The following is a 72,089-nucleotide window of genomic DNA, read 5'->3' on the forward strand; positions in this document are numbered from 1 at the left end:
TTTTTCTACTGGTAAACATTGTTAATAGGTTCTGTGGACAAAACAATCCATGAAGTCTGAAGAGAGCTTTGAAGTAAAAACTAGACTGCATTATTCCTTCCACTATGACCTAACTTTGTGACTTTGGATTAATACTTAGATATTTATGGCTTTCATACATCTGTATAATGAAGGTACTTGAATAACACAGTCATCATTCAGATATCTCCTTAAGGGTAATAAACTTGAATTAACATATTAATTGACATATTGTAAGAATATAATAAATGTTAGTTACTGTAGAAATAAAATCACATTTGTGCTCTAAAAAAGCCTACAGATCATAATAGATTTTTTTTTAAACCAGGGTGTCTTATATCTTTTCATTATCTGTTCAGGGAATGAAATTTCGTTTATCACTTGGAAAGGAGAAAATGATTCAAAAGTTTAAAACAATGTTTCTTCTAAGCTTCAAATAGTCATTTAAGATTTCCTGAGGATTGATGAAAACCAAAAATCTAACACTTTTTAAAATAAATAAAAATTATTTATTATAAATAATGAGTAAAAATATGTTAATTGGCTATTGTATAATACTACATATAGTTACAAGAGGTTTTGGTGAGGGACAAAAATAAACTTAGAAAATCAGTACAATGAGAGATTCCAAAAGACTGAGTCACAATAAACTGAGTATATTTTAATGAATCTGGTAAGTAGGTATGTTATTGAATTTTATTAGAATCATTGTTGGGACACTTGATGACAACACTTTTCATGTTTTATTATAAATTTAGAATTGGGTGTAACCTAAAAGAGTTACTTTATTCTCATTATTTAATTTGCTTAACATGCTTGTCTGTAACTAATAAACCACATTTTTTCTCATCTCAATATTTATGCTGTAGTAAGAGAACTTTTGAAATATAACAGTACACATTTAAAATACTCATTGCTATCACAAGAATCAACGGGAGTAAATTTTGAGTGAAGTATGCACTTTGATAAAGTTTTAATGGTAAAAAGAAACATTTTGACTTTGTTTTTTAATTCAATGAGTGGAATTTTGAAATGTTCAAATTTGTATATTTCATGCAAACCTGGGTAAACTGCAGAATAGCAAATGCCAAAAAGACAGATGGCCATGACTCTTGTGTGGGTTTGTCCAAGCGATGCTTTTCAACATTCAGCAATAGATTCTTTGACCTGGAAAGGCCAGTACTTGGCAATGCTATTCTGTTGGCAAATTCATTCTTTGTTGTCTATTATTCCTGGTTTTGTACCCTTTCCCAGACTTCCAGCTGCCTTTTCATTTATTGACAATCAGCAGTTCTGGCTTCACTGCTGCCCCCAAATCTTTCCAATTTAAAATATTTCTCATAAGAAATAAAATTTATGCCTCAATATTCTCTATTGAAGATGAAATATGACTATATTATATTTATTTTTGGTCTTGTATATTTAGTATATTTAGTTTTAGGCATAATATTTCTCATGTTCACACAAGAATCACTCAATACTGAGGCTCTATCATTTCACTGTTCCACTCAAAGTTTTCCCTAAAATTGAACATTCCTTGACTGTAATGTAAATGGAAAATATGGCAAACCATGGTACTTTTTTGTTTTTGTTTTTTCAAGAAAGGATTTTTCTTTAGTTTTGGAGCCTGTTCTGGAACTATTAGCTCTTGTAGATCAGGCTGGCCTCGAACTCACAGAGATCCACCTGCCTCTGCCTCCTAGGTGCTTGGATTATAAGTATGTGTCATCACCACAGTCGTTGCAACAAGTGAATATCAACGTAAACAATTTGATGTTTTATAAAGTCGTAGAGAAATTTATAGGTCAAGACAAAATGGTACAGGTCTATATTTACCTTCTCAAGAGATTTTAGGACAAAATGATAACAATTTACAAAATGGAATACCAAGTCAGACAAGAAGAAAAATGTAGAAAAATTTTGTCCCTTCTTTCTTTATTGTGAGAGAGATGAAATACAGGTCGTCAAATGTTTGTGTGTTTATTCTTCTCTCTAAAAGGGGTTGTTTATTGGAGAAGTGGAGAACAGGAAGACGTTTCTCTATCCCTTCTTATGAAAACCCAGGCTAGAGACAGTTTTCTGGTCTTTCCAGACCATCCCGTCTATACAGGATATGAAAATTTAAGCTTAAGCAAGCCTTCATATATGTGCAAATGATTATTTATTTGTTTGATTGTTTAGTATGTATACGTGTTTTGCCAGAATGTATGTCTGTCCAACATAGGCATGCATTGCCTGGAGAGACCAGAAGAGTACAATGCATCCCCTGGGACTGAAGATAACAGATGGTTGTTAAGCACTTATGTGGGTGCTGGGAATTGAAACCAGGTTCTCTGGAAGAGCAGTTAGTGCTCTTTAATGTTAAGCCATTACTCCATGCCAAAATTGAACAAAAATGATGTTTCATAAGTTTTAAAGGCTGTTCAATGTGTAAAGAACAGTCCTCTAAAGAATTATGTTGAAAAAACTGGGTGGCTCTACAAAAAAAGACTAAAATTTCACCCTTGTTTTCTACAATAATAAAATAACAAAAAAAAAAAACTTAGTCAAAATAGGTTTAAAATTCATTAGAGTAAAACAACTTCACAACATTGGATTTGGCAATGATTTCCTGTGTATGACATAAAAAGCACAGGTTAAAAAAGAAAAAAATGTTAAATTGAAGTTCACTAGAAACAAATAACAAGGATCTTCCATTACCAAAGGAAAATATTCAAAGGATAAAATGAGAACTTGTTTAGTAGGAGAAAATATTTAATACATGTAGTCATTTGCATAGTGCCCTTAGAGGTCTGCACCAGATGGGGTCCTAGAGCTGAAAGAAGCAGACATATGACCCTAATCATAACCCACATGCTATCTCTAATTGATACAATAAATATCAATTTATTGATTAAATAAGTTAAATAAATAAATAAATATTTTTATTCACAAATTAAAAAAATACATGTAGTCATTGGTTGACCCCTCCCACAAGCTCTGCATCCCAATTATCCCAGTTTATCTTGCTGGCAGGACAATCTGTAGGCCTGTAAGTCAAAGGTTTCGTGCCCGGGCCAGTGCCCTCGTTCTACTATTAGAAGCTTTGCCTGGTTGCAAAAGATGGCCAGTTCAGGTTCCATATATACTCCATTACTAGGGTCACCTTTGTAGATTCTAGGAACTTTCCATTGCACTAGGTTTCCACAGTAACCCCAAAATGCTCACCCCGAATTCTACTCATCTTTTAGTATTCTCTTCTGTCCCCCTCCCACCTGAATTTTCCTGTTCCCATCTCCACCAGCCCCGAGTTCACTGGTGAAAACTCTTCCATTTCCTCTTTGCTGGGAAGAATACATTTTCCCTTGAGCCCTCCTTTTTACTTAGAATCTCTGGGTCTGTGGATATTAGATGCTAAGAATCCATTACTTAGCATCTAATATCCAATTACAAGTGAGTACATAGCAGGTTTACCTTTCTGGGTCTGTGCCAACTCCATGTCTCAGGAAGGAACCCAAGCCTGACGCTGCCAGGGGAACCAGAGGCTAGATAGTCCAGAGACCTGAAATGGAAGCAAACACAATTGGAAAAAAAAAAGTAAATAAAATGATTCCAAATGTCCAAATGGCAGCTTGTTATAATCATAGATTAAAGCCTAGCATAAGTATGATTAGAAAGGCTTCATCCAACAACTGATGGAGGAAAGAATGTAGCAGCCAGAGGCGTCAAGGATAGCACATGAAAACCCACAGAATCAACTAACCTGGGCTTGCAAGAGCTTACAGAGACTGAACCAATAATCTGGAAGCCTGTATAAGTCTAACCTAGATTTTCTGCATGTATGTTATGTTTGTGGAGCTTGACGGGACTCCTAACAGAGGGAATGGGGGGTGTTTCTGAATCTTTTGCCTGCTTTGTGGCGCCTTTTTCTCCTGCTGGGTTGCCTCATCCAGCCTTGATATGAAGGTATGTTTCTATTCTTATTGCAACTTGTTATGCTGTGTTTGGTTGATATCCATGGGATGGCTGATTTTTTCTGAGGTGAAACAGATGAGGAGTGGATCTTGAGAGAGGGTTCAGGGGTGCTGTGAGGAGTGAATGGAGGAAAAACTGTCGTCAGGATGAAAAATATAAGAAAAGAATAAATGAATACATAAAGACACAAATAAAAGAAATTCTTGTAGTGAATAAGGATTTAGTATTAAAAACATGCTTAGAAAAACATAATTTCTAAAACTCAGAACACAACCTACATAATGTACTGAATTTGCTTTGTATGATTTAAAAAGTTTAAAATATTAAAAAAGCAAATCTAACAATGAAAATCAAATAAACATTAGGCAAAGAACTTAAATAGACCCTTTTTTGAACAATATGTACAAATGGCAAATAAATATGAAAAAATAAGCTTGTCTAATTATTAGTGAAAGGCAAGTCAAATCCCAAATAAGATGTTATTTCACACCCATTAGAATGTCTATTGTATTTCTTAAATCCTAGAACTTGCTAAATGTTGGGTAAGATGGGCAGTAATTGGAAGCCCTGTGTGATCTTGATGGGAATGTGAAACAGTGCTGTCACCATGGAAACCAAATGAAGGCTCTTCAAAAAATTAAATTGAAACACCTTATAATCTAGTAATTAATTTTACTTTTATACCCGAAAGAATTGAATGTGGAAACTCAAGCAGATATTTATAAATACCCACATTCATAGCAACATTATTTGTAATGCAATGTACAAAAAGCAAAAGAATGGTGAGTGAATGAGTAGACAAAATTTGATACCTACCTTTAATGATAAATTATCTTCAAATGTAATGAAACTTACATGCTGTACACCATGGATGTGCTTTCAACATTTTGTGGATCAGACCTTTTATTAGGAAAGGACACACGCAGTGTGATGCATTTTGTTATAAGATTGGAAATATCATAGAGGCAAATGTGGATAGGCATCCTGTTAGCAGACTTGGGGATCATAAATTGTTGTTCAATGGTGTGGGAGGTCCTTCTGTCTATATGTTGCTTTTATTTGTTAATGAATAAAGAAACTGCCTTGGCCTGATGATAGGGCAAATCTTAGGTAGAAAAGAAAAACTAAACAGAATGCTGGGGGGAAAAAGGCAGAGCCAGAGAGATGACATGGAATAACTACCAGAGTCAGACATGCCAAAACTTTAGCAGGTAAGCTACTGCTACATTGCAATACACAGATTACTGGAGATGGGTTAAATTAATATGTAAAAGTTATTCAATAAGAATCTAGATCTAATGGGCCAAACAGTGATTTAATTAACATAGTTTCTGTGTGATTATTTCAGATCTAAGCTAGCTAGCTGGGTAGCTGGTAAGAACAAGCAGCCTCCCTTCAACAAATTGGTGTACCAGTGTGGTGGACTAAATCCATGTAAAACCTGAGAAAGTTTAGAAAGAAATTCAAGACACATACACCAAAACCCCCTAAAGTTTAGCCACATTTTTTTTCAGCTGGGAGCTTGCTGCAGCTCCTTTAAGAGAGGTTTTCCTGATTCAACTATAGAACCATGCTGTTTTGAAATTCTGGCTTCCTGGGCTGTCCTGCCAGTGCAAACTCTGACTCCTTCAGGCAGGAGGTTCAGCTACAGGGCATTTGAATGGGGTTTGTATGGTATAATCAGAGATTGGTGCCAGGCTCAATTGTCATGAAAGAGACTTCACGCAGCAACTGATGGAAATACACTCATGGAAAAACATTAGGCTGAGCTTGGGAAATCCTGCTGAGGAGGTAAAGGAAAGATTATAAACACCAGAGGGGTCAAGGACCAAAGAAGAAAACCCACAGAATTAAAATATTTTTTAAAAGATAGAAAAAGAATAGAAGCAAAAAGTCTATCTGTGAAGATATGCAGATGTAAGGACCATTACCTGTGAAAATTTGGGAAGAAATAGGACAACCCTGCATCCCTCAGCCTCATGACTCTATTCTTGAGACCTTGTCACTCCAAACACTGTTCTAATCACTTATACTTTCATATACACCCATATGGCATGGTACTTTTTTAAATTATCAACAACAATATCATTTCAAAGACTGAAATTTGTCAAACTTGGTCTCAAATATCATGAGTAAACAAAAGATTCAAAGTATGTTAGAGGAATACTGTATGGTTTATTTCAACATTGGAGGTTGCAAAAGTCATACAAATAAGTTACAGGTCATACAGATAAGTCCCTGTATATATACCTGATGCTTTTGGAACTTAAGTCATTTTGGTGACTAATTTTAGGAATTCTGGATTTTGTATCCCAGTTTCAGATGGTAACCATATTACTAAGGAAAGTTTAAATCCTTCAGTTGGCTAACTTATTATTTTGATTCATAAAGATTCTCTACTGAGAAGATTCCCATTCTGTTTATAGACTTGTCTATGTACTTCTAGGTGACTGCACGCTCAAATATTTTAATGCCACAATGTATTGCTTTTATCTTGTATCAAGAGGACACTGGCAGGATGACTTTCTTGATTAATATAATTTTTTAATAAAGAGAAAATTTATAAATCACTTGCTTCAGGTGTTAGAATAGTATGGATATTACATAAAGAACATTTCACACAATGATTTCTCTTAATATCAATTACAGAATAAGTTTGGAAACATGCCAAAGTGATTTCTCATAATGATGCTAGAATACTGAAACTATAAAGTGAAAATGAAATCTCTCCCCATGTCAAAAAACCCCTGCTTTCCCCACCCCATGTAGTCATGAGTAATTAATTAGTCTGTAATATGAAATTGTATTCTTTTCCTCACCAATTGCTTATTACACAGCTGTTACACTTGTTTCCTAACTTCAGCACTGTAATTGTGTTCCATCCCATATATTCCCCTTGCATTTAGGAAATCAATGAAGTTTACTCAATTAGATATCACTCCAATGTGAATCTAAAATGACTCCTGTTAACATCTGTATGATATTTGATAAATCATTTTTTTCCAAATATGGCCTGTATTTATTCACTTTCATAATCTCTATTGTCTATTCTGCAAAATAAATTGGTTGAAACATGTTGAAGCTTTTATAGTCTTTTGTAATTTTTTGATTGAATTAGCCTGAATGATATCACCATCTTTAATTTTATTGCTACTTGTTAGTTGATGCTAATTCCTTGGAACTACAATTTTTTTTGTATTGTTTCCAAGGAATGTTTTAAACAAACAAATTGCTTCTCTCTCATTCTCTGTGTTTTCTGACAACTTCATCTGTACCACAGTTTTCTTGCATTATTTTCATTTGTCCAAGTAACTTCTACATGTCTTTTTTTTAATATCTAGAGGCAGAGAAATATAGTCAACCCTCTTCACCTCAGTGCTGAGAACACAGACATCACTTAAGAAAGCTGGATATGTAATGCACTAAGTAATGTAATTTGACTGATAGTGACTTCACAGAAGTATCTGTTGCTTCTAACGTAGCCATATTTTCTCCTCTTTCTCCTGAGCTTTCTATTAACGTGTGTGTACACATGCAAGTATTTGCTCAACATGATGCTTACTTTGGGGTCATAGCTCAAAATATGTTAACTTATTTGCCAGATAGAATGGAGAGATACAAATAGGTCCTCTATGTTTATATAATGAGTGTTTATTATAATTTTGATAGCAATAGCCATTTTGATAACAAATGCTCTTATAAGTCAGCACAATACTGTCTATGTGTTGTCACTTAGAATCTGTGAGTAGATTATAAGAAAGCTATTCTAACCTCATAAGAAACAACATTTACTGATACCAACTGTGCTGAAATTTTTCTTTCATCTTGGCAAAAATTATAGTCATTTGAAAGGAAGGAACCTTAATTAAGAAAATGTTTCCCAGCACTCGGGAGGCAGAGGCAGGCGGATCTCTGTGAGTTCAAGACCAGCCTGGTCTACAAGAGCTAGTTCCAGGACAGGCTCCAAAACCACAGAGAAACCCTCTCTCAAAAAACCCAAAAAAAAAAAAAAAGAAAGAAAGAAAAAGAAAATGTTTCCATAAAATCTGGGTATAGGCAAACCCATGGAGCATTTTCTTATTTGTTGAGGGAGGAGGACCCAACTCATTGTGGCTGGTGTTATCCCTGGGCTGTTGTTTCTAGATTGTATAAGAAAGCAGGCTGAGCAAGTCATGAGAATAAATCCAGTAAGCAGCCTTACTCCATGATCACTGTGACAGCTCCTGCCTCCAGGTTACTGCTGTTTGAGTTCCTGTCCTCATTTCTTTCCATGATGAATAGTGCTGTGGTTGTATAAGCACTCTCAACTCATCCACCCATGTTGGTTTTGTCATGCTGTTTCATTGCAGCAGTAGAGACTCCAACTAAGACATCAAGTATTGTGACAAGTGCTTTATAAACATTTCCTCAATGACCTTTCATCATAACCTTACAAGTTTAACATTTTCAATCTATCTAGTTCACTCATAAGGAAAGTGAAATTCAGCCAGTTTAAACATAGTATCTACTGTCATTTAGCTGGTAAAAAACAGAAGAAATGATAAAATTAATAAGAAAACATATAATATTGTTAAAGTGTACTGGGAAGAAGAATAAAATATTCAAGTTGGTAGGACTTATCATTGAACAAAAAATAGATTTAAATATAATCTAATACATCTGCTTTAAACTTTATGAATAATGAGTTTTAAAAGGATATAACTAATTTTGCTACTGTATAATTTTGTTATGAATTAGAAATATCTGGTATGCAGAATGTCTGATAAACAACCCCTGAGAAAGGGTCATTTGACCCCAGAGGGGTCTAACCCACAAGTTGAGAAGCACTGCCTTAAAGGAAAAAAAATCAGGCTGGCTTCAAATTTATCTTTCATATCTTCAAATTCTAGAAGACAATACAAAAATATAACATTCACTAGCATTTTTCTTTTTTATTTATTTTATTTTATTTTAATTAAAAATTTCCACCTCCTCCCCTCCTCCCATTTCCCTCCCCCCTCCCTACTCCTCCTCCCTCTCCCTCTCCAGTCCAAAGAGCAGTCAGGGTTTCCTGCCCTGTGGGAAGTTCAAGGTCCTCCCACCTCCGTCCAGTTCTAGGAAGGTGAGCATCCAAACAGACTACGCTCCCACAAAGCCAGTACATGCAGTAGGATCAAAACCCAGTGCCATTGTCATTGGCTTCTCAGTCAGCCCCCATTGTCTGCCACGTTCAGAGAGTCCGGTTTGATCACTTGTTCCATCAGTCCCAGTCCAGCTGGCCTTGGTGAGTTCCCATTAGATAAGCCCCACCGTCTCAGTGGGTTGACGCACCCCTCTCGGTCCTGACTTCCTTGCTCATGTTCTCCCTCCTTCTGCTCGTCATTTGGATCTTGGGAGCTCAGTCCAGTGCTACAATGTGGGTCTCTGTCTCTATCTCCATCCATCGCCAGATGAAGGTTCTATGATGATATGCAAGATATTCATCGGTGTAGCTATAAGATAGGGCCAGTTCAGGTGCCCTTTCCTCAGCTGCCCAAGGAACAAGCTGGGGACATCTCCTTGGACACCAGGGAACCCTTCTATAGTCAAGTCTCTTGCCAACCCTAAAATGGCTCTCTTAATTAAAATATATACTTCCCTGCTCCCATATCCACCCTTCCTCCATCCCAGCTGTCTCATTCCCCCAAGCTCTCCCCATCCTTCCCTTCTCCCTTCTCTCTCCCCATCTCCCCTTTCCCCCACCCCACCCCACCCCCAAGCTCCCAATTTTTTGCCTGGCAATCTTCCAATACTTCCAATATCCAGGAGGATAACTATATGTTTTTCTTTGGGTTCACCTTCTTATTTAACTTCTCTAGGATCAAGAATTATAGGCTCAGTGTCCATTATTTATGGCTAGAATCCACTTATGAGTGACTACATACCGTATTTATCTTTTTGGGTCTGGGTTACCTCACTCAGGATAGTGTTCTCTATTTCTATCCATTTGCATGCAAAATTCAAGATGTCATTGTTTTTTACCGCTGAGTAGTACTCTAATGTACACTTTCTTTATCCATTCTTCCATTGAGGGGCATTTAGGTTGTTTCCAGATTCTGGCTATTGCAAATAATGCTGCTATGAATATAGTTGACAAATGCTTTTGTAGTATGATAGGGCATCTCTTGGGTATATTCCCAAGAGTGGTATTGCTGGATCCTAGGGTAGGTTGCTCCCTCACTAGCATTTTTCATATACTAGCAATTGAGTCCATTGTATCAATAATATTGTCTGTCTCTATCAGTCTTTACTGCAATGTGAATGTAGCATTCCATTAATTGCAGTATATACATTAACAGCATATTATGATATACGTATTTATGGAAAAATAATTTTCATAGTTAAAACCAATTAGCATTTTTGTTATTTCGTATAGCTACATTTTACTTTAGTTTTGTTTTAAAATTAGCACACATTATCATGTCTTTTTTAAGCCAAGTATATTTCACAGATACCCCTTTCCCCGTATCTTATTCACTCCCTGAGCTTTAAATCCTCACAGGAAAATGAAGACAAAGGTAAAAATTTAAGTGACTTCTCACCTTCTTCAAGACCCAGTAATAACACGTTTGGGCATATATCTAAAGGATGCTCAATCATGCCACAAGGACTTGTGCTCAACTATGTTCCTAGCAGCATTGTTTGTCATAGCCAGAACCTGGAAGAACCTAAATGCCCCTCAACCAAAGAATGGATAATAAAAATGTGGTAGATTTACACAATGGAGTACGACACAGCAGAAAAAAAATTTCAAAATATCATTATTTTTTTCTTCTGTGTAGCACTCCATTGTGTAAATGTACCACGACATCTTGAATTTTGCAGGCAAATGAATGGAGCTAGAAAACATCATTTTGAGTGAGGTAACCCAGACCCAGAAAGACAATTATCACATGTATTCACTCATAAGTGGTTTTTAAACATAAATCAAAGAAAACCAGCCCACAAACCACAATCCCAGAGAAACTAGACAACAATGAGGACCCTAAGAGAGACTCACATACATAGATCTAATCTACATGGGTAGTAGAAAAAGGCAAGATCTCCTGAGTAAATTGGGAGCATGGGGATCTTGGGAGAGGGTTGAAAAGCAGGGGTGAGGAAGGGAGGAGAGCAGGAAAAAATGTAGAGCTCAAAAAATCAATAAAAAAAATAAGTGACTTCTCAAGTTCACATGGCCAAGTAAATTGCAGCATCAAACTTCAGCCTGTTTATTAGAATCTACCACCATCCTCTTGCCATGCCAATGTTCTGACTGACGTGCTTTGCTATTTCTGCTCTTAGTTGCTTGAAGTCTGTTTTTTTTTTTATATGCTTAATGTCTTTTATTTATGGCTAGAAACCGATTATGAGTGAGTACATCCCATGTTCCTCTTTTTGGGTCTGGGATACCTCACTCAGGATAGTGTTTTCTATTTCCATCAATTTGCACGCAAAATTCGAGAAGTCATTGTTTTTTACTGCTGAGTAGTACTCTAATATGCATATATTCCACATTTTCTTCATCCATTCCTCCATTGAAGGGCATCTAGGTTGTTTCCAGGTTTTGGCTATTACAAACAATGCTGCTATGAACATAGTTGAACAGATACTTTTGTCATTTGATGGGGTATCTCTTGGGTATATTCCCAATAGTGGTATTACCGGATCTTGGGGTAGGTTGATCCCAAATTTCCTGAGAAATCGCCACACTGATTTCCAAAGTGGTTGCACAAGTTTGCATTCCCACCAGCAATGAATGAGTGTGCCTCTTTCTCCACAACCTCGCCAGCAAAGGCTATCATTGGTGTTTTTGATTTTAGCCATTCTGACAGGTGTAAGATGGTATCTCAAAGTTGTTTTAATTTGCATTTCCCTTATTGCTAAGGAGGTTGAGCATGACCTTAAGTGTCTTTTGGCCATTTGAATTTCTTCTGTTGAGAATTCTCTGTTCAGATCAGTGCCCCATTTTTTTATTGGGTTCATTAGCATTTTAAAGTCTAGTTTCTTGAGTTCTTTATATATTTTGGAGATCAGACCTTTGTCTGTTGCAGGGTTGGTGAAGATCTTCTCCCAGTCAGTGGGTTGCCTTTTTGTCTTAGTGACAGTGTCCTTTGCTTTACAGAAGCTACTCAGTTTCAGGAGGTCCCATTTATTCAATGTTGTCCTTAATGTCTGTGCTGCTGGGGATAAACGTAGGAAGTGATCTCCTGTACCCATATGTTGTAGAGTACTTCCCACTTTTTCTTCTATCAGGTTCAGTGTGTTCAGACTAATATTGAGGTCTTTAATCCATTTGGACTTGAGTTTTGTGCATGGTGATAGATATGGATCTATTTTCATTCTTCTACACGTTGACAACCAGTTTTGCCAGCACCATTTGTTGAAGATGCTCTCTTTTTTCCATTGAATAATTTTAGCTCCTTTATCAAAAATTAGGTGTTCATAAGTTTGTGGGTTAAAATCAGGGTCTTCTACTCGGTTCCATTGATCGACTTCTCTGTTTTTATGCCAATACCAAGCTGTTTTCAATACTGAGGCTCTGTAATAGAGTTTGAGGTCAGGGATGGTAATGCCTCCAGATGATCCTTTATTATATAAGATTGTTTTGGCTATCCTGGGTTTTTTGTTTCTCCATATAAAGTTGATTATTGTCCTCTCAAGATCTGTGAAGAATTTTGATGGGATTTTAATGGGGATTGCATTGAATCTATAAATTGCCCTTGGTAGAATTGCCATTTTTACTATGTTGATCCTCCCAATCCAAGAGCAAGGGAGATCCTTCCATTTTCTGGTATCCTCCTCAATTTCTTTCTTCATTGACTTAAAGTTCGTGTCAAACAGATCCTGTACTTCCTTGGTTAGAGTTACCCCAAGATATTTTATGCTATTTGTGGCTATCGTGAAGGGTGATGCTTCTCTGATTTCCATCTCTGCTTCCTTATCCTTTGTGTATAGGAGGGCAACTGATTTTTTGGAATTGATCTTGTATCCTGCAACGCTACTAAAGGTGTTTATCAGCTGAAGGAGTTCTTTGCTGGAGTTTTTGGGGTCGCTTATGTACACTATCATATCGTCTGCAAATAATGAAAGTTTAACTTCTTCCTTTCCAATTTGAATCCCTTTGATCCCCTTATGTTGTCTTATTGCTATTGCTAGAATTTCAAGCACTATATTAAAGAGGTATGGAGAGAGTGGACAACCTTGTCGTGTTCCTGATTTTAGTGGAATAGCTTTGAGTTTCTCTCCATTTAATTTGATGTTAGCTGACGGCTTGCTATAAATAGCTTTTATTATATTTAGGAACGACCCTTGTATTCCTAATCTCTCTAAGACCTTTATCATAAAGGGATGTTGAATTTTGTCAAATGCTTTTTCCGCATCTAATGAAATGATCATATGGTTTTTTTCTTTCAGGTTATTTATATGATGGATTACATTGATAGATTTACGTATGTTGAACCAGCCCTGCATCTCTGGGATGAAGCCTACTTGATCATAATGGATAATTTTTCTAATGTGTTCTTGGATTCGGTTTGCCAGTATTTTATTGAGTATTTTTGCGTCGATGTTCATGAGTGAGATTGGCCTGTAGTTCTCTTTCTTGGTTGTGTCTTTGTGTGGTTTTGGTATCAGAGTAACTTCAGCTTCATAAAAGGAATTTGGCAATGACTTCTCTGTTTCAATATTGTGAAATACATTAAGGAGTATAGGTATTAGGTCTTCTTGGAAGTTCTGGTAGAATTCTGCATTAAAGCCGTCTGGACCTGGGCTTTTTTTAGTGGGGAGGTTTTTTATAACAACTTCTAATTCTTCGCGACTAACAGGTCTATTTAGATTGTTCACCTGGTCCTGGTTTAACTTTGGTATATGGTACTTATCTAAGAAAGTGTCCATTTCTTTTACATTTTCCAATTTTGTGGCATACAGGTTTTTGTAGTAAGATCTAATGATTCTCTGAATTTCGTCTGTGTCTGTGGTTATGTCTCCCTTTTCGTTTCTGATTTTGTTAATTTGCGTATTCTCTCTCCGCCGTTTGATTAGTTTGGATAGGGGTTTATCAATCTTATTGATTTTCTCCAAGAACCAGCTTTTTGTTTCATTGATTCTTTGGATTGTTTTCTGTGTTTCTATTTTGTTGATTTCAGCCCTCAATTTGATTATTTCCAGTCTTCTACTTCTCCTAGGTGAGTCTGCTTCTTTTCTTTCTAAAGCTTTAAGGTGGGCTATTAAGTCTCCAATGTGTGCTTTCTCCGTTTTCTTTATGTGGGCACTTAATGCTATGAACTTTCCTCTTAGCACTGCTTTCATAGTGTCCCATAGGTTTGAGTATGTTGAGTCTTCGTTTTCATTGAATTCAAGAAAGACTTTAATTTCTTTCTTTATTTCTTCCTTGATCCAGGTGTGGTTCAGTAATTGACTGTCCAATTTCCATGAGTTCATAGGCTTTCTGGGGATAGCATTGTTGTTGAATTCTAACTTTAATCCATGGTGATCTGATAAGACACAGGTGGTTACCGATATTTTTTTGTAACTGTGTAAGTTTGCTTTGTTACCGAGTATGTGGTCTATTTTCGAGAAGGTTCCATGAGCTGCAGAGAAGAAGGTATATTCTTTCTTATTTGAGTGGAATGTTCTATAGATGTCTGTTAAGTCCATTTGATTCATTACCTCCCTTAATCCTCTTATTTCTTTGTTAGGTTTCTGTCTGATTGACCTGTCCATTGGTGAGAGAGGAGTGTTGAAATCTCCTACTATTAGTGTGTGTGGTTTGATGACTGCCTTGAGTTTTAGTAACGTTTCTTTTACATAAGTGGGTGCTTTTATATTAGGGGCATAGATATTCAGGATTGAGACTTCATCCTGGTGAATTGTTCCTGTTATGAGTAAAAAATGTCCATCTCCATCTCTTTTGATTGATTTTAGTTTGAAGTCAACTTTCTTAGAAATTAGTATGGCCACACCTGCTTGTTTCTTAGGTCCGTTTGCTTGATAAACCATTTCCCAGCCCTTTACTCTGAGTAGATGTCTGTCTTTGTGGTTGAGGTGTGTTTCTTGTAAGCAACAGAATGTTGGATCCTGTTTTCGTATCCAATCTCTTAGCCTGTGCCTCTTTATAGGTGAGTTGAGTCCATTGATATTAAGTGATATTAATGACCAGTGGTTGTTAACTCCGGTCATTTTTCCTTTCTTTCTTTCTTTCTTTTGGTAGTAGAGTTTGTGTGTTTCCCTTCTTCAAGTTGTGCTGGTGAAGGGTCATTAGATGTCTGAGTTATTGTGGGCATTGTTGGACTCCTTGGTTTGTGATTTTCCTTCAATTACTTTCTGAAGGGCTGGATTTGTGGCTACGTATTGTTTAAATTTGTTTTTATCCTGGAAAATTTTGTTTTCTCCATTTATAGTGAACGAAAGCTTGGCTGGGTATAGTAGTCTGGGCTTGGATCCATGGTCTCGTAGTTTCTGCAGTATATCTATCCAGGACCTTCTGGCTTTCATGGTTTCCATAGAGAAATCAGGTGTAAGTCTGATAGGTTTACCTTTATAGGTAACTTGACCTTTTTCCTTTGCAGCTCTTAATATTCTTTCTTTATTCTGTATGTTTTGTGTTTTGATTATTATATGACGAGGAGATGTTTTTTTTTGATCCAGTCGATTTGGTGTTCTGTATGCTTCTTGGACCTTCAAAGGAATATCTTTCTTAAGGTTGGGAAAGTTTTCTTCTATAATTTTATTAAATATATTTTCTGGACCATTGAGCTGTAGATCTTCTCCTTCTTCTATCCCTATTATTCTTAGGTTTGGTCTTTTTATTGTGTCCCAGATTTCCTGAATGTTTTGTGATGAGAATTTGTTGGTTATGCTGTTTTCTTTGATGAGAGCGTTTATTTTCTCTATGGTATCTTCAGTGTCTGAGATTCTTTCTTCTATCTCTTGTAATCTGTTGGTGGTACTTGTCTCTGTAGTTCCTGTTCGTTTATTCAAATTTTCCATCTCCATCCTTCCCTCGGTTTGTGTTTTCTTTATTACTTCCACTTCATTCTTCAAGTCTTGAACCGTTTCCCTTACCTGTTTGATTACTTTTTCTTGTTTCTCTTGGTTTTCTTGGGTATCTTTGAGAGATTTATTCATTTCCTCTACCTTTTTGTTTGTAATCTCTAATTGGTTGTGGCAGTTTTTCACCTCCTGTTTAAGGTCCTCTATTATTTTCATAAAATTCACTTTTGAGTCGAATTCTTCTAATTCTTCTGGATTAGGGTGTACACTTCTCATTTCGGGATTCCTGGATCCTGGTGATGTCACGTTGCCTTTCAAGTTGTTGGGGGAATTCTTGCATTGGCGCCTGCCCATCTTTTCCTTCAAATGGAGCCAGGAGAGGCCTGATGTCTTGGACCAGTCTTTGCTGTGACTAACTCTCTAGGTGTATCTCCTCAGTGTAGGGGCAGGAACCGTTCCCTTCCAGGTGAACTCCTCAACACCAAAACATGGATGCGTGGTATTCCAATGACCCGCGTAAAAAAGGCCGAATGCAAGGGGTCGGGCGGGGTCCAGTAGAACACAGGCGACACTGCAGTACAAGCTGGAGGTGCCTGCGCTCCCTTTCGGGGGTTGTTGAGGCCTGCCCGCTAGGCAGGCACTCACTGCTCTGGTTGGTTAGCCTTAGTGTAGGGGCGTTTGTGCTCTCTACCGGGACCGTCCGCCCCAGGATAGTACACACTCACCCGTCCCGATGAAACTTCTCGGCACCTACACAGGAACTCCTGGATGCCCCAATGAGCCAGGGACTAAGGGAAGTAGGGCGCAGGCAGAGCAGGTCCAGGAGATCACAGCAGAGACTGCAGCCCCAGCAGCAGGGGCCCGCTTTCCCTGGCAGGGACCTTGAGGCCTGCCCTCTAGTCAGGCCCTCACTGCTCTGGGTTGGTAGCCTTAGTGAAAGGGCAGGAAACTCTTGAAGTCTGTTTTTTATCCCAGTTCCACAAACTGTGGCTTGTCATCGCCTATGGGCTCACATACCTGAATGTTGGGTCTGTAAAAGTTGGCAATAATTAAAAGACTCTGAATGTACCATGATCAAAATTTATTCCAAATCAAACATACAATGAAAATAGGTATTTTGGGCAGTACTCAGGCATCTTGTAGTGTGTGATTTCCCTGCAGCTTGCTTCTGGCTATACAACATGCTCACTTAGTTTGCACATGATATTTTATTAGGCAATGCCAAAAAATGCTTCCCAAATCACCTTGGCTGTGATTTGACACTACTGCTTGTTATAAATTGTACTATTTTACCTTACGTACAAAGAATTTTGTTCTTATAAATAGACATAGCGAATTAAATACAGAAAACATAGAATTCAACATTTTCTTACCATCACTCCAGAATGTTTGATTTTAAAATTCACAGAGTTTCTCATTTGAGTGGTATAAGTAATTGTTAAATGAATGTTTGTTGGGATCAGGACAGAGGTTTTCCAGCTATTTCTGAACTAGCCCTTAAATACTTCTCTTATTTTATGTGTCTATGTTAAGAGGCACCCTCACTACTGATGATTGCACCATATTGATAATATATTAAGTCAAGATTTTATTATTTATGTCAAAATAATAAATCACATATGATTCACTTGAAATGCAAATTTTCTTTTTATCTTTAATATATGGTAAATTATATGTATACCAAAGAAATTTTAGAACAAATTTCTTTATGATTTCTTATGACTAAATTTTTGATTTATGTACCTATTTCAAAAGTCTATACACCAAGAATTATTTAAAAGTTTCTTGGGTAAAAAGGGTTGCAACTGGGAAAAATGTGAGATTCCATGATTTACATGGTTTGTTATTTGACTTAACCCATGACATACACTATACGCTCATATCAACAAGATCTGGATGCTTCCTCTTATTTACCTATCACCTTCACGTCGGGAATGATCTTAGCTTTAGAACATAAAGTTGTTTTTGGCTATTTCCTAAAAAAAGCACTACTTCTGAGATCCAATCCTCAGAGTAACCCAAACGTAAATGTTTGTTCTAGTTCATTGTTATGTATTCTGGGTTTGCCAAAATTACTTTCACTCCTTCGTATTCTGACTTGTCATAAACTTGCCTGGCTCAGCTTCCTGATACACAACTTACAATGTCGTTCTCATGGATAGATACATTTGGTGACCAAGGAATCTGAATCTTCAGTTTAGTTAGATATTGCTGGTTAATATTGTTTGATTAAATGGACAGGTGACTTTCCCACCAATATTTGTCACATGAATAGTGTTTCTTTTTGATATAAGATGTTATAAAAGAATCAAAACTTTGAGGATGCAAAGTGTTTTTTTCTAACATATTGTTCCTTAGACTTTCAGAAATGTCATGAGTTTACAAAGCACAGCCATGAATGGAATATTTGTGATAAAATATGCAATTTATATTTGCACATGTGAATAATTATAAAGCAAGTACTTTATTCATACAAAATTTGATATCAGACAATGGAATATCAAGGGTCTTTAAAGTTAGCCAAGAAGTTTATCTCTAGAAACCTTAGTTTCTCTTTATAAAGTGGCATATCTTTCAAAGATGAGATCTGCTTTGAAAGAACAAAAATTTATTTCAGATTTTGAGTCTTAGTATCACTGTGATTTTGAACAAAACACATCAAATTCTATGAGTTTTGACTTCCAGATAAAATGATGCTTGGAGATTTTATTACCTCAATTTAATGTGAGATTGGACAAATTAAACCAGATGGTGCACACTGTAACACCTGAAATTGCTCCTGGTAAGCATGCAAAGAATTGTGCTTATTCTTGTGTCTTCTCACTTGGTTATTTTCAATATATCAAACAATAGCAACAGAAACATACTGGGTACTCCAGAAGGTAACTGATTCAATCTGTTGAGCAACGTCAGGAATATACACAGGTATATAAGGGGATTTATCATACTCTTAATGGCTTCATACATTTCAAAGTGCCTTCTGTCAGATATGTATTTTTGATACTTTCTGAGACAAATGAATTCATTAAGGTATGATGCAAATCCTTGGATGACTAAAACTGGGTCTTCAGATTCCAAAGGGAGAACGATGATTGATTTTCCCATCCCAACCATTTTGGCAAAAGAAACAAAGACATATTAGGTCTCTTTCATTAAAATATCGTTTCCTCTAGGTTGTACTTCAAATGGTCAACTATAACCCCACAATGTCTACATTCAGATTGGATTTTATCAGGACTTTTCTAAAGAGGAAGGAGTTGAGTTTTATCTTTATAATGTGTGTCTGGTAGGCAACTGGAAGTAAGAAATCTTATACTCATCAAATTCAAACTCTTTACTCAATTTTATTTCTCAACAGCCAGCATAGTTCCTTCAGTTTATGCTTTATGAAAGATAGACAACAGGGATAAAATTTACAGGTTGATTTGAAGTTTCTTTCCCTATGTCCTGCAGCCAAAATGTGTGACACCTTCAGGAACAGGGACTTAACATGTACTTATGGTGGGTAATCAGGAATAATGGCAATACTGGAGACTTCTGGGGTCTTCCTGAGCAATAATTTATAGACAGTCATCCCATGCCTTGCTTTGTGATTTTCATTTGATTTACCATTTATGTAGGAGTCCCCTCTATGTGCTGTGATTACCATTAATGAATAAAGAAACTGCCTTGGCCTGTTAATAGGAAAAAATTTAGGTAGGTAGGCAAGATAGAACTGAATGATAGGAGAAGGAAGGTGGAGAGAGAGACACTATGGAGGTGCCACCAGAGTCAGACATGCCGAATCTTTGCCAGTATGCCACTGCCAAGTGGCGATATACAGATTACTAGAACTGGGTTAAACTAAGATGTAAGAGTTAGCCAATAAGAAGTTAGAGCTAATGGGCCAAGCAGTGATTTTATTAATACTGTTTCTCTGTGGTTATTTTGGCTCTGGGCAACCGGGATGAACAAGTGACCTCCTTGCTTCATACCACGTGTATTTGGAGTCTACCCACATTCAGGGACTTGTCTGTCTCATGAAGTCCAGTACCATGATTTTATGAAGTAAGTTATGTCCTTGCTTTGTGTGCATATGTTTAAACTTGTAATTGCCTTTTGCTCAATTGTTACATTGAACAAAATTGGAATCAACCTTGATGTTCATCAGCTAATGAATAAATAATTAAATGTGCTACTTATACATCATAGAATTCTATTTAGCTATAAAGAACTATGAAAGTGTGAATGGAGCAGGTAAATATATGAAAATGGAAAATATACTGAACGAGGTAACCAAGACTTAAAAAGACAAGCAGCACATATAACCTACCACAAGTGGTTTATAGTTTAAAATTTCTTATTTTATGTATTTATTTTCATTATATATATACATATATATATATAATATATAAACTTTTTGAGAGTTTTTTTTTTTACAACATCCATACCGATATTTGATATTTGTGTTCTTAATGATGACCATCTCTCACGGGGATAAAATAGAATCTTAAAGGTAGTCTTAATGTGCCTTTCATGATTGCTGAATATATTGAATACATTTTTAAATACTTGTCTATTTAGCCATGAAATATTCTGCAGGTCCATTTGAATTATAATTCTCTTAGGTCCATTTGAATTATAATGTCTGGTAGCTCCATTATTTCTGGTCAATTTCTGTCTGGATAACCGATTTATTTATTTTTATTTCACATGTATGAGTGTTTTCCCTGCATGACCTTGTATGCACAATCTGCTGTCCATGGAAGCCTAGAGAAAGCATTGCATTCCCTGGAACAGGAGTTACGGATGATTTTGTAGTGTCATGTGGGTTCTGGGAGCCAAACTGGAACTTCCTCAAGTGTAACATGTACTCTGAACAGCTAAGCCATGTTTCTCACACCCATTGTTGAACATTTATTTTTTAACTTATTTTTAAAAAACAATATTTTCTCGTTTTACATAACAATCCCACTTCCCCATCCCTTTCCTTCTCCCATCTATCCACATCCTAACATCCCTCCTTTTCAGATGGAAAAGGCCTCCTTGGAGAGTCAACAAAGTCTATTATGCCAAGTTGAGGAAGGACCAAGTCCCTCCTGCCCTGTGTCAAGGCTGAACAAGGTATCCTATCATAGGTAATGGGCTCCAAAAAGCCACTCCACGTATCCAGGATAAGTCCTGGTCCCATTACCAGTCCCCATCTCCAGAAGATAAAGCCACATAATTGTCGCCCACATTCAGAGGGCCTAGTTTGGTCACATTCAGGTTCCCCAGCTGTCAGCCCAGAGTCAGTGAGTTCGCATTAGCTCAAGTAAGCTGTTTCTATAGGTATCCCCATCATGGTCTTGACACCTTTGCTCATATTACCACTCTCCCCCTCTTCTACTGGATTCTGGGAGCTTGCACCCTCTCTTTTACTTGACTCTGTGAGCTTGCATCAGGGGTTCATAGCCGCTTGGCTTTCTTCTCTTGAGAATTTTCTGTTCAGTTTCATAGTCCATTTTTAAACTGGGGCTGATTATTTTCTTAAGCTTTAGTTTTTTTGAATTATTTGTTTATTTTAGACAATATTCTGCCAGATGATTGACTGGAGATGATTCCTCTCATACTGTGAGCTGCCTATTCATTTGCTTCACATTTTCTTCTGCTGTACTACACCTTTTAGTTTTGTAAGATCCCACATTTTGATAGCTGGTCTTATTTTAAGTGCTTTTGGAAACTTATTTAGAAAATAATTACCTGTTTGTACAAGTTGAGGAATGGTGTCTAACTTTTCTGCTAGCAGTTTCAGGATATAAGTATTAGATTGATGTCCTTGATCCATTTAGAGCTGAGTTTTGGTTATAGGGATAGATAAAAGATCTGGTTTCATTTTTCTACACATTGGAATCCAGTTTTCCACAACTTTTGTCAAAGATTCTCTTCTTTTTCTCTAATATATATTTTGAATTTTTATCAGAAATCAGGTAAATGTTGCATATACCTGTACCTAGGTCTTCAACTGTATACCACTAATCTATGTTTCTTTTTGTGCCAGTACTGTGCTGTTTTATTAGTATGCTCTGTAGTATTATATAAAATCAGGTCTGCTTTTTTCAGGGTCACTTTCGTTAACTTTGGTTTTTTAAGGTACGTCCATATAAATTTGTTTGTGATTTTTCTATGTCTATGAAAAATGCTATTGGGGTTTTTGTTAGGACTTCATTAAATCAGTAGATACCTTTTATTAGAGAGGTCATTTTCATATTAATTCTCAGTGCATACCCATAGATTTGGCCTACTCTGAAACTTTGTCAGAGAATCTTCTTTAAGCATTGGATGTCAAAACCAGAGAGATGCATAACTAGTCAAAATGCTAGTATAAAAGACTAAGTGCTTAGCCCTAAACAGCATCTACATTAGCTGTTTCCTACTACTGCGTCTCAGTGAATATCTCAGAAAAGGAAGCAGAAAGCATTTAAGAGATAAATGATAGGGAGAGTGACATGGTCTTCTGCATATGACATAACATAACATTTATGAAGTCAACTAACTGTACACAAGCTTTTCAATATTAAGACAGTCAAAATCCTGCAGATAAGGGGTAGATGATCTCAAGGCAACATTTCATACAGGGTAACTACTTGCAATGCCCAGTTTTGGGGGGATGAGAGAATCATTCTTTAATGAGGATGTGACTTTGATAGATCTTTTATGTTCTAGTGAATGATTTCACATCCATTCACATTGGAACATCACTCACTGGGCTCGGGGGCTATCACAAAACAAGAATGATAGGAAGTCAAAAGATGTGTGTTATGGTACATACGAGTGGGAAATGTGTCATAGATATGATCATATTTTATTGTATACACATATGAAATTTGTAAAAGTTATTAAAACAAAAAAAAAGATTTGCAGAGAAAATTATGCACAAAAACCAACAGTATGAAAAAGCTGTAACAGTAGCAATACACAGACAAACTTGTGCTATATTTTAATTGGTTTATCTTTTCAAACAACAGTTTTATTAGGTTTTATTAAACTGAAATTGAAGTTTAATATCAAAAGAGTTTTGTTAGAAAACCAGTGGTCACTTCCTTTTCTGAAATGTAGAATACAAAATTTATTAATATAAAGTATAACGTTAGAGCAAGGAGATGCTTACACAGCAGCAAGCATGAATCCAAGTCTATGCATATAGCTAAAAATCTCTGCAGAAGAATGATAGGTAGCATAGCATGCTCTTGCCAGGAGTTGTTTGAGCTAAACAAACACATTTTCACTTACTAGTTCTATTTGAAGACCAAACACTACTTGTGCCAGAGAATGTCCAATTAAATGTCTGTTAGTAACCCCCAAATTTGGGGGTACCTTTATGAAAACAGAAATGTAAAAGTTAGGGTCCTCTGTTTACCTGTGCTTGGTCCTTCTGCTTTATCCTTACTTTATTTTTCTGTATTCAGTCATGATCTTTTGCCTCCAAACATTTTTTTTTCAAAAATATCCTCAACATTGTCTCTACTATGATTGTCATCCTTATTTCAACATAAATAGTCCTAATTGCATGACAGTAACTGTGTAGTTCTTTCTCTAGACTTCCCAGTTATCAAAAATGTTCTTGTTTTATTTAGTTGGGGGCATTTTCTTTTTTTCTGAACTTGATATGTATCCACATATTCTCCCAGTTCCTGAATCTTAAATGAAACACACTATCTTTTATCCAAAGGGCCTGAGGAATCTTCAACTGACTGAGCAAAGCTACTTTGTTCTGCTCTATTTTGCAAAAGCATTCATTTTGAATGCCACTGACAGTCATTTTCAATCAAGAAGGATCATGAAGACTGACAAAATGACAGTCTTACTACTTATGATAGCCTTTTACACTAATTAACTTAGCTCCAAAGCTCACAGTCTATTTCTTACCATCTCCCTAAGAAACACTTTCTCACAGGACCTCAGCTTCCCTTGCCAAACTTTCTTCTTATTTTCCAACTTCCTTTGTAACTTCTTTTCTTTTTCATTGTTGAACCTGTAATTTGGACTATTATCTATAATTTATGAGGGATATACGTATTTTTTTCTGTGGCTAAAATAGCTAATATGATCATTTTGTGTCAAAATATCTCCTACTGGCTATGAATTCTACAGGGCTCTGCTCATAGTTGTTTGCAATTATGACTGAACCAAATCTTGAACAATAAATCCTAAAGCATTTGTATCCATGATTTAGAGTTCCATATAGGAAAACTGACTGGAATAATCTAGGTCATCTTAATAAGCTTCTGTAGTATTTTATTTTTAATAAGGTGGCAACCAGAAAAATGCATAAACATTTTTAATTGTGGTGTTTTTCTCACCTGGAGGATGAGAAATTTGCAATGCTTTTATTTAACATTATCACCAACATTTTTAAACTCAAACATCTTCCTAAATGAGTTAAAAACACAATTTGGGAATGTGTGGTATACCTGAGTTTCTTTTTTCAAATGTAATTGTGTGCATAGATGGAGAATGAAAAGTTGAGTAAACTGCTATAGTAGTTAATCTCCTCATTGCTGTGACAAAATACCTAGCAGAAGAAGCCTAATGGAGGAGAGGTTTACAGTCTACTATGGCAGGACATGCAGAGTTGCTGACTGTTCTGCATCACAAAAGGAAATGGCTGGGGCTCCTCACCACTTTACACTTCAGCAGAGTAAGAACCCAGAAAGGGAAAGAGCAGTGTTTATATGGCCCTTTCCTTCAACAGACCCTTACCCATTGGTGATGCCTGCATTCAGTAAGATGTTCCTCCTTAATCATTGTTAGAGATTTCTTCATAGACAAAGTCAAAGATGCATATCATTAATGTTATAGAAATTTCTTAATCCAATGCAAATTTAGACAACTCAAATTGGTTGTCAGAGCTGTGTTTGTTCAGAACTTATTTTAAATTAATATATGCATTTCATTGTATATAGTATCAATTTCCACACTTTCCAATTGTGAAATCTGGATACATCTGAGATTTTAAGAATGGTATTGTTCTGCATCATTATTCATGTTGATAGGTGTAATTTTATTTTGTTAGTATATTCAGACTAAGTGCTTCAAGGTATTTGGAAAATAAGTGATTCATTTTCCTTAGCCTTTCAATGTTTAGAACATAACTTTAACATATTCGATTGATAAGTTTTCCAAAAGATTGGGAGGTTAATTGTGCTGATTAACTTTTATCACCTGAGAAGAGAGAACTCTATCAGATTGATATATAGTCATACATGTGTATCATTTTCCTTACTTATTTTCTCAAGACAAGATTTCTCTGTGGAATTGTCCTGACTGTCCTAGAATTGACTTTGTGGACCAGGCTCTTCAATTTTTCTATAATAAGTTCTTTTATTCATGAATTATCTAGTCAGGGTTTTGTGTTCTGTTCAGATTTCTGCATAAGCCTTTAGTATTCAGTACTAAGTAGAAACTTCACAGATGTTGAAGTAATAAATGATCAAAGAAATGGCTATGAAAAGATAAAAGATTTATCATTGCAATGTTTGCTTTCTCTGTAAATTTCTTTTATGGAATATTATTTCTGGTAAGGAGAAATTTTGATAACCCTGAAAAACCTGAGGAATCCCTGGTCTCTGAACACAAAATCACCTAAACAAGTCATAAAATCTATACTAATTTTCTCAGTCATGAATCATTTAAAGTGACCCTGAGGACATGCCTGCTGATATGATAGAATTGCTATTTCATGCTAATTTATTATTGATTCACAGAATTATGAGCAACACTAACACAAAAAGCAGACTATGATATCAAGTTCTAATGTGATAACTTGGAAAATGTAAATTATGGTACTACCTTGCTTCTGAAGTTTTGAAAGTAGAAATTATGTTCGTCTGAGAATAGTTGGTTTGTACAAAACAGTTTATTCATGTTAATCATTTGGTTTAATAAAATCAGAATTGGAAAAAAGAAACATTGATACCTTCTGTTTAGAGAATTTTATCTGAACTTTTAAACTATTGAAGAGAAAAGTCCTGCCTAATCTGGACTATTTAAAATAGTGCAAATACCCTACTTCTTGAGGAAACTTGAAGTTGCAGGCTGGGCTAGAGCATCTAGGAGAGACTAATTTGTAGTTCACTGTACAGGTCTGATGTTGGAAGATAACTCAGAGATCCTTTACTCTTTCTTTAGATTGCTCATGTCATTGACCTATTGTAGCTAAAAACTGTAGCACCTCGACCTGGAAACTATGACAGTACTGCTAAATGCAAGGAAAATTGTTCAAAAAAGTTGGTCCAGAAATTCTGGATTAGCACAACTATGATTCATGATAACCGCAACAGAACCTTTTAATTGCCTCTTATTAACACTAAGCATGAGATACATAGAAGGTTTCTGGACAGTATTAACATTTTCACAAGAGAATGGGTAGATTTAAATGTGATCATTCTTTAAAAAGTTGAAAACCAGAATTACTCCCTAACAATATTTTTACAACCAGTAGATACTGCTTAACATTTCCCAGTAATTCTCCAATACATATACAGATTTTGGCTAAATGATTTTTAAAACAGATATGATGCTGATGTAAGAAATAATGCCATGTTTTATTTATTTAAAAAAAATTTCTTGGCAATGGACCATACCAGCATTCCTAGCATTTTCTTTCTTCATGAAAATGCATATCATTAATAATTTTTAAATTCTGTTAAGGGGAAATTAGCTAAATTCAGAAAGATAAATATTGTATATTCTTTCTTATATGCAGAACCTAGGTGTAAAGTTGAATTTGAGTGTGTGTATATACATGTGCCATAAAACCAAAGAGGAGATCATGGGAAAGTGTAGGGATCTTGACAGGGGAGGAAACAAGGACGGGAAAGAGAGAGTAATGGGATATTCATGACATGCTAACAGAAGGGGACAATGGAAGGTACAAAGAAAGGGGATCATCAAGAGGAGAGGAGCAAGGCAACAGGAGTAGATGAATAAGAACAAAGTGTGCTTGATAGTTTCATAATTATGCTAACTTCAAATTGATATTAGAGTTAAAATTTATTTCAAGGGGAAAATAAAAGAGAAGTAATAAGAGAAAGCAACAGACAGGACTGTGGTCGAGAAAATTTGGGATTTTTTTTTTTTTTTTTGGTTAAAAATTTAGGGTTTGTCCCATCTACTAATTTCAAACCTTTCAGTTCTTTAATTATACTGGTTATTACTGAGATCACCAATAATTTTAAGATCCAGTGTCTCAAGTAAAATGAAAATTTTAAGAAAAAGCCAGGTAGTAGTGTTGAATGCCCTTGACTACAGCTCTAAGTAAAAAGAGGCAGGTGGATCTCTGTAACTTTGGAACTAGTCTGGTCTATAGAGTGAGTTCTAGGATAGCTAGAGCTACATAGAGAAACCCTGTCTTGAACTCCCCCGAAGAAAAAGAAATAAGTTTCAGGTAGTGTTAGATTATATGATAAATTCTGTTGATAATAACAAGTTCTTGTTTCTTTATTATTATTATTTTATTACTTTAAAAATTACTAATCCATATTCCCATTTCCTCCCCTCCTCCCACTTCCCTCCCACTCCCTCCACACACCTTTCCCCTTCCCCCCCTCCAATTTTAAGAAAGGGCAAGGCACCCTGCCCTGTGGGAAGTCCAAGGCCCTCCCTACTACATCCAGCTTGAGTAAGGTATATGTCCAAAGAGAGTAGGATCCCAAAATGCCAGTACATGAAGTAGAGACAAATCCCAGTGCCATTGTCATTGGCCTCTCAGTCTACCCCAAATGTCAACCACATTCAGAGGGAGTAGTTTAATGCCATGCTCATTTACTCCCAGTCCAGTTGGAGTTGGTGAGCTCCCATTTGCTCAGACACACTGTCTCAGTGGGTAAACCCCTCATGGTCTTGACTTCCTTGCTCATATTCTTCCTCCTTCTGCTTTTTGACTGGACCTTGGGAGCTCGGATGTGGGTCTCTGTCTCTCTTTCCATCTGTTGTAAGATGAAGGTTCTATGGTGATATTTAAGATAATCATCAGTCTGACTATAGGGCAAGGCCAGTTCAGGCACCCTCTCTAATTTCTAATAATTTCTGCGTTCCCATTGTCAGAAGTATGAGTGTACCAACTCATTTTGGTGTAAATGTTCTCTAATTACTATTATAGGTAATTACTTTAGAAGGCTAGCTGCACACCTTTCTGCACAGCCAATGATGGCAGATCAAGTTGAAAGTGTAGACAATAGCTACTTTGCAAAAGTGTCCCGCAAAGGAAAATTTAAACTTTGAAAATGTTAATTATGAGCTTGTTATAAAACCCTGGACACATTCAAACAAAATAACAGAAAATGTGGAATTATTTTCTTAAATAACACTTAACACTATTACTATTTTGCACCCAAGATATACGTTGTCCTTAAATGGATAAAGTTCATTTTAGTTTCATAATTGCAGTTTGTTTACTGTAAAACTTAAAGCTCTGTTATTTTGAGAAATAGACACTGATAAGACTTAAAGCAGGAATGCAAGCAAATGTAGCTTTCAATGTAGGAAGCTTTCTTAGCTTAATCTTTTCAAGGGGACAGATGTGTCATTCAAGATTCAAGAAGATGAAAATAGAGCAACTATTAAAATGAACTTTAGCTAGTTTCATGTAGCATATCACAAGTTGCGTTGGCAACACCAAAGAAACTATGAACATACTTCAAGTAAAGAAGTGCCAAAGGAAAATATTTATTCCTATGGCAGAAAGGGTTCTTAAGTATGCAAAGCTAGAGTGAAAATCCCGGGAATCTTCATAGTCATGTTTGTGTACACTCTATGATGGATTCCAGAACATAAACTCCGGAGTTGCACAAATCTTTTAGCTTTTTGCCAGCCTCAATTACGTAAGGCTTGTTTTAGTTCATGAAAAGAGAATAAACATACCAAGTACATAAGTTATATGAGAAATGAATAGGCAAACTGAATGAAAGATATGCTATGAAATTTTGCATGCTGACATGGTTCCTTTAAAAATAGTGGTGCTACCACTTCACCTACTCTTAATATTAGAACCATGCTGTGCATCTGTCTCCATAATTTTAACTAAAGCCTGTGTTAAAAATTTTGTTTCCCTTTCACTGTGGCCTAGACTGAGTAATTTCTTGATTTGCCTGTTTGAGTCTTATCAACCTGACCTTTGCAGACAAGCTGAGTATATTTCTGTGTGTAAATCTCCTCTCCATTTTTTTTATTTCATTGTTTTATTCCTGGAATAACATTGCCCATAGTTCATTAAATGTAGTATTTGATGTAAAGAAAAGTGGTGTTTCTTTTTCCTGTGCTTAAAATCTTCTGTTTAAATGGATTTTTAACTGTGTTCCTTAATTTTCATATAATTTATTATTTACGTACCCATCACTTCTAGAAAAGATTAGAAGTCCTAAAGTGACATTCCAGTAAATTTGGTTTTAGAGATCCAGTTTCTAGTTTAATAATAAGTCATTGGGCCGGGCGGTGGTGGCGCACGCCTTTAATCCCAGCACTTGGGAGGCAGAGGCAGGTGAATCTCTGTGAGTTCGAGACCAGCCTGGTCTACAAGAGCTAGTTCCAGGACAGGCTCCAAAACCACAGAGAAACCCTGTCTCGAAAAACCAAAAAAAAATAATAATAATAATAATAATAATAAGTCATCATTTCAGCAATAAATGCAGGTCTCTGGATCATGAGGAGGACAGATGTTTACATGGGTACCAACTCAAAGTAAGCAAGGAGCTATACCATAGACCTGGGAAGGACTTTGGGAATCATTCTGCAAAAAAGTTTCATTTTAACATTGAGAAAATAAGATATCAAAGTGAAAATGAGCTTAGTCCCACAGATAGTTTGTGACATTATTCTATTTTATATAGTGACCATTAAAGAAAGAATTACTTATAAATATAGGAAGGTAGGCTGCTTTCCTATAACATTACCTGTAATATATTGACTATATATCTTCATATGAACAACCTAAAAAGAAAATATTTTTGAATGTTAGTTTGCACACACAAGACAAATAACGTTTAGTCCCAAAAACCACTACTACAAAGGAAAAGAGAAATGTATAAACAATTTCACTTTCTTATCTTTTCAACAGGTCTTGGGATTCCAGTTGTCTCAGACAGCAGTCATATATTAATGAAAATATCAGAAATCAGTTTGAGCCTCCTTTAATTTTGTGAGTCATCCTAGAATATTCTAGTACCATTCTTTGAGTTTGTATATGCCTTAGCATCATACAGAATAAATATAATCCTAGCTGATAATACTCTGATGGAAATAGTACAGTCTTAAAAGTTTTGGCATATTTGCTTTCCACTTAATGATGAGGGCTGTCAGTCTTAGAGTATGACTTGGATGGGGGCAGGGCATATTTCTTTCACTAATAATCTATTTCATTACTAACTATTAGGTCTTGAACATCTTGAAGCAGATAAAAATGATATTCTTATATATGCTTTGTGCATAGTAGAGCCTTATGTGTTTGATGGATGGGTGAATTGCATGATGGGTGTGACCTCAAAACTGCCTAGGAAAGAGAATTAGTATTCTCAAACTGTGCTTCTCAATTAGACTTATGGGTAACTCATTACTGTCAAGTAATTTGATGTGCCGTGTAATTAGTTAACTTGAAATTGGTGATGGTAAATTTTGTTGTTTGTGTTCTAAAGATCAAAGGACTGTTTTTTCTCTATTTGATTGAATCATTCCATCAAAAGAATTCAGAAGAAGTGTTCTCCTTGCATTTCAAATAGGACAGAACTAGCTTAAGAATCTGCTTTAAACTAGAGCTTTATGTTGTCGAATTTGATCAGTTGGCTAAAGCTACAGAACTAACAAGAGTATCATTAGTTCAACATGCCATCTCTGAATTTGCTAATGTTTTCTAAATTATTGGGTTTGGGGAATAGGCAAGAGAGGCTTTCAAACTTAAATACATCATTATTTTTAATAAGTACATTTTGAAACAGGAAGTGAAGTACAATATTGTTTTATTATGTATTGATCCTGGCTACAATGTAATGCCAGTTTCTTCCCTCAAATAAATATATACTTAATTTTTCCTGAAAATAAGCGTTTTGGTTGAGTGATTACAGAACAACACTGATGTAGGAACAATGCTGATTGCTTCCTATACAACTATACAACTCTTGCTTTGTTAACAAAATTCTGAATATAATCATATCTTTTAAGTTGTATGCATTTTCTGTATGCTTACCTGTGTTCAGAGACTGTTTTCAAAATTCTTGGTCATTTATAGCATTTTATTTAACATTCAGAGCTCATGAAGTCCATAATTTACTATCTTGTGGGATTCGTTATTGGTCTACAAGAGAAACAAAGTTCTCTGTCCCCCATTATCTCCAAAATGCTAGCTCTCTCTGGGCTAGTTTACCCAGGATTTTGTGGAGCTTTGACTATCTGAGGGCATAAATGAGACAAAAAGAATAAGTATTCATGACTTTCTAGTCCTAAGATTTCACTTTTTTTCAGTGCAGAAGCCCCTTGTGCTGTGCTTACCTGGACTCAGCGGGACGTTACAGAAGAGCATGTAAGGAGAGAGAGTGAGACATCTTAGGCTCTGGGCTAATTTGAATTTGACCTTGATGACTTTTTTTTTCTTATGTGAACAGAAATATGTTGAAAGGCATTGAAAACTTTCATTGCCAAGCTTTGTTGTAAATTCTTTTCTCCTACTCTGATGAACTCAGTACAAAACTCATCCATTTTCTTTTAATAAATCTCAGCTTCTCCACCTAGTTTAACATCTGGAAAGTTCGAAGGCTAGCTGAGTTATCTATGCTGAACAATTTCTTCTAGAATTATGTTGATAACTTATGATATCAACTTTTTCCTTCTTTTTTTTTATTTTGCTGTAGGTATCTCAAGTGTCTCTTCATGGTAAGGCATTTATATTAGTCCTTCATTTCCCTTGCGTGATCATTCTCCAGGCTTGCTTCCTTGTTTTCTTCTGATCTCTGCTTTCACACACAACTTCTAAAACTCAGTGTAAATATATTGATGTGAACATCTGGGTAAGAGATCATCAGGCTCCCATTCTTACATCATTCTCTTTGTATCTTGCTCTTTTTCATGGAACATATCTGTTTCCTGAAAATATATTATTGGATTATGTGTTACTATTTGCAACATCATTAGGATGTGATCTCTTGTAAGTAAAGATATTTTTCTTAACAATCCTTCCACCTCTTATTTCAGTGCCTGACACATAGAAAGTGATCAAAAGTATTTATATCATGGATGAGTAAAATAGTTGAACACAGACTACCTGTTTGGCAGTTCCAAGTTCTCTTAATTCTTAAGTGAACAATATTTACAAAATTTTCAGCAGTTGTGAATTATCCCAGCTCCCCTAAACAACTGCTGTTCATTCTTCCTGCTCACACAGTTTGTATCTCTTAAAAGGTATGCATGATCATATGACTGCCATTGATTGAAGGAGAAAGTGAGGGATTCTGAGGACAGCTGGAGATCTCAAACTTATGATAAGCACTTGATAGGAATATAGTATAAAGTATCAAAAAAAAAAAACTTTATTTGGAGCCAAAACAACAGTATTGACCGGAAATACATTGTCAAGATTGATAGTATGCCACATGAGTTTTGATACTCAAGGACTTAAATTGTTGTTTGGGGCTTCCTTTCATGGAGTGCAAAAGGAGGAGGATTTGTGTTACTAAGTAGCATAGGCAATTTTCTGTTTTGATGGAGAGTCTTAGATTATATAAGCCTTTTCTCATTCCCATCACATGTTTGTTCCCATGATGCATCTGACTTTAACCATATTGTACACAAGCATAAGATGACAAATAGTGGATTATTTATAATTTTGTCATTTTATGAAATAGTTCATTTTAGTATATATATATATATATATATATATATATATATATATATATATATATTTAGTTAGGGTCATATGACATCCCTTACCTCCCACCCAGAATAATGAAGTAGGATTGACTAGAAATTTTCTAAGCTTAATCATCATTAAACAGAGAAGAAACTAATTCCATTGTCCAAAATATTGGCAAGTAAGGGTCTCTGGCAGCCAAGTGCAATACTAGAAAATATGTACATACCCAGTGCCAAGAAGAGTTGGAGTTGCTGTTCTCTATGCTCTAGTTGCCTCAACCATCTATTCTCTTCCTCACCCTGGTTAAATCCCGGGGCTCATAATTTAGATTGCTTATGTTAACTTCTCTAAACTTAAGAAACTTTGAGATTTTATCCAGCAAACAAGTTTTAGCAGATCATGTGCTAGGTATTTATGGATGCCTATTTAAACTAAAGGCAGACAAATCACATGTTCTGGATGCTCATAGCACCTGATCAGAGTTATCATACCGGTTTTGTTTTCCTTTAAAATGAACATGCACATGTGTTCAACTATGTTCGTAGCAACATTGTTTGTCATAGCCAGAAGCTGGAAACAACCCAAATGCCCCTTGAATGAAGACTGGATAAGAAAAATGTGGTACATTTACACAATAGAGTGCGATACAGCAGAAAAAAATATTTTGAAATTTGCAGGCAAATGGATGCATACATCTGAAAAACACCATATTGAGTGAGGTAACCAAGACCAAGAAAGACAAATATCATATGACTCTCTCATCAGTGGCTTTTAGATATAAAGCAAAGAAAACCACCTACAATTCACAATCCCAGAGAACCTAGACAACAATGAGGAATTAAGAGAGACATACATGGATCTAATCTACATGGGAAGTAGAAAAAGATAAGATCTCCTAAGTAAATTGGGAGCATGGGGACCTTGGGAGACAGTTGAACGGGAGGGGAGAGGAAGAGAGGGAAGCAGAGAAAAATATATAGCTCAATAAAATCAGTAAAGATAGAAAAAAGAAAAAAACATGCTCCAGGTTTCTTGTTATCCTCACAATGGCTCCCTCAGTTAAAATATCTCCTTCCTTATTTTCATCTGTCTTTCCTCCATCTCAACTATCCTGTTCCCTCAAGTTCTTCTCCCCCTCATCTTCTCCCCTCCTCTTCTGTCCTTTTTTCTTCCCCCATGGCAATGTTCTCAATTTTGTCAGGCGATCTTATCTATTTCCACTTTCCAGGTGGATCTATGTATGTTTTTCTTAGGGTTCACCTTTTTAGGATCATGAACTATAGGCTCACTATCCTTTGCTTTCCAGCTAGTATCCACTTATGAGTGAGTATATACCATGTTCATCTTTCTGGGTCTGGGTTATCTCGCTCAGGATGTTTTTTTTTTTTGTTGTTGTTGTTGTTTTTCTAGTTCTATCCACTTGCATGTAAATTTCAAGATGTCATTGTTTTTTAGCAGTGAGTAGTACTCCAATGTGTAAATGTGCTACATTTTCTTTATCCATTCTTCAGTTGAGGGGCATCTAGATTATTTCCAGGTTCTGCCTATTATAAATAATGCTGCTGTGAACATAGTTGAACAAGTCCTTGTAGTATGATTGAGAAACGTTTCGGTATATGCCCAAGAGTGGTATTGCTGGTTTCTCAGGTATGTTGATTCCCAGTTTTCCCAGGAATCCACAAAGATGACCCCTGCTAAAACCCTAAGCAGTAAAGAAGAGGGTACCCGAACTGACCTTGCCCTGTAGTCAGATTGATGAATGTTTTAAATGTCACTATAGATCCTTTATCCAGCAACTGATGGAAACAGAGGTAGAGACTGGGCTAAACTAGTAAAGTCCGGGGTAAGTATTGGGAATATGAGCAAAGTGGACAAGATCATGATGGGGACATCCCCTTAAACAGCTTACCTGAGATAACAGGCGCTCACCAACTCCAGCCTCACAGGGAAGGAACCAGCATAGGTCCAAACTAGTCACTCTGAATGTGAATGACAGTTGTATGGCTGGAGCAGACTGAGAGTCCATTGGCAATAGCCCCAAGATTTATCCCTACTGCTTGTACTGGCTTTTGGGGAATCTGTTCTCTTTGGATGAATATTTTGCTCAGTCTAGACATAGTAGGGAGTGCCTTGGACCTTCCCTAAAATAATGTGCCTTACTGTCTCTGCGAAGTGGATTGAGGTGAGGGGAATGGGAGGAGGGAATGGAATGAAAACTGGGATTGGTATTTAAAATGAAACGTATAGTTTGTTTTCTTTTTTAAAATATAAAAGAAAATAAATTAAAAAAAAAAACATGCTCTTAGTCCACCTATTTCCTGTATTTTCCTTTCTGATGTGAAGAATAGCACTACTCTCCTGGTGACTGATATATCCAGAGCACAGTTATTCTTCAAACCTTTTCCAACTTCACCAACAAACCAGAGATTTTTACCGTTTCCACTTCCTTTACCATATATATCCAGGAAGAGCAAAAAAATTTGAACACACATTAATAACAGCCTAGCTATCATTATTGAAGGATTGCAATGTTAATCCCAATGTTGATATTCCCATGTAGCTCTCTCATTTATTTCTAGGTCAGGCTTCAGTGAATATCTAGACTGTTCCTTTTCCCTGACTATTGACCAATTTGTGTAGGCTTTATAAGTTTAGGAATCAGTCACTCATATTCTTTCCTTCTTTCTCAAAATATTACGTAGTATCCACAAAAGTTTAAAACAACAGTCACATGTATTTTGACTTCAGGAAATGTGATATCATAGATCATAAACAATACATGATAAGTGTTCAAATACTTCTTGATTGTATGAGTATAAACATAGGGTATGCCTGAATCATTTCATGAAAACATGAAAATTTCCAATCAATCTGTAAAACACAGACAGCTGTACTCTTCAAGTGACTGTGTTATAGACAGCAGCTCACAATTACATAATTGTGTGAATGCCATAATTATAATTTTAACATAGTTTTTGACATTTATTATGGCATTCACTAATAAAGACTAAAAATCAGGTTTTAAAAACTAAATTATTAAAATTAATTTTCTATTTATTTTTAGTGTCCTCCAAATCCTTTATTTTTTACATTTTTATTTATTTATTTATTTATTTATTTATTTTGTGTGTATATGTACATGTACGCATGCATTTCTACAGAAATTTAGGATAATACAACAAATTTATGCTTCCCCAGACTGACAGATATATTAACTTAGTTTGAAAAAATCACTTTTTAAAAACAACAATTTTCATTTTGAAATACTTTGAGGAATTTAAATTATATTGATATCCATTTTTATTATGTGCTAACACTAAAGTATGGAAGCATATATTCTTATCCTGGTAGCAGCTAGAAAACTTTATCAATTTATGTCATTTTATTTTTTTTTTTATGAGTGAACACAAACTTTTTAAGGAAAATTGCCAAAGGATTCCTGGGACTAAGAAAGGCTCCAAAAGTGGAATATCTACCTGATTTTGCTTATTTAAAAGACTGTGATAAGTTTATGATATGAAATAATGTCCAATACACATGATTATCAAAATTTGCAATGCACAGATTAAAATAGAATACACAATTATATCAAGGCAATGACTGATACATAACCTTCAATGTTTCTTATTCTGTAGAAAATGCTCTTTCCCAACTCTTCCATCTCATTTAAGGTTTGTAACTTAGTGAAGAACGTATGATTTACTTATTCATGTTTAAAATAAAAAAATCAAGGTCTTATGAAATTCAAATCTTTGCACAATCTTAAAGAAATTAAAACAAAAATAGATTTTGTGTTTGTATAATCTGACCTTGAAGTCGGAACTTCTCACCACACGTTGAGTTGCAGAGCTCATATTTTAAGGCTCCTGTCTTCCCATTTAAATATGCTGAGATAAATTCACATGGGTAATCTTTTGTCAGTCCTTAATAATAGCTCTGTGTTAGTTACTTCCCTTGTTGTGACTAACTTCCTGACACAAACAACTTAAAAGAAGAAGGTTCTCATGGTTCAGGGGATGCAATCTATCATGACAGAGAAGATATGGTGGCCGAAATTAGCTCTGTAGTAGTAGGAGCCAGTAGAGGCTTATATACATGGTTCAAGAACACTGGTGCTGAAAGTGAACAGGCTATCAGCCTCTAGGTGTGCCCAGCACACATTACCTTCCAAGGCTTCTACAGTCCCCCCAAATAATAACAACCCCCAGCAGGTAATGTTTAAATACCTGAATCTGTGGGAAATATTTCATATTAAAGACTTAACAGCCGCCAACAGAAGAAAATAACAAGACAAACAATAAATCTAAAATAAAAATTATTTAGAAACTCCAGATGTTTTTCTTTGAAAATGACTGATAAAACTGAGAAACCACTGACAAGAATAAGAAATAAAAGGGTATCAGTTTCTACCAAATCCTAACATACTAAGTATTAAGGTCTGTTTTCAACCCCTTACAGTTTTATGTTGTTGCTCAATGACCAGTGAGGAAGATTTCATTCAATTGCCAGTTTTATGATTCTGTGGTATTCATGATACTATAAGGAATTTGGACTGAGCCCTTCTTGGTCTTTTGCCCGTCTGGCATGAGAGGTTATAATACCCAAAGCACCACATCATAAGAAAAAAAAACCTAATAATTTAATCCGTTGGTGCTTGATCTGTGATTTCCAGCCTTCAGAATAGTGACAAATTTCTGTTCCTTAGACATTATGCAATTTCATGTTCACATTAAAGTAAGAAACTTAGACAAGATACTATGTAGCTCAGATATTTACCTCTCAGCTATGTTTTCAACATAAATCCATATCTGAAAATTATACATAAGAATGTATATGGCAACCAATTTGTGGCAAACTCATACTAGAAATAATTATTCAATAAAAGAGAAATACTTAAGATAAGATTGAAACTGCTAGAACTACATATAAAATTGGAGATGAATTTTATTGAATTAGAGAAGCTATATACAAAAATTACATAATACAAAAAGTTCTCTCTATATTTTGAAAAATAATGTTGTTTATTTATTTATTTATTTATTTATTTGTTTATTTATTGGTTTTTCGAGACAAGGTTTCTCTGTGGTTTTGGAGCCTGTCCTGGAACTAGCTCTTGTAGACCAGGCTGGTCTCGAACTCACAGAGATCCGCCTGCCTCTGCCTCCCGAGTGCTGGGATTAAAGGCGTGCGCCACCACCGCCCGGCTATATTTTGAAAATAAAAAGGTTGCGGACTGTGAGTCAATAGTGGATCAATTTGCTGTAGGTTCATCCACAGTGCCAGATAAACAATGAAACAAACAAAAGAGGCAAGAATTAACCCTTGATAATACATTTTCAAGCATTTTAAAGCTTATCCCAATGATTTCAGGTGATGAATTTTAAACAGTAAAGGTAGGCTTTGAAATGCGAGTAACATTTATTTTGATTCTTGATTATTATACAAACTTATTTATTTTGCAATAATTCAGCAGACACTACACTTATTTGACCTTTCCAGGGTATTTTGTTGAAGTAATATTTAAAAATTAAATGTATCATAGTTGAAACTACCTCCTTCCTTTTCATTTCTCCAAAGATTGGCAACTCTAAATTCAATGACCGTTCTTGATTGGTTCTCTCCTCAGTCACTTCGTGTTAAGTCTGCAAATGCACAATGTGTCTGGGACTCATCTACTACAAAACCCTTCCCGTACTTTTCCATTTCTTACTTAGGTAACAGAAATGACTTATTCCTAACTTGTCCCATTGCATTGTGGTTTTGCACTTTTCAAGTCCCTTCTCTATAGTGCAGTCCAAATTGGCTTGCAAAAGCACAACTGACAATACTGAATACAGATCTTCCCCACCAAAACCTTTTATTTCTACCACATTCTCTCAATGCAAAATCTATTGATCATAATGTAACTTAGAAAATGCTTTAGTAGTCACATTCCTGGTTATTTTAACAGTCTTAGCCTCCTCCATCAAACATTTATCCCTTCTTCTTAGCAAGTGCTTGCACGAAGTTCTCCAAACATAGTATATAATCCGTCACCACAGAAATATGTTGGTCCTTTCTTCAGGATGCCATCATTTCTACCACAAAAAGCTAAAACTATAAAGCAATAAAACAGCAGGCAACAATGTTTTTGAATGATGATGCTAAAACTGTTGTCATGAGGAAGCTTTTCCACTCTATTACCTTTATATATGTGTGGCTTGTAGTTTAATATTGCTGTTAATGAAGAATATAGATAGTATATTTCTTGGTTTGAAGCCAATTTACTCTGGAAATTTGTAATTGCATTCTCTTTCTCAATGTCTAGAATATTTTTCTGTCTCTCTCTATGTTAGAATACTTGAAAAATATTCATCTCTATCTCTAGTCAGCAATGTGATGGTTAAAAGATAATTCTATGTTCCAGGGCACTAGAATGCACAGTATTATAGATGAGAAATCAGACTATGGCTTATAGATTCAAAGCTATTGCATATTCAGTAGTTTTAAGTGTAAAAGTGAAAAAATACTGGACAGTGAAGAATGTGGGCAGAGAATAAAGAGAAATAAATTATGAGATGGGAACATAGAAATTTAAAAATACATGTAGAGATTTTAAGGGCTTATTACATAATTAGACCATTAATTTAATGGCAATGACAAGCTATCGAACTATCTCTAAGATGTTCTTAGTAAAAGGAATCACACTGTGGGACACAGTAGGCAGAAAATTTTATTCATGTATGTAAATGAAAACTAACTCTCATTTCAAAGGGAATACAAGGAAATCCTTTCTGGAGCTGGAAATGAGTGATAGTGGCCTATGTGAATTCAGGTTAGGTTAACTTTTTTCAATTTCATAAAATTTTCATTTTTATATAACAAAGGACTATCAAATATACAGACTATTCCAACATTGGTAGAAATATCAGTTCTGCAGGTTAAAGCAAGGTGGAGGAATTTCTATTACAGGTATCAACACTCTATTTGGAGATTTTCTCAACTTTTGATTGCTATCAGTCAGTGGTCTGTTAATAGATCTCGAAAGCTTTCTTGATGAGTTACGAGGATGTTATATTAGAAACAGAGGCAGGAAGTTGACTCTGAAAATTGATACAGATATCCATCCCAAGATGATTTGTGCTCAACTAGCTAACATTTCAAATCTCCACAATTAGGAAGTTCCAATCAGTATGTCAGCCTTGTTGAAACTTGAACACAGGTGCAGCTGTTTTCTAGTAACATCATCTCACAAGCTCTAAAACAAGTTATATATGCAGATGAATAAAAAGTTTCTGGAAATATGTGTGAACTAATATCTGTGAATGAGAACTTAGTTTTAACACGCTAGTTAAAAGTTTTTACATTACATCTCACTCTAGTGCAACATTTCTCTTTCAAGTGGAGAAAGTCTCTTCAGAAGAAATGAGTTTTTAGTCATTTACTCTATCATCATTGTTTTGTTGGTTTTTTCATTATTTAAATTCATTCTATAGATCAAAAATCAAAAAAAGTACAGAAGTTTAAAACTTGAGCTTTGTAATTAAACTCTTCTGCTTGTTCTGCTATGACTCTGAAAAGCTTATCCGTGAAAACCTTGGTCCCCACTGGTGGTGCTATAGGGAGCTGATAGAACTTTAAAGAGGGATTAGAAGGTAGGTAGGCCATTGGGATTTGTCCTTGAAGCAGACACTGAGAATCTGATTCTTCTATTTCTCTGATTCTCAGAGGATATCAGGTAAGCACTGTGACTTCTTGTCTGTCACTTTGTCCTGCTTCTTTGGTGTCACAAAATGCTTGGGTCATGTGATCATGAACAGGAACTTATGAATCTATAAGGCATTTTCCCACAGCTACTTAGAACTATGTAATACACTGTTAAAAATACATTACTTGTAATATCCTCACCTTGAGACTCTACATATTTTCAAAAATATGTACAACTTGAATTTTAATATTTTTGTCTTAATATTTCCACTTTATTTTTTATTGATTTTATTGAGCTATACATTTTTCTCTGCTCATTTCCATTCCTCTCCCTTCCCTATCTACTCTCTCCCATTGTAACGTGGAGGGCCTGATTGTTGGGGTTTCTGTCTTGCCCGGTACCCCACAGATGGCAAGTCCCAAAAAAAATCACACAGAGAGTCTGCATTTCTTATAAACTGATTGGCCATTAGCTCAGTCTTCTCATTAGCTCTTGTAGCTTATATGAACCCATTATCTATGTTAGCCATGTGGCTCAGTACCTTTTTCGGTGGGGCATATTACATTTTGCTTCTTCAGTGGTCTGGGCTGGACTGGGAGGAATGGGCTTCCTCCTTTCCATCATTGTCCTGTTCCCATCACCCCATCTATACATCCTGTCTAGTTGACCACCTATACTTCCTGCCTGGCCTATCAGTGTTTTATTAAAATACATGATTGACGGAATACAGATAATTCTCCCACACCATCCCGTGGTCCCCATGCTCCACAATTTACTCAGGAGATATTGTCTTCTACTTCCCATGTAGATTAGATCCATGTATGTCTCTCTTAGGGTCCTCATTTTTGTCTAGGTTTTCTGGAATTGTGATTTGTAGGCTGGTTTTTCTTTGTTTTTTGTCTAAAAGCCACTTATGAGCTAGTACGTATGATATTTGTCTTTCTTGGTCTTGGTTACTTCACTCAACATGATGTTCTCTAGCTCCATTCATTTGCCTGCAAATTGAAGGTGTCATTTTTTTCTGCTGTGTAGTACTCCATTGTGTAAATGTACCATATTTTCCTTATCCATTCTTTGGCAGAAGGGCATTTAGGTTGTTTCCAGGTTTTGGCTATAACAAACAACGCTGCTATGAACATAGTTGAGCACATGTCCTTGTGCCACAATTGAGCAACCTTTGGATATATACCCAAAAGTGGTATTGCTGGGTCTTGAGGAAGGTTGTTTTCTAATTTTCTGAGAAATCTTCACACTGATATCCAAAGGGATTGTACTAACTTGCATTCCCACCAGCAATGCAGAAGTGTTCTTTTTTCCCCCACAACCTTTCCAGCATAAGATGTCATCAGTGTTTTTAATCCTGACCATTCTTACAGGTGTAAGATGGAATCTCAGAGTTGTCTTGATTTGCATTTCTCTGATGACTAAGGATGTTGAACATTTCCTTAGGTGTCTTTCAGCCATTTTAGATTCCTCTGCTCAGAGTTCTCTGTTTAGATCTCTACTCCATTTTTTATTGGATTATGTGTTCTTTGATGATCAATTTCTTGGGTTCTTTACATATTTTGGCGATCAGACCTCTGTCTGATATGATGTTAGTGAAGATTTTTTCCCTATTCTGTAGGCTGTTGTTTTGTCATATTGACCATATCCTTTGCTTTACAGAAGCTTTTCCCAAACCTTTACTGTGAGGCAATGTCTGTCATTGAGGTTGAGGAATGTTTCTTGTATGCAACAAAAGGATGGATTCTGTTTGTGTATCCAATCTGTTAGCCCGTGCCTTTTTATAGGTGAGTTGAGATCATTTATATTAAGGGATATTAATGATCAATGATTGCTAGCTCCTGTTATTTCAGTTTTTGTTGTTGGTGGTGTTATTTTGTGTGGTTTTCCCTTCTTTGGGATTTGCCGCTGTGAGATTTGTTACGGGAGGTCCTTCTGCTCCTCCAGCCAATAGCCACTGAGATACCGGCCCATTGGGGCGTGGTCTCTTTCCCTTTAAAAAAGCTGCTACTTCCCTCCTCGCTCCTTTTACTTCCTGCTCCGGTTCCGGCAACTAGACTTCTTCCTAATTGCGCAGAGGGCTGTTGTCTGGGATGGTGATCCGTAAGTTTTTTCCCCTTTAAATAAATACCACCCTATTAATCAAAATTCCAAACTGGTGTGGGATTGTTTATGACTTCCGCCTTCATCTGGCACCCAACGTTTGGTTTTAGGACACCCTCCTTCCCCCGCTTGGCTGCCTGCCGGCAGTTCGACCACAGCCTGTGCCTTGCGGCCTGTGCCTTGTGCGTGGAGCCAGCAGTTTAACATAAATCATCACGCAGTGGCTTTTCTTGCTGAAGTTCTTTATATTTTCCCTTTAGACACCTCAGATTAACTTCAAGTCCCCACGCAGACTATCGTTTGCCTCCCTACGTGGATTTAAACTCCACAGGCCCGCGTAGTCTCTGCCCATGTGGTTTGCTCTTTTCTGAGTCCTTTTCAAATCTCTCTTGCAAGCACAGCTCTTAAGCAGAGCGAACCAGAGCATGCGGTTACCGGTTGCCGAAAGCTGCAAACCCTTGGGAAGACTCTGTCACGTGGAGGCACACACAGCTTCCGGGTTACTCTTCTCTACCCCTGGATTCTGGGTTTATGGTTCCGTGTACGGAATTGATTTTATTACATTTACTTTGCTGAGCAACTAGCATTTCTCAGATTTTAACAAATACTAGGCGGACACTGAAACAGGACCCCGTTTTCGTCACGATTTGGCAACAGCGTCACCTGCTGGATAATAGGTAATACGGCAGTTTTCATTTCCAACACGAATTTTACGGTTTCGCTTACCAAAACAATGGGTTATGTCATGCAAGGTTTATATGACTATGGGGATAACTTAATTTACTGGTTACTAGATTTCAGTATTCTTTTGAATATTCTATGATTTAGGAAGAATATGGCACTCCTAAGAACCATAAAATCTTTACTAGAAACTCATGCAGGTCAGGAGATTCAGGATTCAAAAGAGAAAATAATAAAAAGACTTGAAATGATTGAACAAATTATTGGAGCTGGTGAACAGAGTAAGAAGGCACAAGAACAGGATACAATGCCACCACCAGCTATTAGAACTGGCTTATCCAGGGTTTTAGCGACATACCCTGTAATTCATTCTGGCAAAGCGTCAACTTCTAAAGGCTCAAAGGGAGTCAGAGAAGCTAGATGGATGCCAATAGCATTGAATGATCTAAAAGAAATTAAGCAAGCTATTGTTACCTTTCGCTTGCACTCTGCATATGTTAAGGAAATAATAAGGACTTGGGCTGCTTTTTTTTTTTTTTTGGTTTTTCGAGACAGGGTTTCTCTGTGGTTTTAGAGCCTGTCCTGGAACTAGCTCTTCTAGACCAGGCTGGTCTCGAACTCACAGAGATCTGCCTGCCTCTGCCTCCCAAGTGCTGGGATTAAAGGCGGGCGCAACTACCGCCCGGCTTAGGACTTGGGCTTCTAATGCTAGAGCTACCCCCCACGATTTCCATCAGTTAGTGTCTGCAGTTTTAGATAATGGACCTTCCTTGATGTTTGGAATCTATTTCAGAGAAGAAGAATCCAAACATATGGAACATCAAGGAAGAGCAAAAGTGTGGAGGTTTCCCAAGATCAAATTCTTGGTGTAGGAGAATATGCTGACCCACAGGTCCAAGCTCTTTATGATGATGAAGTACTGGGTCTATGTCACCAAGCACCTTTAAATGCTTGGAATAGGATAAAAGATCCAGCAAAAAGGGTTGAATCATATACCAGAATTAGGCAGGGACAAAGAGAACCCTTTATTGACTTTTTGCAAAGATTAATTAAGGCTCTGGACATAGGGGTAACAGACCCAGAAGCTAGACGACTACTTCTTGAATCTCTAGCTTTTGAGAATGCAAACATAGAATGCAAAAAGATAATTGGGCCTTTAAAGTTTAGATCAGCACCTATGGATGAATGGATTCACCATACAATGAATGTTGAGACGTTTAGCTATAATGATGAATCTTGGGTAAGAAAAGCGATTTCCAAAGCAATGAGGAGACATCAAACTGCCAGGTGTTTCAATTGTGGTAAATTAGGACATCTGAAAAGGGATTGCAGGCAAAGGATTTCTAGGAATAATATCCCTTCTGGGAATGACAAAAATAGGAGACCTCGGCCTTCAGGTATATGTAGGAGATACGGTAAAGGCCGACATTGGTCCAACGAATGCAGGTCAACAACAGACAGACAAGGCAACCCGATACCATCGGGAAACTCCTTGAGGGGCCTCTCGCAGGCCCCCAAACCAACAGTGGCCCAGTCATTCCCAGTCACAGTGGAGAACGTGCCTCACCAAGAAAATTAAAAGCTCCAATTTCTGCTGTAAAAAATATTACTGGTCTAAATGATGAATTACGCATGGAGGATGAGTTGAAAAACCCAGTAGGACAGAGTAAACGTATATTTTGGCAGACTTCTATTAACGATCAAAATCCAAAGCTAAGAGTCTGTATAAATGGCACTTTTATTGAAGGCTTATTAGACACAGGTGCGGATGTAAGTATCATTACTCCAGAATCTTGGCATCCGAATTGGCCTCTTCAAGAGGTAGATGTTCATTTCCTGGGAATTGGAACCCTATCTCGTGTAAAACAAAGTACAAGATGGGTTGAATGCATAGAGCCTGAAGGGCAAATAGGAAGACTAAGGCCATATATTGCCAATATTGCAATAAATTTATGGGGCTGTGACGTGCTACAGCAATGGAATACCCAGATTAACATTCCTGTAGTTCCAGGAACTCATAATTCTGGGAAGGATATGATGAGATATTATGGGAAAATGTCACCAGCCATTCAGGCTGTACAAGAACATACAACAAATACCAAACCTTTAGAGGTACCAACAGCCCTACCTTTAAAATGGCTAACTGACAAGCCAATATGGATCAAACAGTGGCCTCTAGCTGAAGATAAATTACAGGCATTGGAACAGCTGGTGCAAGAGCAATTAGATGCTCACCATATTGAAGAATCAACCAGCCCTTGGAATTCTCCTGTGTTTGTTGTAAATAGAAATCCAGTAAATGGAGAATGGTGACAGATTTAAGAGCTGTCAACAAGGTAATTCAACCTATGGGCCCACTACAATCTGGAATTCCTTTGCCTTCTCTATTACCAAAAGGATGGCCTCTTATAGTTATTGATTTCAGGTATAGACCCAGCAGAAATTATAGTGCCTTTTACTACTGAAGATATAAAAAGTTATGGGAAGACAATGAACCATGGCAAAGAGCTTGTGCTATTTTTTTGGGAGAAATTAATAGCAACTATCCCAAAAGTGGTAGACTTAACCTCATAAAGAGAACTTCTTGAATTCTTCCTAGAATTGTATGTGATGCTCCAATAACTGGAGCCCGTACGTTCTATACTGATACAAATAAATCAGGGAAAGCAGGTTATAAGTCAGATGAATTGAGTAAGGTGGAACAAAGCCCTTATATTTCTGACCAGAAGGCAGAATTATATGCCATTCTTATGGTGCTAAGGGATTTTAAAGAACCTCTTAATATAGTTACAGATTCACAATATGCAGAAAGAGTTATCTTGCATATTGAAACCGCTGAATTTATACCAGATGACACAGAGTTGACTTCATTGTTTATCCAGCTACAAGACATAATTAGGAATAGGCTTTGTCCGATGTACATAACACACATCCGGTCCCATACAGGTCTGCCTGGTTCTGTAGCACAAGGCAACGCTGAGATTGATCAATTATTGATTGGAAGCGTGTTGTGGGCCTCAGAATTTCATAAGAAGCATCATGTCAATAGTAAAGGCCTAAAGAAAGAATTTTCCATTACATGGCAACAAGCTAAGGACATTATAAAGAGATGTCCTACTTGTTCTTTCTATAATCAAACACCGTTGCCTGCAGGGAGTAACTCAAAGGGTACTAAGAGAAATGAAATCTGGCAGATGGATGTGTTCCACTTTATGGAATTTGGTAAATTAAAATATGTACACCACACCATAGACACGTATTCAGGTTTTTAATGGGCTACTGCCCCTGAGCTCAGAAAAGGCTGATTCAGTAATCACACATCTATTGGAAGTTATGGCCATCATGGGAATACCTGCACCAATAAAGACAGACAATGGTCCAGCATATGTATCTAAGAAAATGAAACGCTTTTTTGCTTATTATAATATAAAAAACATTACAGGTATACCATATAATCCCACAGGTCAGGCAGTTATAGAAAGATCAAATCGTACTATAAAGGATATGCTAAACAAACAGAAAGGTACCGAAAATACCCCCAGAAATAGATTACATAATGCTTTATTGACCTTGAATTTTCTTAACGCTAATGAGAAAGGAACGACAGCAGCAGAAAGACATTGGATAATGGAAAAGTCTGCTGAACTAAATCAACCAATTTATTTCAAAGATGTGCTGACCTCTCAATGGAAGCCAGGAGATGTGCTACGTTGGGGAAGGGGTTTTTCTCTTGTTTCCACAGGAGAAGAAAAATTGTGGATACCATCAAAATTAATAAAGGTTCGATTTGAAGAGGAGAAACCTCTTGGAAAGGAGAAATGACAACTCATCCACAATGATGATATTCCTACAGGTGGTAAGAAAAACATATAGAATGGGGGCAGGGTTCTTTTCTTATCTCCACAGAAAAACACTCATCCTTGAAAAATTCAAGGGATCCTGGATGTTTGGATACTGACTGATGGAAAAATACCTGCGCAATAGGAACTATCAAGAAAACTGAATACGTTGTGTAAGTAAAATATACTAAACCACATTTCTAAATTTATAGAGCTGGTTTTGAAGTTGGATTCTGGCTCAGTCCCTCTCCAATTCCAAGCCTGTTGGTAAGAGAAAAACCCAGAGTTTCTGGAGTTTCTGTCTCATGTTAAGAGCCGTGATAGGGGACAGAAAGAAATATGAGTTTAGAAAACATCTTTGCTTTTCTTCATATCTATCATAATTTTCATTGAATATATCTATCATGCCTTTCATTGAATATATATATATATGTGTGTGTGTGTGTGTGTGTATGTCTATATGATTAATGTTTAAGTTTTTCACAATGAACAATGAGTTTTTCCTGAAGTGACATTTGAAGTTTCCAGGAAGAAGATGGGGCCCCATAACAACAACTCCACCTGGTTGATATGACGTCATGATACAGATAGTGATACTGCAAGACCTGTTTTGGGTACCAGCTGCACAAGACAGTTCCAACTTGGTTAGCTGAAACAGTGCACATCTTATACAACATTCCAGCCAGACCTGCACAAAATACTCAGAGAGTATTTGCAATTTTAAAAGACATTGATCTTGAAATTTAACCATCATTTTACTTTCACAGGATCCCCCAGAAAGGACGTCGCCCCCATGACATCTGGAAGTAACTCTAGAGGACGACGTCCCCTCTCCCAGTAAAGTTTGCCCTTGGGTTTAGCGACATCATTTAGGGGTTGATTATAATTGGTATACGGTTGAGGATTGGGGAAAAAAAATTTATAAGCTCAGAGATCATTTGAAAAAAAAAAGAAAAGAGAGATAATAGATTGGTACTTGTTGGTACTTGTGAGTTATTGTTTTGAGACAAATGTATTGGTATTGATTCTTATATATTGATACAAAGTGAAATTATATTGACTATTGTATGCATGCATGTTTCTACCTCTGTTTAAAAACATTTTTTATGTATTGACATATATTGTATTGACATATATATTTACCATATTGCAGTGTACATTTCTACCTCTGATTAAGATACTTACATATTGTTTGTGTATTGATATATATTTACCATATGCAATGTATATTTGTACATTGTTTATATTTGGAGGTCACTGTCCTAATTTGTTTCACAGTTGTTTATTGTCTTAGTCTTTAAGTTAGATAGGTATTGAGAATTATATAGATCAATAGTATTCTAAGTTTGTCATTTATAATTAGACTAATCACGTTCTTTAGATAAATAGAGATTATACTCAGTATAGATAGATAATCTTCAACCTCTTCAAAGAGCTGTAGAAAATGGCCCTTAACCTAACTCAGAGTTTTGTGGTAGTGAGACACAATTGCTCCTAGCAACACTGCTCTGTTCCCGAGAGAATGTTGAGCACCAAAGACACTCCACCTGGAGCCTTTCTTCTTGGCTGAACTGGCCTTTGGGCAAAGAAATGCCCATACCTCAACCACTGACAGAAATACAGAGTATCTGTGAATGGAAAAAACAGGACTGTCATATCCTGCCAAGACAGGGTAAGATAGTTTTGACAAGTTTCTTGCCTTTGAAAATGGTGTGTCAGTTATGTTAGGCCTTAGCCAAAGTTGGTTGCTTCAAAGCTGCAAACGTGACCTTGGGTGATTGCCCAGGTAGCTAGTTGTCTCTGTGATTTGTTGCATGTTTTGGAAGTTGTTTGATTGCACTTCCTAATTACTCAGGTAACATTATTTCCCTTCTCAGATCTTTGATGGGGTTGAAGACTATATAAATGTAGTTACTTTCCACTCATGACTTAGCCAAGCTATTTATTATATAAGACCTAAGCTAGTTAGAATAGGATATTTGTACTTATTGTATATAATTTCATGGTAGGTTTAGAACTCTCTTACTTAAACAAAAGGGGGAGGTGTTGTGGGAGGTCCTTCTGCTCCTCCAGCCAATAGCCGCTGAGATACCAGCCCATTGGGGCGTGGTCTCTTTCCCTTTAAAAAAGCGGCTACTTCCCTCCTCACTCCTTTTACTTCCTGCTCTGGTTCCGGCGACTAGACTTCTTCCTAATTGCGCAGAGGGCTGTTGTCTGGGGTGGTGATCTGTAAGTTTTTTCCCCTTTAAATAAATACCACCCTATTAATCATAATTCCAAACTGGTGTGGGATTGCTTATGACTTGCGCCTTCAGAGATCATCTATTGCCTGTGTTTTTGTTGACATAGTCAACTTTTTTGGGTTGTAGTTTTCCTTCTAGTTCTTTGTGTAATGCTGGGTTTTGGATAGGTATTGGTTAAATCTGGTTCTGGCATGGAATATCTTGTTTTGTCCTTCTATTGTGACTGAAAGTTTTGCTGGGTATAGTTTGGGTTGGTATCTATCGTCTCTTAATGTGTGTATAACACTTGCCCAGGACCTTCTGGCTTTCATTTTTTTTTCCATTGAGAAGTCATGTGTTATTCTGATACATCTGCCATTATATGTTACTTGGCCTTTTTCCTTTGCAGCTCTTAATATTCTTTCTTTAGTTTGTATGTTTAGTGTTTTGATTATTATGTGGCTAGGGGACTTTATTTTTTGATCCAGACTATTTTGTGTTCTTTAAGCTTCTTGTATCCTCATAGGCATATCTTTCTTTAGGCTGAGAAAGTTTCATCCATGATTTTGTTAAATATATTTTCTGTGCTTCTGATTTGGACTTCTCCTTCTTCTATATCTATTATTCTTAGTTTTGGCCTTTTCATGGTGCCCCGTAGTTCCTGGATATTTTGGGTTAAGTTTTTGTTATATTTAATGTTTTCATTGACAGATGAGTCTATTTCCTCTATTGCATCTTCAGCATTTGGGATTCTTTCTTCTCTCTCTTATATTCTGCTGTTTGTGCTTGCATTTGTGGTTCCTGATCATTGTCTCATGAATTTTGTTTTTATAATTTCCTTTACTGTCTCTATTTTAGTTTTCAAGTCTTGAATAGTTTCTTTCATATGTTTGATTGTTTTTTCTTAGTTTTTGTTAAGGGGTTTGTTGATGTCTTCCAATATTTGTCTTTTCCTCCATTTTGTAGTCATGGTGGAGCAGGTTGCTTTTCATCCCACCCTACTACTGCATGGCTAGCTTTACACCCGAAATAACAACACACAAATTGTATTCATTTAAACACTGCCTGGCCCATTAGTTCTAGCCTCTTATTGGCTAATTCTCCCATCTTGATTAATCCATTTCTAATAATTTGTGTAGCACCACGAGGTGGTGGCTTACCAGGAAAGATTCTAGCCTACATCCTTCTCAGGTCGAAGAATCATGGTGTGTGCCTCACTTCCATTCTTCCCAGCATTCTGTTCTGTCTACTCCACACACCTGTGTTCTGACCTATTAGGCCAAGCAGTTTCTTTATTAATTAACCAATGAAAGCAACACATAGAAAGAAGACCCACCTACATCACCATTTATTTGAGGGAATTTTTCATTTCCTCTTTAAGGGCCTCAAACATTCTCCTAAAATTATTTTTATGTCATTTTCTTCTACTTCATCTATATTTTATTGTTTAGGTCCTGCTGTGGTAAGGCCACTAGTTTTTACTGGTGGCATGTTGCTCTTTGTGGTGGTAGGTGTGTTCTTTCCTTGTCTACCCATCTTTTCTTCTGATTGATATAGTTTGGTCTGTCAGTGTCTCTGGTGATCAATCTTCCAGGTGCCAGTGTATCCAAGGTTCAGATGGTTGCTCCTCATGCTGCTGTCAGGGCCACAGTTCCACTTACCTTGTTGGTCACTCTGTGTTCTTAGAGGTTGTTCAGCGCTCCCAGAGTGCTCTGTAATACCAGGGGTCATTCAAGCCTGCTCCCACAGAAATTGCTTGCTTGTGGCTGTTTCTGCTGAGATTACTACCTTGGGCCTGCTCTTGCAGAGGTTGCTGGCTCAGGCCTGCTCTGGTGGAGGTCACTGTATTGGGCTGCTCTAGCAGATGCTACTGGCTCAGGCCTGCAACCTCAGAAGTTGATGATTCAAGCCTGTTCAGGCAGAGGTCTCTGCTTCAGATTTGCCCCTCAGTGGTAGCTCCCTTGTACCTGCTGCTGTGAAGGCTGTTGCCTCAGGCCTGCTCCAGCTGGGGTCACAGGCTCAAGTCTGCTCCTATGGATGTTGTTGCCTCGGGCCTGTTGAAGTAGCTGGCTCAGACCTGTTCCAACAAATGTTCCTGGCTTGGGCCTGGTTCTGCAGAGGACTCTGGTTCAGGCCAACTCCCCCAGAGGTCCTGGACTCATGCCTGGACATGCAGAAGTCTCTGTCTCCAGTCTACACCCTCAGCGGATGCTCCTGCTCCTGTGGAGTTCACTGTCTCAGGCTTGCTCAGGCTGAGGTGACTGGCTCAGGACTTTTTTCATAGATGTCCCTGGTCTGGGCCTGTTCATGCAGAGGACCCTGGCTTGGGCCTGGTCCTTCAGAGGTCTCTGGCTCAGGCCTACTCCCTTAGTGGTCACTTCCCTGTACCTGCTCTGGTGGAGTTTGCTGCCTCAGAAGAACTTGAATTATTAAACATATGGTGATGATGCGACCTGTGCTACAAAATTTAAAATGAGAGCACCTATTTTGTGTCTGCTAAGTGACTATGTGATAGCAAATAATAGCTATTTTGTAACTCTTATTGCTATTAATGGGCATGTGGGGAAAAGACAAAGCAGTGATAATAGCAATTCCATGCAAGATATTAGATGAGTGCCAGTTTGTTCCTCCAAAAAAAGAAAATGTAATCTTATTTCAAACATTTTGTCATCACCTGACTCCATGACCTAAGGTTACTCCTATTAAGCTATAACTCTCACAGAACCTAGCTTGCTGTAGTCTTGACCTAATGCCTAACAATGCCAAGATGTCTGTGCAGACTGTGCCTGGAATAGTCAGGTGTGTGTGTGTGTGTGTGTGTGTGTATGTGTGTGTTAGAGTGTGCATGTATTGGATATATGTATGAATGTGTGCAGGAGACAGAAGAAGATGTCTGCTATCTTTTATATCATTTTCCATCTTATTGTCTTGAGATATGGTCTCTAACTGAACATTAATCTTACTCTTTCATCTAGGATGTCTGGCCAGAGAATTCTCAAGATCTGCCTGTCTGCCAATCATGGGGTTATTATAGGCCTGCACATCCATGCCTGATTTTTTCATATGGCTGCTGAAGCTTCAAACTCAGGTCCACTTTGCTGTACATTGAGTACTTGTACTCTCTGAGCCATCTCTTCAGCCTCTAGAAAAAAATGTTTCTTCATGATTGTTTTCCACATGTTTCCTATTAGCAGCAGTTTATAGTTAATTTGAAAGGTGAGATGGCATATCATCAGCATACTGTTATGGCAAAAAACAGCATACATACAGAAAAGTTTTTCGTGTGGTATTGGTAGATGAAATAGAACCCCTAGATGTTGATGAGACCAAAATTATTTTATTTTTCTTTCTTCCATTGGAGATTACCTTGTAGAATATACTTCTTGGAGAAATTTTTGTATCTACTTTAGTAAGTGGTAAGATTTTACTGTGCCCAGCATCAATATGATGATACCATTATATACTGGAAGTGGCCTTTGACACTGCCTTTATTTAGGATCCTATTAGTGAAATACTCTTGATTGTCTTGATCATCCTTTCCAGAAAGATGGTCTTGAGGTCTTTGTTCTTTTTCATGTGGTATAAATGATTCTTTGTCTCACTGGCGGATGAACTCATTCTAATGAGCCAGTAGTTTGACCTAAATCTGTACTTTTCATATTTAAGTTTACATTACCATTTTCATGGACACGGTGTTCAGATATATAAAGATTATATTAACCTAGGGCATTATGCTTGTCTACTAATAGTCAGAACTTAGGAGTCTCTTTATAATGACACAGGTGATTGAAGCTATAATGCTTTCTGCAGGTTTTGAGTCCAATTCATGAAGTCACAGAGGAATGGATTTTGTCAATTGGCCCTGGGGGCAGTCTTAAAAACAGATGGTATTGGCTAAACAACTGAAACAACCCTGGATGTGCAGCTGCTCTGACATTATATTGCACGTGATGTTCTGTGAGCAGAGTATTATGAAGAAAAATGTGTTCATAAGGCCAATGTAACAGCTGAAGCTCATTTGGACTCTGAAATGACCACACTCAGTTACCAGCCCCAGGGTGCCAACCTCACAGTGGATACAGGTTGTAGCAATCTTCACTTCCAGAAAATATGAGCTCAAAGTAAATCTTGTACACCACTGTTCTAGCTACCTGTCTATTTGAGTGACTAGGATTTTTTTAAAATGGTGCTTCTCAATAATTCTGTTTGTTGACTGGAGAGAGAGCAGCTATATTACTGCTGTGTTAAGGGTAGAAGCACTAAATTCTGTACATATATGTATATAATGCCTTAATTCATATTCCTAGCACAGTGCTCTTACCACACCTCAAAGTTCTTGAGTGATAAGAATGCTTGTTAGACTTAATAAGTTCCTTTCAAGCTTAGGGAGGACAGAAGGCTTAGAAACTGAACCAATAACTAACAGTCCTTGAACTCATCAATTACACATACCTTATGAAATCTTCCCAGAAATTCTAAAAATCAAAATCTATGTAGTCCATAGAGCTTCTGGTTTAGATGACACATACACGCTAGTAGAGTAGCGTCCCTGGAGAGAATGTAGGATCTATGTACCATTCTCCCAGCCCCTTGCCCTAGTCAACTTGCAATGTTTCACAAATCCTGGGCTGTACATTTTGTCATTAAGTCATAGTGAAGTACGTATGCCACATACATATGAGACCTTGTCTAGCAGTGTCTCAACCTGTGGATCACAATCTCTTCAAGAAACCTCTACCTCTAAAAAATATAAACATTACAATTCATAACACTAGCAAAATTATAGTTAAAAAGTAGCAGTGAAAATAGTTTTATGGTTGGATGTTGCCACAATATGAGGAACTGTATTACAAAGGGTCACAGAATTAAGAAGGTTGAGAGCTGCTGTCTTATAGCAAATTATTGAACAAAAGATGAGGGTTATAAGACCCAGTGATTTGCAATTAAACTGAACAGAAATAGATAATCTTGGAAACACTAATTATCATTGGCTCCTAAAGTAAGAGGGCAGATTCGGCCTGATTCTAGGTAGTGATTGGAAAGTACCTACATGGTGTCCAGAGCTGTAAAAAAATTGAGCGGTGTAGAAAACTCAAAATTTTCATATCACTAGAATTGTATATATAAAAAAAGACTTTTTCCTTAAGAGCTTATTATGATAGTCTAAGTAGGAGGTAGTCATGGTGTGGACAAACATTGAAAATTGGTTTTCATGAAATTTTGTGAGTTAGTCTGTTTTTCTCGCTGTAAATGTGCAGGGTGGCTTGTAAAGTTTATTTGGGTTTATTGTTCTGGGATTCAAAGTTTGTAAGGCCTTATAGAATGATCATCTCCTTACTTGCAGAACTCTGAGGTGGCCTGGAGAATTGCATGACAATACAAGGAAGTTATACAAGGATCTGGGTGTATATGGTCTCTACCAATTCTTTGTTAAATCACTACAGTTCAATCATGTGGGGGTCTACCCTAGTGAATTTATCTAATCCTAATCACGTTATAAAACCCCAATCCTTAACTAAGTACTGTGATAAAAGGAAACAACCATTTAGAATGAGGAAGATATTTTATTTTGATCATTTGGGCACTTTTAAGCTATCAGTACATTTGAGTAGAAAATGGCAGAAATAAATTGAAAGTTTGAGATGATTAACTAACTCATGGTACTTACAGCGGTGCTGAGAAAGAGACAGAGTCTTGGGGCAGAAAATCGAATTAGAGAGTTTTAAAGGCATGTGAAAGTTGTCAAGTAGGTCACTGTTGTAGGCCACATGGTTTATTTCTGCATGATAAGATATTTACCCTCCTCCTCCAGTAGTGTACAGAGCACATTCTGGTACGATGAACACTAGTCAGAAGAGGTGAACCTTTCAGTTAGGCACCATCTCAGTTTTTCCATATTTGATGACATTAGTCTTGCAGTCAACTCTTTTCATTGGATTTAAGGCGACTAAATGAGATGGGACCCATACCTGAAACTGATAAATTGATCAAGAGACTGGTACAAGGTAGGTCAGAGATCTATTTTGCTAGGGGTGGGACTTTCTGCTCACCTGCCCTCTGCATGCTAGAGTTTTGTCTGGCCGGAGACTACATAGTATTATGCATAGAGTTTTTTTTTTTCTTTTTATTCTTTTTTAATTAAAATTTCCGCCTCCTCCCCGTTTCCCATTTCCCTCCCCCTCCTCCCACACATCGCCCCCTCCCCTCCCCCTCTCCCTACTCCTTCCCCCCTCCCCCCACTCTATTCCCCCTCCCTTTGGAGACTGAAGAGCAGTCCAAATTCTCTGCCCTGCGGGAAGTCCAAGGTCCTCCCACTTCTATCTAGGTCCAGGAAGGCGAGCATCCATACAGGCTAGGCTCCCACAAAGCCAGTTCATGTATTAGGATTGAAACTTAGTGCCCTTGTCCTTGGCTTCTCATCAGCCTTCATTGTCCGCCATGTTCTGAGAGTCCGGTTTCATCCCATGCTTATTCAGTCCCAGTCCAGCTGGCCTTGGTGGGCTCCCAATAGAAGAGTTCCACTGTCACAGTGGGTGGGTGCACCCCTCGTGATTCTGACTTCCTTGCTCATGTTCTCCCTCCTTCTGCTCCTCATTTGGACCTTAAGAGCTTAGTCCATTGCTCCAATTTGGGTCTCTGTCTCTATCTCGATCCATCACCAGATGAAGGTTCTAAGGTGATATGCAAAATATTCATCAGTATGGCTATAGGATAGGGTCATTTCAGGTTCCCTTTCCTCAGTTGCCCAAGGTACTAGCTGGGGACATCTCCCTGGACACCTGCGAGCCCCTCTAGAGTCAAGTCTCTTGCCAACCCTAAGATGGCTTCCTTAGTTAGGATATATATATCTGCTCCCGTATCCACCCTTCCTATATCCCAACCATCCTATTCCCCCAAGGTCCCCCCATCCTCCCCTTCTCACGTTTCTCACCCCATTTTCCCTTAGCCCCATGCCACCTCACCCGCAAGTTCCCAGCTTTTGCCCGGCAATCTTGTCTACTTCCCCTATCCAGGCGGATGACTATACGTTTTTCTTTGGGTCCACCTTCTTATTTAGCTTCTCTAGGATCACAAATTATATGCTCAATGTCCTTGATTTATGGTTAGAAACCAATTATGAGTGAGTACATCCCATGTTCCTCTTTTTGGGTCTGGGATACCTCACTCAGGATAGTGTTTTCTATTTCCATCCATTTGCATGCTAAATTCACGATGTCATTGTTTTTTACCGCTGAGTAGTACTCTAATATGTATATATTCCACACTTTCTTCATCCATTCTTCCATTGAAGGGCATCTAGGTTGTTTCTAGGTTCTGGCTATTACAAACAATGTTGCTATGAACATAGCTGAACAAATGCTTTTGTCATATGATAAGGCATCTCTTGGATATATTCCCAAGAGTGGTATTACTGGATCTTGGGGTAAGTTGATTCCAAATTTCCTGAGAAATTGCCACACTGATTTCCAAAGTGGTTACACAAGTTTGCATTCGCACCAGCAATGGATGAGTGTGCCCCTTCCTCCACAACCTCTCCAGCAAAGTAAGATGTACTTCAGCTAATGCTGTGACTTTCAAAATGTTGTGGCTTTCAAATTTCTCCATTGTTTCTGAAGAACTACCTCCCAAGAGTGTTTATTTATACACAGTTCAACACTCCAACATATATCTACTCTTTTTTTCTAGAAATGTGTTTTTCTGCTGACATTGAATCTCTATTGGATATAGTTTTCTCTAAATAGTTCAGCTACTCTATTTTCTAAATTCAATTATCATATTTGATTATAATTTATTCCCCAAAGATGAAAACTCCATATTTAATAATAAAATCATTAATATGTAAAAATAAGCAACAAGAAAGGATTATAGGTCTACTGCAAATAGAGAATTAAAAAATGCGTCTCTATGAAAAATAATGTGGCCTATAAAGCAAGCCCAAAATTGAAATGAGAATTCCTTGGAGCTATGAATAACTTCTGTAGATTAAAAAATATGCATGAATGGCAGGGAAAGTTTTGATAGGATATTTGCACAGAGTGTTCAAAGCTCTTGCTTCCAAGTAAAATAAATTGAAAGTAAAATATATTGCAACCTTATATGCACAAATGTCATAGTTTATTTTACCTATCCCTGTATTGCCTTCACATAGGAATTCAAGCCCTGTCATTACTCTTCACCAAGTCAATGATTCTTTGTATTGATTGTCAATTTGACACAATATAGAATAACCTGAAAAGAAAGGCTCAGTGAGAAATTGTTCACTGTGTTGTTCTGAGGGTATGCCTGTGGTGAATTTTTTTCATTGCATAAATTGAGATGGAAAGACACACAGAATATGGTCATTTACCAGTTCGTTCTAGGCCTCAATGAGTGTTTCCAAAGAATATATAATTCCTACTAAAAATAATATTCCATTTTTGTGTTTTAAATTTATTTTTTGTACTTAATCATTTATTATTTTTATATATTCATGCATCACTCTTCCTACTTTTTTTCCTGTCCAACTCTTCCTCTTCATCATTTCATGGCCTGTTTTCTGAACTGAATGACAAGTATCCAGATGAGCACTGGCATATATGCAAGCAATTATTCTCTGCTCTTGATTGTGGATGTGACTAGGTGCTTCAAGTCCCCACCTTGTCTTCTCGGTAATGATATCATGTACCTTGGAATTGTGGACTAAAATGAATATTTTCCCCTCCATTGTTTGTTAATCACAATAACAGGAAGAGATACTAGAACATAGATGGTAGAATAGAACCATGGTATGTATATATATATATATATATATATATATATATATATATATATATGTCAGAGAAATATACCTTAGTACAAATTTGGTTTAAATCCAAATAAATTGTAACATGATTATTTAAAATAAAATGACTGCCTACCTTTTTATTACATCTTCATCAGAATACTCCATCTAAAAATAAGTGGTCATTCTTCTAAGGGTTTAGCACCAGTTTTGCAGTCTAATATGTGTGGCGAGAATTCATGTACATGTTTTATTCTTCGACTAAAGGACATACAATTTAAAGGAAGAGATTACAGCCTGTCTTCAAATTGTCAGTTTTTATTAATGCTTCATCTACCAAACAGATATGTCTCTCTGCTGAACTATTGACTTCTGGTGGATTCTAGAAGAGGAAAAGTTATTGCCTTTGGTTGTGGGTACAATGGTAAGCCCACTAGGCTCCATTAGATAGGTTGAAACCTGTGGTTACACAGATGAACCTAGATAAAGTTAGTGGATCACAAAAGAAAATAAAAATGCATAAATGCAGGAAAGGGAATTGTAGGAGGAGGGAGGATGAAAAAAATGAGAGGAAAGAGGTAAGATACATTGGGGTTCAGAGAAAACAGAATATAGTATATACGTTTATGAAATGTCAAAGAACAAGTGTAATCAATTAAAACACAAGTCAAAAGGAATTGTCATATCTAAAATAGATATTATTTTTAAATCATTAATTTATCACTTATTTGTAAGTTCCAAAAATGTTTATTAGGAAGTCATGTACAAAGTTTGTTCCTAGTAGATGACAAGCATTAATTAGCAAAATATATGGGTTCTACCCTTACAGAATTTATATTCATGTAACAAAGGCAAATATTAGCAGTGTAGTATGTGGGAAGAAAGAATATTAGTAGCAGGCAATGACTAGAAGCTCATCTCGTGCAAAACACTTTCATTATTCTGTTCATATATCTATTGTGAATTGTGTTTATTGGTATGGCATTAATCCCAGCTACCTGAGGGTTTAAAATAGTAGGATGTCTCTCTGTGTCTCTGTCTGTCTGACTGTCTGTCTGCCTGCCTGTTTGCTTTCCTCCCATTTTTCTTTCTCCCTTCCTTTCAGCTTCCTTCTTGTTCTATTCCCTTTCTCCCTCCTTCTTTTCTTACCAAGGTAATGGAAAACAGTCTGGAACGCATGATGGGATTCTATTTAAAAAACCAAATCCTATTGTGGCACTCTACTTTTGTAAATGAAATCTTAAAAGCTTCACATCATACGTAAGGACCCCTGCATGAACTGAGAACTATGCCACTTCTTCAGACTTTGGGTTGTTAATGGAATGAAAGAGAAAGAAGTATTTATTAAGAACCAACTATGGGTTGAACATTGTTCTGAGAACTTGGCATTATAGAGAAATTTAAGCTTCTATGTATGTCCTGGACTTGAAAAAGAAAAATAAACAAAAGAACTGAAAATATTTTAATTGCTAATGTAGATTGGAAAGAAATAACAGCTGGGTAACTCATAGAGCAAGGAAATTTGAATGTAAATCGATGTTTACCAGAGAAGGTTATTTTACTTGACGAGAAACAATGCCAAACAAAGGAAGCTAGGAAATATATGTAATTACACTGCAGGCCCAGCAATAGAGGTATAGGAAGAAATGAACATTAAATTGTGAAGGTCTTTGATTGGTTAGAGTGATTTTATTTTCTTTGTGAAAGCTGTTCAAAGAAAAAGTGTTTTTAGAAATGCTAACTCATCAGGCACAATATTATTTATTAGCTCACACATGATTTTGTTAGTTTTTAGAATGAAACACTCTTCAATAAATTGTTCACTTCTTCTATGTTGTAAACTGAGTTTCTCATTTATGAAGTTCAACATTACGTAAGAGAGAAAAGTGTTTATTAAGTACAAGTTCTAGGCATTCTTATTTATCTAGAAAACAGAAATCAATAGAAAGCTTACCATTTTAGAATGAAACACTCTTCAACAAATTGTTCACTTCCTCTGTGTTGCAAACTGAGTTTCTCATTTATGAAGTTCAACATTATGTAAGAGAGAAAAGGGTTTATTAAGGACCAGTTCTAGGCATTCTTATTTATCTAAAAAACAGAAATCAATAGAAAGCTTACCATACCTTATCTCCTTTTTGGTGACCCATTTCTAATAATTATATTAAATGCATTACTGAATTTCTTAAAATGTCAGTATCAGTGTATGTAATGTTTCATTTGATCCTCTACCTAATGACCTTCAGTTGTCTCTTAGTACATTTTGAATCCATAAAGAAGAAGCCTCTTTTCTATGGGAGATTTTCCTTGATACTTGCAGTCATTTGATTTTTGGACATTGTGGGCTCCATTTTGTTCCTCTTCGAATCTTTATTGTTCTTGCTATCATTGTGATATTGAGAGGCAAAGAAAAAGTTACTGAATATTTCATAATTCAAATTTTCTCAGCACTTTCTTTTCTCAGTGCAAGAGATTATATGGAACACTTTTACACTGCCAACGAAAATCCATTATAGTTTTAAGATCAAGCAATATATGAGACATTTCCTCCCTTTATTCCGGATGAGAAAACAAACACAGAGAGGAAAAGTGAATACTTTAAAATCACAGTGTCACCTAATAGTGATTCTGATACTTGTCCAGGACACTTAAACCTCTATAAATATACAAGTAGCTCAGATAACACAAAGGTATTTTACTAAAGCACTAGAAATTAATCAAGTTCCCCGATATAATATGCCCTAGGCCAAATTTCGTCATGGAAATATGCTCTTCTGTGGATTACAGCTTTGAAGGCAAATGTTGCTAAAAGCAACCAGGGCAATTACAGAAACAACAAAATTGAGTCTGTCATGAAATTCATTCACAGATAAAATAAGCAATATTCCTTCTGTACAATATAAACCACTGCATACAAGAAGTTTTATGCAACTGACAGAAACTTAGCAAAACAAAAGTGAGGACAATTAATTGGCTGAAAACCACGTAGACTGTGTGTTTGGATCTAAGCATCTGTTATGGCCACCAGAGGTGATCCAGATAATCACAACTTTAAAATAATGCTTCTGATTATTTCAAGTTGGGAATTAGGCTATGTGATCTATGTGACAGCTGTGACAGGTAATAAAAGAGAATTTCCAGTAGATAGGCACAGCACCGCATAATAATGTCACAAGAAAGAATAGATAAAGTGAAGATTCATTAGAATTTGAAATTGTAGTTAACAGAGACAGGTTTTATAGAAATGGGAACAGGGAAATCCCTCAATCCCAAAATTAACCAAAGATATTCACAGACCCATGGGTTTTTTTGTTTTATTTTGTTTACTTATTTTCTGATGGGCTTATAGTAGCTGTAAGCAATCTTCATGCTTTATCACTTTGGTTCTTCTGTGAAGTTTATTTTTCTATACCAATTCACATAAGAAAGAGTTCAATCAATCTTTGCCCAAAACAACTCCTCTTTGAGATTTCATCTCTCAGTATGCCAATTTCTAGCAAATTAATTGATATAACAAATGTAAAATAATAAATATATGTTAAAACATACAAGAGCTACATCTTACAGATTTGAAAATAGATTTTTTTCTTAAATTGAGAACAGTATCTAGCCCTATATATAATAGGTCAATATTTAAAGTGATATAATGTATTTTCCAAAATCTATGATGTTAATAGAAAACTTATAAATCAAACCTAGTCCCCTTTTTCTTATGCCTAGAAATAAATTTTTAAAAACCCTCAAGTTTGAGGTTTGGGAAAGAATGAATACATGAAGAGATATTTTAGATATTTATTTTTCCATTAAATAGCATGCATGCTGATTGTATTTCACAAAACGTTTTTTCAGCCATTATATCTAAGGTCTCAGTTTTAAGGAAAATTATACCTGTCAAAACTCTATTTATTTATTTATTTATTTATTTATTTATTTATTTAAGATTTCTGCCTCCTCCCCGCCACCGCCTCCCATTTCCCTCCCCCTCCCCCAATCAAGTCTCCCTCCCTCGTCAGCCCGAAGAGCAATCAGGGTTCCCTGCCCTGTGGGAAGTCCATGGACCCCCTCCTCCATCCAGGTCTATTAAGGTGAGCATCCAAACTGCCTAGGCTCCCACAAAGCCAGTACATGCAGTATGATTAAAAACCCATTGCCATTGTTCTTGAGATCTCAGTAGTCCTCATTGTCTGCTATGTTCAGCTAGTCCGGTTTTATCCCTTGCTTTATCAGACCCAGGCCAGCTGGCCTTGGTGAGTTCCCAATAGAATATCCCCATTGTCTCAGTGTGTGCATGCACACCTCGCAGTCCTGAGTTCCTTGCTCGTGCTCTCTCTCCTTCTGCTCCTGATTTGGACCTTGAGATTTCTGTCTGGTGCTCCAATGTGGGTCTCTGCCTCTGTCTCTTTTCATGGATGCCTATATGTTTTTCTTTGGGTTCACCTTCTTATTTAGTTTCTCTAGGATCACGAATTATAGGCTCAATGTCCTTTATTTATGGCTAGAAACCAAATATGAGTGAGTACATCCCATGTTCCTCTTTTTGGGTCTGGCTTACCTCACTCAGGATAGTGTTTTCTATTTCCATCCATTTGCATGTAAAATTCAAGAAGTCATTGTTTTTTACTGCTGAGTAGTACTCTAATATGTATATACTCCATACTTTCTTCATCCATTCTTCCATTGAAGGGCATCTAGGTTGTTTCCAGGTTCTGGCTATTACAAACAATGCTGCTATGAACATAGTTGAACATATACTTTTGATGTATGATAGGGCATCTCTTGGGTATATTCCCAAGAGTGGTATTGCTGGGTCCAGGGGTAGGTTGATCCCAAATTTTCTGAGAAACCACCACACTGCTTTCCAGAGTGGTTGAACAAGTTTGCATTCCCACCAGCAATGGATGAGTGTACCCCTTTCTCCACAACCTCTCCAGCAAAGGCTATCATTGGTGTTTTTTATTTTAGCCATTCTGACAGGTGTAAGATAGTATCTTAAAGTTGTCTTGATTTGCATTTCCCTGATCGCTAAGGAGGTTGAGCATGACCTTAAGTGTCTTTTGGCCATTTGAACTTCTTCTGTTGAGAATTCTCTGTTCAGCTCAGTGCCCAATTTTATAATTGGGTTGATTAGCCTTTTACGGTCTAGTTTCTTGAGTTCTTTATATATTTTGGAGATCAGACCTTTGTCAGTTGCGGGGTTGGTGAAGATCTTCTCCCAGTCAGTGGGTTGCCTTTTTGTCTTAGTGACATTGTCCTTTGCTTTACAGAAGCTTCTCAGTCTCAGGAGGTCCCATTTATTCAATGAGGCCCTTAATGTCTTTGCTGCTGGGGTTATACGTAGGAAGAGGTCTCCTGTGCCCATGTATTGTAGAGTACTTCCCACTTTCTCTTCTATCAGGTTCAGTGTGTTTGGACAGATATTGAGGTCTTTAATCCATTTGGACTTGAGTTTTGTGCATGGTGATAGATATGGATCTATTTTCATTCTTCTACAGATTGACATCCAGTTTTGCCAGCACAATTTGTTGAAGATGCTCTCTTTTTTCCATTGTATACTTTTAGCTCCTTTATCGAAAATGAGGTGTTCATAGGTTTGTGGGTTAAAGTCAGTGTCTTCTATTCGATTCCATTGGTCGACTTCTCTGTTTTTATGCCAATACCAAGCTGTTTTCAATACTGTAGATGGGATTTTGATGGGGATTGCATTGAATCTATAGATTGCTTTTGGTAGAATTGCCATTTTTACTATGTTGATCCTCCCAATCCAAGAGCAAGGGAGATAAAACTCTTAAGATGAATAATAACACATCACATCCAACAGAAAATTAAAGAAGGAAATTAGTTGTATTAATTGTCTATTGCTAGCCACCAAATAACTACATCTACAGGGCTTAAAGCATCACAAATTTCTTCTTACGTCACAATTCTGTAGCTAAAAAGCCTAGATGTTTAATACTGTGAAGATCAAGGGAATTATGAAAGTTTTCTATAACTAAAAACTCTAAGAGCAAAGTCTTCTTTCATGGTCATCTCTGTTGATAGGATTTCATTCCACCTAAATATAGGACAAGGCCACCATTTTTAGAGTGATGTACATGTAAATTAGGACCTTGCTCATGATAGGCAAACACTCTAACAATGAATGACATCCTGATTACCTCTTTAAAACTCATTTGAGGGTTAGCTTGAAAAATTGCCCATCTATGATACTCTTTCACTTTACTTTCAGTAATAGGATTAGTTCTTCCTAAGATTCAAGCTTCATTAATTCTTCTTCTGCCTCATTTTACATATGTTAATTGTGATAAAATTCTAACTAGATTAGGCCCACCTAGATGTGCCAAAAAAACCCTCCTTTAGTGTATATAACATTAGCTACATTTGTAAATTCTTCTTTTCTAAGTAAAATGACATATTAACAAATTCTTTGATTAGGGCATAGACACATGGGAAGGAACAGATTGATTTACCATAGTAACCCACCCACCCAAGACCAAACAGCTCGAAATGGTGCCATAGCATTTTGAAATCAAGGCTCTTTACTCTTATAGTGTTACTCACTTTACGTAGTTCTTTACTACACAGCCAGTCACTTTATTTCCATATTAGTTAAAACGAATTAGTGAAATTTTTATTTAGATCTTAAATATGCCCTAGATGCCCATGTGCTACAGTTTTGCTCAGCACTATACAACTGTGAAGTTTTAGGAACACTGGAATTTGGGGCTCAGTGGGAAATCTTCAAGTTTTTGAGAAAGTAGCCTTGACATTATTTATGAGACCTTGACACTTTTAAACGCTTTCTTTTGTTCCCTTCCTCATGATAGTAGTCGTTTTGCTCTGCCATACACTCCCACTATAGTATATTTAGATAACACTGTCCCTAAATTTTAAGACCAATCAATCATGGCTGTAACCTCCAGAACTAGATAACCAAAGAAACCATTTGTGTGGTGTGTGTGTGTGTGTGTGTGTGTGTATATATATATATATATATATATATATATATATATATATATATTCATTTCATTCCCCTCTGGGTTACCAAGAACTCATTTTATAGATCATTGCAAGCTCAAACTCAACAGAGATCCACCTGCTTCTGCCTCATGACTGAAAATTCTGTCTCTAACTCTTTGGCATGCATTTAGAACCTTTTTCTTATGACTGGGTTGCCTTCTCCAGCCTTGTTATGAGGATTGTACCCATTTTTATTATAAGTTGTCATGCCGGGTTTGATTGATATTCCCTGGGAGGCCTGCTATTTTTTCTGAAGGGAAATAGTGGAGGAATGGATCTGCGGAGATGGGAGAAGAGGAGAGAACTAGGAAGACTAAAGTGAGGGGAAACTGTGGTCAGGGTATAAAGCATGAGAGAAAAATAAAATAAAAATAAGTAAAAACAAAGAATGAATAAGTTCTAAAGATAGTCTTTAAGGATCATCCCCATAGTTCCCTCGGGGTTCAGAGATGAATCTACAGCCTGTAGAAGACTGACGATCTGAGGGCAAGAAAGGAATCTCTCACTCTGTACTTCGTGCCAGTTTCTTCATTGTTCTGCCGAGCTGCAAATTTCCAGTTTGTACACACACACACACACACAATCAACATTTCTCTGGTAATACCAAGACTACAAGGCTTGAATTTCTCAGGGTCATAAATCAGATAAGAACTGCCCAAAGCATCACTGTCAGCTTTCTTTATGGCCCAGGATGGCATGCCTAGAAAGAAGGACGCCTGCGCAGCATTAGGAGACAAAAGAGCTGATTTGAAGGGTTTAAATTCTAAGAAGGGAGAAGGGGATTTCAAGCATGATACTACATTTCCTAGGTGTGACTAATTAAACTAGAAGTTTGTGATCAATAAATGTGAAAGAAGTGGGAGGAATGCATCAATTGTCACTCTTGTCTGCCCACTGGTCTGTGGCGCCTGCGATCAGAATCAGAGTTGCTATGGTGACCGGAGTTGCTGCACAAGAAGACATGCAGTATCTTGTCTACTTTAGCATTTTGACCAATATAGCAAGCTAAAAGGGAACTGTCAGATATTTGAATTACATCTATAACCCTAAGCAATTAGAACAACTGGGATTTATGGTTATATAGTACAAAATTTGGGGGGCTGACAGTTTCCAGCCACTCATGCCAAATGGCAGTGCTCGTCCCCATGCCATTTGTGTGAAGGGGATTACTTTCTCCGGAGTTGGCGAAATAAACAGTGTCTTGTTTCCTGTTATCTCTCATGGTTAGGACACAGACAGTTGATTTCCTAGATTAAAAACCTGTATCAATAAACAGAGGTGTGAGTAGGTGCAATGAGTTAACAGCCTTTTAGGGTTAAAACAGTGGTCAACTGACATCAGCACTTTCCCAAATCAGTTGTGGGTACATTTGGGACTCCCAATCTTCTTAAGGAGGACTATGAATCAAACAAGCTTGGACGTTCTACACCTCTATCTTTGAAGGTCTCAAATGTGATCTCTTTGCAAGACTCCTCTCCCGACTAAATGTTCTGAAGTAAAAGACAGATTGCAGGACACTGTCTTCTAAGTTTATCTCAGGGAATGGAACAGAGACTTGACCTGGGAACAAAGGTTTGTGTGTGTGTGTGTGTGTGTTGTTGTTGTTGTTGTTGTTGTTTTTGACTGTGTGATAAATTTTCTCATCGGGATCCACAGTGTGGGGGAAATGACCCAATACAGCAATTTGTGAGAAAAATTGTGTCTAATAATTTAATACACTGATGAATCCTTTTGGGATGAATCCTACTGGATCAGGAGAGTGCAACGGCTTCACAAGAGATTTACTGCAACAACAGCCATCATTTAAAAGGCAGTATGCCCAGCATCTATATCTGTGTCTGCCTCCATCAGGATGCGTGCATTCTGATTGGCTGACCTTCTGATTTGTCAGCTGAAATCTCACTGTGTAATCCTGTGGACAATAGCAATAATCTTTGATATTTAAAATAATAATAATAAATATAATTATATATTAATATATTAAAAAATAAATAAAATCTCAGAAACCATCTTGGAGAGCACAAGGGCACAAAGAGACGAGAGAGAGAGAGAGAGAGAGAGAGAGAGAGAGAGAGAGAGAGGAGAAAATTTGACTGCTATTGTAAACCAAGATTTAGAGTCAAGAGATAGGTTTTTGCTAATTAATTTAGTTTGTACTTTATCTAATACATACATATATGTATGTATTTATACATATATATACACTAAAGCATATGTACATATATATGAATGCATATATGTATATAAAACAACTTCTGTTTGCTGTGTCCTCTAACCTGTTTTATTTCCTTCCAATCCTTTCTAGTCCATCTTCTTCCCTATAGGTCTTTCCATATTCTTTACTTTTTGTTTGTTTGTGTCCTCTAGAGTTTAAGTACCACCACAGAAATGGCCTCACTAGTGAGCATACAAGTTGATAATATGTATTTCACTATTTTAGAAACTGTTAGTTACAAATAGTTCAGTAGTAAATCATAGGTTGCATAATATCTCCCCCTTATGTAGCTGACTATTGAGTGCCAGTGCCAATAGGTACAGTTTCTGTCAGTACATAAGAGCTATGGTCATGTCTTGTTTAGAAGACATGATTTCATAGCTCTGCTCTATCTTTTGCTTCATGCAATCTTTCTACCTCATTTTGCATAATGTTCTCTGGTCTTAAAGGGTTATGTCTAATTAGCTTGTTTAGGGCTTAGTCCTTTACTTCAATACATTTTAAGTACCTTAATTTTAAGTCAGAGCCTTGTACCGCCATGGGTCTCCGCACTGTCCTTCATTCACTGTAAAGAAATGCTTCACTAATAAAGGCTGAGAATAGCTTTTATCTGAAATACAAACCTAAATCTTTCTGCTATGTTAGTTTAGCAAAGCAGTAGAGTTAGGTTTCCCCATAGTGTCTAGGGGCCCTTCAGTCAGAGTCAGCAATGAGTAGAGGAGGTTGGAAAATGGACATTTTGGATGGTTAGAAATTCTCATGTATGAGAATGATAGTGTAGTCATAGAGAAAAAATTCTTTATTCTCTGGAAATCCTGCATTTTTTTCTTAACATATTTTAATTGGTTAAATGAGACCGAACATTATTATTATTAAAAATGACTTCCCTTATTTAGAATCAGTATATTATAAAATACCTTGCTTAAAACACCTAAATTATGCCTGCATAATGCCCACTATATCCCAGTCAAATTGGCACATGAAACTAACCACTACAGAATCTATTGGAAGAATAATAATGACACAAATAATAATGATACAAATGACAATTATTTTCTAATAACTATAGTATATCTTTAGAGATAATGTCTCATTTGACTGTTAAAACTACAAAACAAAACACTTCATTTTCTTTAGGTACAAGTTCCCAAGCAAATAAAAGTTAATTGGTTCCTATTGTTTATTTTATTCAAGAACAATGATGCAAGACCATATTAATAAATTATGGCCAATTCACAACAGAAAATGTCAAAGTAGCAAAGGAACTCTAGATTAATTACCAAACATTTGGAAGGAAGAGAAGTTAAAATGTGCCATGTATCCTGTAACCTAACTTTTGCAAGAGGTAGAATAACATGTTCCATACAATAACAAGGTAAGAATCAGGGACTGGAGATATGGCTCAGCATTTAAGAGCATTGACTGCTCTTCCAAAGGACCTGGGCTCAATTCCCAGCACCTACATGACAGCTCACAACTGTTTGTGATTCCAGTTCCATGTGATGTAGCATTCTCACACATACATGAAGGCAAAACACCAACACATATTAAATAAAAATAAATAAACTTTAAAAAGGGTAAGAATCATAAGAGTCAATAAACCAGGAGGGATTTTATTGTTTATTTACTATTTATTTATTTATTTATTTATTTATTTATTTATTTATTTATTTAAGATTTTTGCCTTCTCCCCACCACCACCTCCCATTTCCCTCCCACTCCCCCATCAAGTCCCCCTCCCTCATCATCCCTAAGAGTAATCCGGGTTCCCTGCCCTGTGGGAAGTCCAAGGACCACCCACCTCCATCCAGGTCTAGTAAGGTGAGCATCCAAACTGCCTAGGCTCCCACAAAGCCAGTACGTGCAGTAGGATCAAAAACCCATTGCCATTTGATCCACCTACCCCTGGACCCAGCAATATCACTTTTGGGAATATACCGAAGAAATGCCCTATCCTACAACAAAAGTATATGCTCAACTATGTTCATAGCAGCATTGTTTGTAATAGCCAGAACCTGGAAACAACCTAGATGCCCTTCAATGGAAGAATGGATGAAGAAAGTATGGAATATATACATATTAGAGTACTACTCAGCAGTAAAAAACAATGACTTCCTGAATTTTGCAGGCAAATGGACGGAAATAGAAAACACTATCTTGAGTGAGGTGAGCCAGACCCAAAAAGAGGAACATGGGATGTACTCACTCATATTTGGTTTCTAGCCATAAATAGGGGATGTTGAGCCTATTATGCGTGATCCTAGAGAAGCTAATTAAGAAGGTGAACCCAAAGAAAAACATTTAGGCGATGAAAAGAGACAGAGACAAAGACCCACATTGGAGCACCGAACTGAAATCTCAAGGTCCAAATCAAGAGCAGGAGACAGAGCACGAGCAAGGAACTCAGGACTGCGAGGGGTACACCCACACACTGAGACAATGGGGATGTTCTATCAGGAACTCACCAAGGCCAGCTGGCCTGGGTCTGAAAAAGAATGGGATAAAACCGGACTTGCTGAACATAACGGACAATGAGGACTACTGAGAACTATTGTTTATTTACTTTCAAGTTTATTTATATTAACTCATTAACTAGATATATATTAAATTTAATAGAATTAACTGTGATGACTCCATATGCACCCATGTGTATTCATTGTACCTAACCATCTTTTGTTTATGCTTGCTCACTGCAACATGAGAGCCAGTTTCCAGGAAACACTAAGTAGTGACATTAGAAAGCACACAAATAACACTGGAGATGCTTAGTATGTTCAAGACCCTTGGTTTGATGAACAATACACTGTATTAAGACAATCTGTATGGAATATTTTATGATAATACCCCATAGTTTTTTAACTTAATTTAGTTACAGTCTAAATGTCTTTGAAGTTATTTATGGTAATGAGTGTCTTTAAATCATCTTGCACTGAATGATTCCACTTAGCCAAACATCATATGAATAACTGTGATGACTGTGTCTGTCAATTTGAAACACTGAATCATCCAAAAAGAGAGTTTCTGTGAAAGGTATGCTGTGGTGGCCTGTGGTCACATCAGTAAGGTGTTGTTTTAATTAATTGATGAGGAAAATCCCAGTCCAGTATGGGCAAAACCATTCTTGAGGCAGGAGGTACTGGACTGCTTAAGAGTAGAGAAAACAAGGTAAATATAAACAAACAACCAAGTGAGTATGTTTGTATTCATTTATGTTCTTGACTATGGCTGTAAGCAGATATTTCAAACTCGTTTTCCTGTGAGTTTCCCGCTATAATCAACTATAACCTTGAATTCTCAGCTAATAAACACTTTTTCTTGTAAGTTGTATTTTGTCCAGATATTTTATAACAACAACAGAAATTATACTATAACAGTATCTACAGCAAAAAAAAAAAAAAAAAAAAAAAAAAAGCAGTGGTCCTTGTTTGGAAGCAAATCTAAGGTTTAAGATAAAGCCAGATTTGTGGTGCATGCCTGTAATCAGTTTGTTCATGAAACTGAGGGAGAAAGATCAGTAATTCAAAACCAGCATGAATGAAAGAGTGACACTGTCTCAATATCACAAAATGATAACAAAAATAAAGTTCAAATCAAGGAAACAGCCAGGTTGTGGTGGCATGTGCTTCTAATCCCAGCACCTGGAAGGCAGATACAGGCAGATCTCTGCAAGTTAGAGACCAGCGTTGTCTACAGAGCTTGTTCCAGGACAGTCAGAGTTACATAGTGTGACCCTGTATCCAAAAACCAATAAAATAAAATAAAATAAAATATAAAAACAAAATCAAACAAACAAAAACAAGGAAACATGTTTGTTTTATTCATTAGTATGATTATGTTGACCATATTTATATTTTCCTTTCATTTTTGTCTTTAGAAACTCAGTTTTCTAGTCTTCATTGACAACCAAACAAAAGAAAGAGTTTTAGTAAAAAAGATGTATCACTTAATTATTTTCAATTGGTCTTTCCTATCCTAGAACTCACTAAAAACCTTAGTTCTGGGCTGGGATGAAGTTATGTCTGAAAATGGCAATTTTTTGTTAATGAAATATAATGTTATTAACAATATAATCAAAACCTATAAAATTGAAATTCTAGTCAATCAATTCTCCCCTTTTTCATGCTGGGCAGTAGGAAGAGTTTCATTAAAATAGGGATTTTAAACTTTGATTATGTCCATGTAGAAATCAGATTGGTCATATATAAAGACAATAATCACTTTCCGGAAATTTTCCCAGAGATCAACAGTTGAATCTAATATTCTTTGTCATCAGTAGTATCATTATTAATGTATTCATGTCCTTTAGACTTCCTGATTTCTGTTATTCATTCTTAGATATCCTTACCAATGACAACATCAGATATTGGTGAGCTCTTACTTTGAACCCCCTGCCCGTGTATGAGAGTGTGTGTGTTCATTTCAGGTTTTTGTTTTACTTTTTTTAAATTTTGAGATTATAATATAATTGCAATTTTTAATTTCCTCCCTTCAACCACCGCATATACCCCTCCTTGCTGTATTTCAAATAATTGGCTTTTTTCATTGTTGTTATATATGTAAATGTAATGTGCTCAGTCTTTACAATGTTACTCAAATATGTGTTCTCGGGGATAAGGATTTGATATCGAATAACCAGTTTGTGTGTTCTTTCATAGAGAAGATTATTTCTCCATGTCTCAGCTTTCCTTAGTAAGCTTGTAGTTCCTTGTGTTAGATTGAAGCCTCATGGGCCTTTTCTCTTCC

The sequence above is a fragment of the Chionomys nivalis genome, chromosome X, assembly GCF_950005125.1.
Source record: "Chionomys nivalis chromosome X, mChiNiv1.1, whole genome shotgun sequence".
NCBI classification, from domain to species: domain Eukaryota; kingdom Metazoa; phylum Chordata; class Mammalia; order Rodentia; family Cricetidae; genus Chionomys; species Chionomys nivalis.